We start from the raw sequence: 72,089 nt of genomic DNA, 5'->3' as shown, positions 1-72,089 counted from the left end.
TTGTTGTGTATCTGCTTGAGTTTAATCTTTAACCAGTTCTGTCAAAAAGGTCTTGTTTAAAACTGTGGTTTGTTTTCATTGAATGCTGAGATAAGAAACTTTAATATTTTGAGAGAAACTTCATATTATCTTCACTTAATTTGAACTGATGGGAATAGTAGAGTGTAAAAGATTGAAGGACTTTTGGTATGTGTTGTTAGGTAAGTTAGTCCTTTTCTTATATCTATTATTGAGTCTTTTAGTCTGAAAATTCACCTTTCTGTAACGTATGTAGTATTCAAAAGCTCTGATTGGAAAACTGTTATTTCTAGATAATTCAGATGTTCAGATATTAGTAAAAGGTAAATGACATAATATACAGTAGAGAATGTTCCTTAATGTAAAGCAAGAGGTAGAATAGGTTTCATTTCACTTTAGATCCAGACTTGACAACCCAAACTACAAGTGAAGAGAAGCAGTAGAATCATATGAAGATGACTGTCTGTGTTCTTATTCATCTTCTTCCATCTTCAGGGCAAGAAGTTGGTTTCTCCCATCTGTTTCTGTGTTCTTATACACTATTTCAGTTTGTTAAAAGATAACTTCATAATCTGGGTAGTCTTTTAAGTGCGTAAGCAAGATTTGTATCGTCATTTTATCAAGAGGTTGTTATTGAAAAAAAAGTGTCCTATTTTTCCTGAACAGCATTGGATTGTTGTAAGGTTAGCATTGCTGTCTGTTTCTATTATTGTATTTGGCTGGTTATTTCTCAAATAATTTAAGGAAATAGTTATGTGCTGAGACTTTCAGTTTTGTTTCAAACTAAATTGAAATAGGTCATTCATTGTGGCTTTTTCCCTTGAATTTCCTTTATAAATTGGGTCAATATGTTTATTAGGTTATGTCTGTCTGTGTTTTCTTGTTTGGTTTATGAAGAGAACTGGTAGAGGATAGTACTGCCCCTCATTATTTTCATGGCAAAGGAAATTGTTTAAGAATTTATCAAAGTTCAAACTTCATTAGTTTGCGTGTAGGTAAAAGTGTTGCCCAGACCCTATAAATAAAAAATGCTGCTGTTGTGGTTACCCATGAAAGAATTAAAACATGCAGGTGTTCTCAGTTACAGTTTCAGGTTTCCAAGTAGATTTTTATGGTCAAAGAAAATATGTTATGTATAATTCTTTTTATTACTGCTTCGGTCAGGGAGATAGAATCACTTAAAGCGAGTGTCAGTCACAAATAGTTTTGAATACAAAAATAGATTAATGTGTCATAAATCTTAATGATAATATTATATATTTACAATTACTTGAAGCCAGTTAATATTTAGTGTTGTTTGATAGTTCTTGTTGAGATTCTAACTTCTTAAGTATCGGAACCACTGGGTTGGTGAGTTGTAACTGAGCGAGTGATAGACTTTAGTTGTAATTAACTGTCCAATGTTTATAACGCTTACCGTCTTTATTACATCTGCAAGTGCATTTGTCTCATAATTCCAACTCATCAAATATTTCTTTGATTCATTTCTAATTTTATTGACATTGTTTACTGTGCTTCTGCATTCTGCTAGAAGTTTAGGTACTTTTTGATGTTTCTATCTGTTTATTCCTATGCAAATACAAACTTCCCAGTCATTTATATGGGGTTACTTCTGGTTTCATTTTCTATGGCCAGACAATAGGGAAGAAATCGGTAGATTATGCCATGTTGCATTACTAGGCAACTGCTGGACATGACGCGTCTCACTTGTGTCAAATGCTCACTCATAACACTACTGGCTGCGAAGGTAGTCGGACGTGCCTGCCATCACTCCCACGATCAGAAAACAGCATCGCCTACTCTTTCCTTTATAGTGTTTGTGCTTGTGTCTTTGACATTCTTTTTCACCTTCTTTATTCTTTATTTTTGTGTAGAGATTGTGAGCCTTTTGACTATGGCGAATTCGATGCGTTCCTGTCAGGGCCATGATGGCCGCCTCTGTTGTACCTTCATGAGCCAGGTAGAAGTGGTTCCTTACCCTGTATGTCCCTTGTGTCAAGGGATAAGATGTTTGGTGGGATTCCCATGTGAGTATTGGAGGAAGGGGTCATCCTCCCAGTGGGAGAGATATTTTTCTCGCTGTAAGAAGCGAGCCAAGAAAGATCGTTCTCCTCCTTCGCCTTCTGTGAGTAGTGAGAAGTAGCGTGAGGTAGGTTTGGCAACGAACGTTATTTCCCCACATAGTTCTTCGTATCAGGAGCCCTCTGAGGTTTGTTACGGTGAACTATGGCTGTAATTTCATCAAAATGTTCTAGTGGTAATGAAGTGCATTATGAGATTGGTCCTGTTCCTATCAATTATCCCCTGGCTACAGCCAATGTGCTCCCTGAGCCAGATCTGCCGGATGCTTCTATACCAGATTATGCTATTATGTGTAGATCCCCCTCACCCCCGAGTGGAGATTTGTATTTATCAGACTATGCAGATAAGATGTTCAACCCAATAGAAGTGTTGCCTATCAGAACAGCGAAAGCATCTCCTTGTTTCTGGAAGGACCTTAGAGTTGAGCCTGTCATTTCCCCCTGTACAGAGGCAGCCTTATTGGAAGATCCTGATTACCAGTCTCCAACTTGTATCAACAAGAAACGCCTGCCTCGTACACCTAGGGGTCCTTGGCAGAAAACTTCTCTAAAGAGCACTCGGAATAAATCAAGAGATTTGTCATCTCTCTACTATTAGGGTGGTCGGACCGCTTCAGCTGCATCTCCGCCCCCAGAGTTGACAATACCTTCATGCTTTAAGCAGACTTCTCCTTCCAAGCTTACTAAAGCTGGAAAGTCAAGTATAACTGTTCCTGCCATACCAAGACTTTCTTCTAAGAATACAGTCAGGCCGAACATTCAGATTCATAAATCTAAACGCTCCGATATATCTAAACAAGATGACGTCACTGTACGCACCGCCTCCTCTACACGTGAAATTACTCCCCCCGCAGTCTAGGCGAACCGACAGGTGCAAGCAAGTTGTCACCCTAAGCGTCATGATGTCACTGAACGTGCCACCATCGTGACGCGTGAGAGTATTCTTCCGCGTCTAGTAGATCATCTCCGCATTGGTCCGGAATTCCCTTGGAGTTTTATAAACTCTCGACTAGTAACCAACTAGATAAAACTTTACCTTATGCAAATAAGAACCCTGTGTCTCACACTAGAAACAAACCCACTAAAGACCCCATTCCTACACTCTCTGACGATCATAATTACTAGGATATGTGTTCTATGGAACGCTACTCTCTTTAAAATAATTCTTTACAAGTACAGAAAGTGTATAAGGGGCGCGGAGAGTTTTCCCCCATTCTCGAGGATCACTCACTCTTAAACTCCTCCGCTTCCCGTTCAGGATATAGAGATGAACCCTTTTACGATGGGAGCGAACTAGATTCCTCCCACTCCTTCTCGGCTTACTCTTCCTGTTATTACTCAAGGGAAAGGAAGGTTGTTAGAGGAAAAGTTAAGTGCTCCATAAAGACAGAACATTCTCATTGTGATATCTTGACTATTGATGACTCCCCAGAAAACCTCACGGCTCATGCTAATGTACCCCTGCCTCACACTTCATTATGGTACTGTGCTTTGGAATTTATACAGCCCTCTAGGTTTTCAACAAAGTTTTTGTCCTTGTCTCAGTCTGAACACAGGCTTCAGGATCATGAGATACCTAGACGGCTGGCTTCTCATGGCAGAATCCCGAGCTCTCCTGCTGAAACACACAGAACTACTGCTGGACCTGTGTAAGGAATAGGGATCCAACTGAACCTGCAGAAGTCTAGCCTCATCCCTAATCAGTCTATCAGATATCTGGGCATGGACATTCCTTGCTGCAGGCAGAGTAGCAAGGTTCAGGACATTGGCAACATTCTTTCTGAAAGGGAACCTCCTGCCTGCCCTGACGTGGCAGAAGTTGTTAGGTCATATCTCCTTGTTAGAGAAACTTGTCCTCCTGGCCCTGGGGAGATTGCATCTGCTCTTGGTGCAGTGGGTTCTAAAGACCCAGTTGTCACAAGCTTCAGACCACCCTGCAATCCTCCTGTGAGTATCTCAAGAGATGGTATCGGACTTCCTGTGGTGGCTAAACGAGGAAAACCTGTTAGTGGGAACCACCTTCAGGCTCCTCCCCCACACCTCATGCTGTTTACAGATATATCTCGCCAGGGATGGGACACTCATCTGGGAAAGGAACAGATTTTGGCTCATGGTCAGAAGATGACAAGAATTTCCACATAAACTTCCTGGAAATGAAAGTGGCGCAACTAGTGTTACTCCCTTTCATAAAGACTCTAAAGGGTCGCTCTGTGGCATTGATGAGCGACACTCTAAGGCAGTGACCCACATCTCCAAACAAGTAGGCGTAGCCTCTCTTCTGCTATGCAGCCTAGCAGTAGAAATCCTCAAATGGATACAGTCCCAGGCAATGTCTCTCGGCGAGGTTTATCCCCGGGAAGAGAAACATCATTGCAGACCAGCTGAGCCATCAAGGGACAACAGTTGGTTCAGAATAGTCTTTGCTTCCTCGAGTGGCAAAGAGACTTGTGGCTTTGTGGGGTTCCCTGTCTCTGGACACCTGATTCACAAACTCCTGGTGTATTGCTCTCCATTCCCAGACAAAGGTGCAGTGATGGGACGATCTAGACTTCTACGCCTTCCCACCGTTCTGTCTGATTCGTCAGACATTGAACTTAATCAGAACATCCAAGGGGTCAGAGTAACACTAGTGGCCCCAAGGTGGCCAGCAGTGGAGTGGTATTCAGACCTACTGGACCTTCTCATGGATATACCGAGACAACTTCCAGACTGGCCAAACCTGCTACGCCAACCTCACAAGAAATTTCCATGATGCCGTACTATTCTTATCCCTTCACGGCTGAGGACTATCCAGCATTTCCTTTGAAAGAAAGGTTTTTCAAGACCAACTGCGAAGCAGATTTCCGGATACAGTACCTCCGAAAGTCTTCTGCAGCAGTTTACCAGGCAAAGTGGAAAATCTTCTATGATTGGTTTCGTAGGGGGAATATTGCTCCACTCAAAGCCACTGTTCCCCTGATTGCAGACTTTCTAGTGTTCCTAAGGAATAAGAAGGCTTTCAGTCACTGGGGTAAAAGGCTACTGCTCGGCGGCATTGAGCCAATTATTCAAACTGAAAGGACTGGATCTCTCAAACTCTTAGGAACTCTCAGCATTGATTAGAAGTTTTTGAGCAGTGTTGCCCTCCTCAAGAACTAAACCCCCCCCCCCCTCCTGTGATGTGATTAAGTTCCTACGGGCCTTGAAAATAGCCCTGTACGAATCTGTGCATAAATCTTTAGACAGAGACCTTACTGTAAAGAAAAGACAGTCTTCCTCCTTGCCTTAGCTTCAGCCAAGAGAGTAAGTGAACTGCATGGTATGTCTCATCTTATGTCACATTCCAGAGGGTAGAGAGGACTATTGTTGTCTTTTATTCCTGAATATGTGGCCAAAACCCAAAATCTGGTTGATAATGATATCAGATTAGACTCTTTCATGATCTTCTCTCAAAAAAGTAACTGATGACCCTGTCCTGTAAGAGCAGTACGTAAATATCTAAAGAGAACACAGTATCTTAGTCCTAAAATCTGTAATCTGTTGGTGAGTTCTGGCCGCTCCAAAAATAAGGTTTCCAGAAACACCATTTCTGCAAAAAACGACTTGGCAGCTCAAGTTCTAAAAGCAGGAGTCTGGAAGAGACAAACCACTTTACAAACCACTACCTTGAAGATTGCACACAGGTCCTGAGACACCTTTTCCATAGGACCTATTGTTGCTGCACAACAAATAGTCTAACTTAAGCTCTCATGGGACAAGTAACTGCACCTATCCCAGGCATCAGTTATTCTCTGCATTACAAGGGTGTTTATGATCGGACTTGTAGCCCTGACTTAAAAATCTCCCTAATGCAAGTTTTTTTGTATTTGTTTCTTTGGCCGATGTACAGTATTGATGATATATTGAATATATTAATACTGTATTACAAGCCACTTGATGTTCATATCACTTCACCCTGGCAAAGCTCTCTAGAATGGAAAAGAAGCCTTGCCTTGTACGAGCCGGCTGCACTGTTCACAAATAATTCACTTTGATCTCTTGCTATTACTATAGTCATTGTATCTTAAAAGGGAAGGGCAGACCTCCCACCTGGGGAAGACTTCCCATATAGATGACTCAGAAGTTTGTATCCGCTTAGGAATAGACTACAAATCTTATATAATTTGTATTTTTCAATATTTAACTTAGCCGGTGATTATATAGCTGCAACTCTGTTGCCCGACAGACAACTCTACGGTAAAAACTCGCCAGCGATCGCTACACAGGTTGCGGGTTTGCCCAACAGTGCCATCTGTCGTACAGATACCCAGTACTCAATGTAAACAAAGACTCAATTTTCTCTCTGTCGAGCTATCGACAAGACGTACTTACTCGCTGTTGCTAAACTGGAGTTTTTTCACAACTAATTGGTGAAGTACTTTATTCTAGTTTTGAGCTTTCGCTATGCAGGTGTTTTATCTTCATCTTAAATCTTGAACTCGTTTTGGATAGATTTAATTATGGTGACAAAGAGAGTATGGACTTTCTTTCACTTTTAAATGGCCGACCCTTCCCTTAGACGGAAGTGTGTTTAGGCTTTTAGTAATTATATCACGTTATAGATTTTCCTCTATATATTTTATATCTCTCCGCCTTTATTAGGCCTCTTCGATTAACTTTCCATTTATTATAAACATATAAAAATAATTTTTCAATATTAATCTTACCCGGTGATCATGTAGCTGCAACTCTGTTGCCCGACAGAAAAAACCTACGGTCGGGATACGCCAGCGATCGCTATACAGGTGGGGGTGTACAACAACAGCGCCATCTGTCGAGTAGGTACTCAGGTACTTCTTGTCAACAAGAACCAATTTTCTCTCTGTCGTGCCACCGGCAAGACCTACTTGATACGCTGTTGTTTCTGGAGTTGATTTCACGCTATTTGGTGATGTATTCTCTCTAGATATTAGCTTTCGCTGTACAGGAGTTATTATCATTACCTTATCAAGCTTTTTTGATTAGATTTGGATTATTTGTTGACGACTTGGATAGATTTTGGATTTCCCCCTTTGACCAATTCAAGATGTCTGACCATTCTCAAGTCCCCAAGTACAGGCAGTGTAGCGCTAGGGACTATTCTAGGCGTCTTCCGAAGGCCTCTATAGATCCTCACACCGTTTGTTCCAATTGTAGGGGTAAATCCTGTCAATTGGAAGATCGATGTGAGGAATGCGCTGGGCTTTCGGAATTCGATTTTAATGAATTCCTAAAGAATGCACGTAGGCTAGAGAAGGATAGGATCAGGAGGAGTTCGTCTCGCTCTTTTGATTTTTCCTCTCCCCATGCCCCACAACCTATTCCTTCCCCTGTAGTGGTGACTCCCGACCCTTCTACTAGCTCTCAGCAACCCTCGATGGCGGACATGATGCGTGCCATTCAGGCTCTTGGTGACAGAGTGGAGTCATTAGCGAATGACCGCAATCAACTCTTGGCCGATGTCAAAGAGTTGAAGGAGAAAAGTGCAGTGGGAAGTGTAGTGAGTGCAAGTGCTGTGAAAAGTGTCAGTGTCAGTGTTACGCATGAGGGTGCATCTGTTCGTGCCAGTCGTCCTCCCAGTCCGGGACCTCTTGCAAGCTCCCAAGCCCAGGGGAGAAGCAATGTCGAAGGACCAAAGGGTTCGACAGGCCTTGATCAGCGTACAGATGTACCCTCAGTGGTTGCGGACGTATCTTGCAGAGATCGTCCCACCCACAACCAGACGAGTGAGCCCATTCATTCCTCGTCTGCGGAAGTAGTTTCTCGTCAGAAACGCTGGACCAAGGTCTCATGACCTCTCAAGCGCAAGGTCCCTTCCGAGCGAGTCCAACGGCCCAGGTGTAGCCACTGGGTCAGTTCGGACTTGCCGCAGTCTTCCGAAGACTGCACACCTCCCAAGAGAGGTAGAGTTGTTCCGCAGCAGGCATTAACTCCGTCTGTTGCTGCACCATCCGCTGTAGACCCTAAGTGGTCTTTGCTGCAGTCTATGCAGACTCAGCTAGCTTCCTTCATGCAGGAGTATCGTGCTGAGAAGGTTGAAGCTGCTCCCGTTAACCCACAACCTGCCACGGTTGTGCGCTCAGCTGACACTGCGGCTTCCTGCTCCCACACTCCGGCTGTGAGAGCTCCACCACCGATGCGCAGTCGACCCTGCCAGACGCATGTTTACGTTAGCCGACATGCGGCACCCTCCGTTGACATGCGTGAGCTACCGCATCAGCAGTGGGAAGGTGCTGTCAAGCTGCCGTGTTTTGACGCAATGCGGCAGTCTCCGCAACCCACGGCAGTCCCCACCACGCACCTCCACTCCGCTTTTGTTGTTGCCAGCTCTCAGACTGACCAGCAGCGGCATGATGTTGGATCCAGTGCAGCTACGCATGCACCCGTGCTGCCGGATTCAGCCGTTCAGCTTTCTTCTACTCCTTTGCCACTTCCTCCTCAGCTTTCGGATGAAGGAATATCTGATGACGACGAAGCTGCTCATTTGGACGATCAACACTCCGACATAGACGAACCCAAGACTACGCCTCCCTCCTTAGACTTTAGGAAAGTCCTTGCTCTGTTTAGGGAGTTGTATCCGGACCAGTTTGTGTCTGCAGCCCCACGCTCACCTCCCTCTGAGTTCGCTTTAGGCATGCAGTCAGCAGCTCCTGCCTTTACGAAGCTCGTACTCGCGCGCTCTTCCAAGAGAGCTTTAAGGGTACTGGGAGAGTGGTTGCAGGCCAAGAAGCAACTTGGGAAGACGTCCTTCATCTTTCCCCCCACCAAGCTTGCTTCCAAATCTAGCGTCTGGTATGCCACGGGAGAAGATCTCGGCTTGGGAGTTCCTGCCTCTGCCCAGGGCGACTTCTCAAGTCTAGTAGACTCTCCCCGCAGACTGGCTATGAGACGCTCCAAGATTTGCTGGACCTTTTCGGACATGGACCATCTTTTGAAGGGAGTTTTTCGTGCTTTTGAGATCTTCAACTTCCTGGACTGGTGTTTGGGAGCGTTAAGCAGAAAGACCTCCCCTTCGGATAAGGACTCTGCCATGCTCATCATGTCATGCATGGACAAAGCCATTCGGGATGGGTCTGGCGAGCTTGCGGCTTCCTTCGTGTCTGGAGTTCTTAAGAAGCGAGATCACCTTTGCTCCTCCTTGTCGGCGGGGATCACACCATGTCAGAAGTCAGAGTTGATGTTTGCTCCGCTTTCCAAGTGTCTCTTTCCTGAAGAGCTGATCAAGAGGATTGCCGCCTCGTTGATCCAGAAGGATACCCATGACCTGGTGGCGTCATCCGCACGTAAAGTCACAGCTTTACCTTCCGTGCCTAGACCTAGGATGGACACACCAGCTTCTAGGTTCTTTCCGCCCTTTCGTGGCAGAACCTCCAGCAGAAGGGTTCCAAGTCCTCAAAAGGCAGAGTCTGACTGCCAACCTCTCCAGACAGCAGTGGGAGCCAGGCTCAAGAACTACTGGCAGGCCTGGGAGAACAGGGGTGCAGACGCACAGTCTGTGAAGTTGCTCAGAGAGGGGTACAGGATTCCATTCTTGCGCAAGCCCCCTCTAGCAACTACTCCCATCGACCTCTCTCCCAGGTACAGAGAGGAGGACAAGAGGCTAGCTTTACAGCAAGAGGTATCTCTCTTGCTACAAAAGGGAGCGGTAGTCATAGTCCGGGACCATCAATCCCCGGGCTTCTACAACCGTCTCTTCTTAGTAGCGAAGAAGACAGGAGGGTGGAGACCGGTGCTGGACGTCAGTGCTCTCAATGTCTTTGTCACCAAGCAGACGTTCTCCATGGAGACGACGAAGTTGGTGCTAGCATCGGTCAGGAAGGAAGACTGGATGGTCTCGTTAGACCTAAAGGACGCGTACTTTCACGTCCCCGTCCATCCAGACTCCCAACCTTTCCTAAGGTTCGTCTTTGGGAAGGTCGTTTACCAGTTCCAAGCCCTGTGCTTTGGCCTAAGCACGGCACCTCTAGTGTTTACCAAACTGATGAGGAATATTGCCAAATTCCTACATTTGGCAGACATCAGAGCCTCCCTCTATTTGGACGACTGGCTTTTAAGAGCTCCGTCAAGTCGTCGCTGTCTGGAGAATCTCAAATGGACTATGGATCTGACCAAGGAATTGGGTCTCCTGGTCAATATAGAAAAGTCCCAACTCGTCCCATCCCAAACTATAGTCTATCTAGGTATGGAGATTCAGAGTCGAGCTTTTCGGGCTTTTCCGTCGGCCCCCAGAATCAGTCAAGCCCAATAATGCATCCAGAGCATGCTGAAAAGGAACCGATGTTCAGTCAGACAGTGGATGAGTCTAATAGGGACGCTTTCATCGCTGGACCAGTTCATCGCGTTAGGGAGACTCCACCTCCGACCCCTTCAGTATCACCTAGCTGCTCACTGGAGAAAGGACATGACGCTAGAAGCGGTCTCAGTTCCTATATCCGAAGAGATGAAGTCTGCACTGACTTGGTGGAAGAACAGCATTCTTCTCAAGGAAGGTCTACCACTGGCTGTTCAGACCCCCGACCACCTTCTCTTCTCGGACGCATCGGACTCGGGCTGGGGTGCGACACTGGACGGTCGGGAATGCTCGGGCACGTGGAATCCGGATCAAAGAGCACTTCACATCAACTGCAAGGAGCTACTGGCAGTTCATCTGGCCTTGAGAAACTTCAAGTCCCTCCTTCTAGGCAAGGTAGTGGAGGTGAACTCCGACAACACTACAGCCTTGGCGTACATCTCCAAGCAAGGAGGGACTCATTCGAGGAAGTTGTTCGAGATCGCAAGGGACCTCCTCACCTGGTCAAGAGATCGAGAGATATCGCTTGTAACGAGGTTCATTCAAGGCGACATGAACGTCATGGCGGACCGCCTCAGCCGGAAGGGTCAGATCATCCCTACAGAATGGACCCTTCACAAGAATGTTTGCAACAGACTATGGGCCCTGTGGGGTCAACCCACCATAGATCTGTTCGCTACCTCGATGACCAAGAGGCTCCCAATTTATTGCTCACCGATTCCGGACCCAGCAGCAGTTCACGTAGATGCCTTTCTTCTGGATTGGTCCCATCTAGATCTTTATGCGTTCCCCCCGTTCAAGATTGTCAACAAGGTACTGCAGAAGTTCGCCTCTCACGAAGGGACAAGGTTGACGTTGGTTGCTCCCCTCTGGCCCGCGAGAGAATGGTTCACCGAGGTACTGCAATGGCTAGTAGACGTTCCTAGGACTCTTCCTCTAAGAGTGGACCTTCTACGTCAGCCGCACGTAAAGAAGGTACACCCAAGCCTCCACGCTCTTCGTCTGACTGCCTTCAGACTATCCAAAGACTCTCAAGAGCTAGAGGCTTTTCGAAGGAGGCAGCCAGAGCGATTGCCAGAGCAAGGAGGACATCCACTCTCAAGGTCTACCAGTCAAAATGGGAAGTCTTCCGAAGCTGGTGCAAGGCGAATTCAGTATCCTCAACCAGTACCTCTGTAACGCAGATAGCTGACTTCCTTTTACACTTAAGGAATGTAAGATCCCTATCAGCTCCTACGATCAAAGGTTACAGAAGCATGTTGGCAGCAGTCTTCCGCCACAGAGGCTTAGATCTTTCCACCAACAAAGATCTACAGGACCTCCTTAAGTCTTTTGAGACCTCAAAGGAGCGTCGGTTAGCCACACCTGGTTGGAACTTAGACGTGGTTTTAAGGTTCCTGATGTCAGCAAGGTTCGAACCGCTTCAATCAGCCTCTTTTTAAGATCTCACGTTGAAGACTCTTTTCCTCGTTTGCTTAGCAACAGCTAAAAGAGTCAGTGAGATACACGCCTTCAGCAGGAACATAGGATTTACATCTGAAATGGCTACATGTTCCTTACAGCTTGGTTTTTTGGCTAAAAACGAGCTCCCTTCTCGTCCTTGGCCCAAATCGTTCGAGATTCCAAGTCTGTCCAGCTTGGTTGGAAACGAACAAGAGAGAGTACTTTGCCCAGTAAGAGCTCTTAAGTACTATTTAAGACGTACAAAGCCATTACGAGGACAATCAGAAGCTTTATGGTGTTCTATTAAGAAACCTGCTTTGCCGATGTCGAAGAACGCAGTCTCTTATTACATCAGACTTTTGATTAGAGAAGCCCATTCTCATCTGAATGAGGAAGACCATGCTTTGCTGAAGGTAAGGACACATGAAGTTAGAGCTGTCGCTACTTCAGTGGCCTTCAAACAGAACAGATCTCTGCAGAGTGTAATGGATGCAACCTATTGGAGAAGCAAGTCAGTGTTCGCATCATTTTACCTTAAAGATGTCCAGTCTCTTTACGAGAACTGCTACACCCTGGGACCATTCGTAGCAGCGAGTGCAGTAGTAGGTGAGGGCTCACCCACTACATTCCCATAATCCCATAACCTTTTTTAATCTTTCTCTTGAAATGCTTTTTATTGTTGTTTTTGGGTTGTACGGAAGGCTAAGAAGCCTTTCGCATCCTGGTTGATTTGGCGGGTGGTCAAATTCTTTCTTGAGAAGCGCCGAGATTAGAGGTTGTGATGAGGTCCTTTAGTATGGGTTGCAGCCCTTCATACTTCAGCACCTAGGAGTCGCTCAGCATCCTAAGAGGATCGCTAGGCTCAGTAAGGAAGACGTACTTAAAAGGCAGAGTAATTGTTCAAGTCGACTTCCTTACCAGGTACTTATTTATTTTATGTTTGTTATTTTGAATAACTGCTAAAATGAAATACGGGATACTTAGCTTCTATTGTTAACATGTATGCTGGTCTCCACCCACCCCCCTGGGTGTGAATCAGCTACATGATCACCGGGTAAGATTAATATTGAAAAATGTTATTTTCCTTAGTAAAATAAATTTTTGAATATACTTACCCGGTGATCATGAATTAAAGGACCCTCCCTTTCTCCCCATAGAGACCCAGTGGACCGAGGAGAAAATTGGTTCTTGTTGACAAGAAGTACCTGAGTACCTACTCGACAGAAGGCGCTGTTGTTGTACACCCCCACCTGTATAGCGATCGCTGGCGTATCCCGACCGTAGGTTTTTTCTGTCGGGCAACAGAGTTGCAGCTACATGATCACCGGGTAAGTATATTCAAAAATTTATTTTACTAAGGAAAATAACATTTTAATGTTTTGTTTATTTAGACCTTTCCTGAGAGTAGGCGGTCCTAACTTGGAAACCGAAGTTAATCAACGTTGAGCCCTTTATATCGTAATTAGCTTTTAAAGAGCTAAGGATTTAAAACTTTTTAAATGTAATATTTTATGAAAGAATTTCTTTGATAGTCTTCGTACTGTTTTCAAAGATGAACTAACGTTTAGTTTATTTATGCTACGCAGTTGTTGACGTTCAGGACGTTCAACATGCGCTCTATCGTTACGATAGAGAGAGAGTGTTTCACGGTTTCACTTTGCAGTAAGAGTAAATCGATTCTGACGTTTTGTTCATTCTTTCTTAGCTTAAATGTTTTAAATTCTATTTTAAAGGAACTTTTTATTTGAAAAACCTTTCAGTTTTTTCCTTTAGTCAAATAACATGTTTTTTTGACGAAATATAATTGGGCTCTTCTCTTAGGTGCGAAATCAAGAGAGAAAGAGAGAGAGAGATAGAGACGGAGGGAGAGAGAGGAGAGAAAACGTTCCGTTCAAGCGGGTAACGTTGTTCTCGAGTTACTCTCGTCCCTAGTCGCTGTACGGGGAGGAAGGATAAAACGTTTTAGTTTTTTATTCTCGTCCCCAGGCTATGTGCGGTGAGAGATTGAAAACGTAGTTATATAAACTAGTGTTTAGTTTCTTTCCCAGCCACTGATTTTTTTATCTTAAAATATGTTTTCTGTTTTTTGCTGGTATTAATGAGCTTGCATTATAAGACTGATTTCGCAATTACTACCTTTTAATGAAGGGTAGAATTGCGTGTTTCAGGTAGAAATCAGTAAAAGTTTCGATTTCAGTGAAATAAGTGCAAAACAGAAAATCGAAGTGATAAAGTGATATGCGCAAAGTGTTACAGTGTTGCGTCCGAGGGTTCGTCTGTTCGTGCCTGTCGTTCACCTAGTCCGGGACCTCTTACATGCTCCCAAGCCCAGGGGAGAAGTAATGTCAAACGACTTATGGGTTCGAGAGGCCTTGACCAACGAACAGACGTTTTCCCTCTATGGTATCGGGTGTATCTTACCAAGATCTCCCCTACCATAAGACGAGAGAGACGTTGTTTCTCCTCGTCATCCGAAGGCTTTTCGCATAAGAAACCTGTCACAAGGTTTCGAAGCCCTTAAGCGAAAGTCAGTCCTTTCAGGACAGGTCCAGCGTCCTGGTTACAACCATTAGGACAGCTCTGACCCTATGCAGTCATCGGATAACTGCTCGCCGCCTAACAAAAGCGTAACACAGACTCCGAGAGTTTTCTTTTTGTAGGCAAAGTGTTGCGGTCACAGACGTTACCCTCGTCTCTTACCACAACCATTTCCGTTGATCCTTAATGGGTTGTATGGCAAGACATGCAGTATATGCTTGCCTCCCTTATGGAAGACTATTCTGCCGATTAGTCCGTTGAGTCTAGCCGTTTATCTCATCGATATCCTGGCTTTCAGCCAACCTAACGTTCCTTTGTGCTTACTGTTGACGTTGGCGTAGCTTAGTCACGTCAGTCAGGTTGTTTAGAACCACACTCGATGCGGTCTCGTGTGGTTTTTCAGCCGCATTTGGACGTTAGGCCACTTGCTGATGCTCCTGTTGACGTTCAAGACGTTCACTAACAATCGGAGTTGACTTGTTTTGACGCTGTGCGTCAACCTCCGCATTCTAGAGTTGTTTTGACTGCTCAGTCTAGGCAGTCAAAGCAGTCTCGAGTGGACGCTGTGCGTCCTCACGCACCTGTTGTGGTTGACAGTTCAGTTGTTGACAGTTCACAGACTGTCAAGCAGTTACATGACGTTGCGTTCTGGTCCGCTACTAATGCACCAGTGAGTGTGGACTCTGCTTGTAAAGCATTGCCACCACGGTAGGTCTCTCCCTTGCTTGAGACTCAGCTTTTATCGGACAAGGTTCCTGTAGATGAGGAAGTTGCTGTTCCCCCTACTACTGATATTCCCTTGAGGAATCTGTCAGATGGAGAGAAGCCTAAAGCTGCTTAGCCTCCTATGGACTTTAATTAAATCATGATGATTTTTTTAAGGATCTTTGTCCGGATCTTTTTGTAACTGCTGCTCCTCGTTCGCCTAAACGTCAGAGCTTACACTAGGCCTAGCTACTTCGAAGCCGTTGTTTTTAAGCTAGTGCTCTCTCGCTCTCCTAGAGAGCTTTACGTTGGCTAGGCGACTGGTTTTTCACCAGGAGGAGTTTGGGGGATACAGCCTTTGCTTTCCCTTCTTTTAAACTGGTTTATAGAGCGAGAGTCTGATATGACACGAGAGAAGTTCTCGGCTTGGGAGTTCCTGCCTCTGCCCAGATAGACTTCTCAATTCTCGTAGACTCTCCCTGGCGCCTGGCCAGGAGACGCTCTAAGTTGTTTGCAGGTCAACTTCACAGCTGTTATCGAGCCTTTGAAGTTTTGCTGTACAATTATGTCACGCATAACAAGGCTTTCAGGGATGGTAAACGGTACCGCTTCAGTCGCTAACCCCGTCTGTTGCCACACCTGCTCCCGTAGACCCTAAATGGGCTTTGCTGCAAGACATGCAGTCCAAGCTTGCGTCCTTGATAGAGGACTTTAATGCGGAGAAGGTTGCTACCGAACCTTCTGGCCAACAACCTTCCTACCGGTCGGTTGTGCGCCCTGTTGACGCTGAGGTAACCTACTCGCGTCTGCCAGTTGAGGTGGTTCCTCCACCGATGCGACCCAGTGTGGGTTGCCAGCCGCATGTTGACGTTAAGCGACGCTCGGAGGTGGTTGTTGACGTTCAGGACGTTCAACAACCATCAGAGGTGACTTGTTTTGACGCAGTGCGTCAACCTCAGCAACCCGGTAGGGTGTTGACTGCACAACCCAGACGGTCTAGACAGTCTCGGGTTGACGCTGTGCTTCCTCGCGCACCCATGGTTGTTGACAGTTCACAGACTGTGCAGCAGTTCCATGATATTGCGTCCGGCTCCGTCACGCATCCACCAGTGCGACCGGACTCAGCGAGCCAGACGTTGCCCACTCCGTTGCCGTTTCCTCATCAGTTTTCGGATGAGGAACCCTCTGATGAGGACGTTGCTGAACAACAAGACGATCAGCCCCCAGAATAGATCAAGCCCTGCTATCCATCCAGAAGATGCTGAAGAAGGAACGCTGCTCAGTCAGGCTGTGGATGAGTCTGGTAGGGACGCTGTCATCCGTGGAACAATTTGTGTCACTAGGAAGACTACACCTCCGTCCTCTTCAATACCATCTAGCTTTTCACTGGAAAAAGGACAAGACGCTAGAAGCGGTCTCGATCCCGGTTTCCGAAAAGATAAAGTCTTGTCTGACTTGGTGGAAGGACATTATCAACCTAAGAGAGGGTCTTCCCCTGGCTGTTCAGACTCCCAACCACGTTCTCTTCTCGGACGCATCGGACGTGGGCTGGGGCGCGACACTAGACGGTCGGGAATGCTCAGGACTGTGGAACTCGAGTCAGAGGAGCATGCATATCAACTGCAAGGAGCTGTTGGCAGTACATCTGGCCTTGAAAAGCTTCAAGTCTCTCCTTCGAGGCAAAGTGGTGGAAGTTAACTCGGACATCACCACGGCCTTGGCGTACATCTCCAAACAAGGAGGTACCCACTCACTGACGTTGTACGAGATCACAAGGGACCTGCTCATCTGGTCAAAAGGTCAAGACATCTCCCTAGTAACGAGGTTCATCCAATGCGACTTGAACGTCATAGCAGATTGTCTCAGTCGGAAAGGGCAAGTAATTCCAACCGAATGGACCCTCCACAAGGATGTGTGCAAGAGACTTTGGGCCACTTGGGGTAAAACCATCCATAGATCTCTTTGCAACCTCGCTGACCAAGAGGCTTCCAATCTATTGCTCTCCAGTCCCGGACCCAGCAGCAATACATATAGATGCTTTCCTCCTAGATTGGTCACATCTGGATCTCTACGCATTCCCACCGTTCAAGATTGTCAACAAGGTACTGCAGAAGTTAGCCTCTCACGAAGGGACAAGGTTGACGTTAGTTGCTTCCCTCTGGCCCGCGAGAGAATGGTGCACCGAGATACTTCGATGGTTAGTAGACGTTCCCAGTAGTCTTCCTCTAAGGGTAGACCTTCTACGTCAGCCACACGTAAAGAAGGTATTCCAAAGCCTCCACGCTCTTCGTCTGACTGCCTTCAGACTATCGAAAGACTCTCGAGAGCTAGAGGCTTTTCGAAGGAAGCAGCCAGTGCGATTGCTAGAGCAAGGAGAGCTTCTTCCATTAGAGTCTACCAATCGAAGTGGGAAGTCTTCCGAGACTGGTGCAAGTCAGTTTCTGTATCCTCGACCAGTACCTCTGTAGCTCAAATAGCTGTTTTTCTCTTATACCTGAGAAAAGGACGATCCCTTTCAGCTCCCACTATCAAGGGCTACAGAAACATGTTGGCATCGGTCTTCCGGCATAGAGGCTTAGATCTTTCCAAACATAAAGATCTGCAAGACCTCCTTAAGTCTTTTGAGACCACCAAGGAGCGTCATTTGGCTACCCCTGGATGGAATTTAGACGTGGTACTAAGATTCTTCATATCAGACAGGTTGGAGCCGTTACTATCAGCCTCCCTGAAAGATCTCACTCTTAAGACTCTTTTCCTGGTATGCTTAGCCTCGGCTAAAAGAGTCAGTGAGATTCATGCCTTCAACAAGAACATAGGATTTTCGTCAGAAAAAGCCACTTGTTCGCTACAACTTGGTTTTCTAGCCAAAAATGAGCTGCCTTCTCGGCCTTGGCCTAAATCTTTCGATATCCCCAGCTTATCGGAGATCGTAGGCAATGAACTAGAAAGAGTCTTATGCCCTGTTAGAGCTCTTAAGTTCTATTTAAAGCGTACTAAACCTTTACAAGGCCAATCTGAAGCTTTATGGTGTTCAGTTAAGAAACCATCCTTGCCTTTGTCAAAGAATGCTTGGTCAGACTTTATCAGATTGTTAATACGAGAAGCTCATTCACATCTGAGTGAGGAAGACCGAACTTTGCTTAAGGTGAAGACGCACGAAGTTAGAGCTGTAACAACTTCCGTGGCCTTTAAGCAAAATATATCTCTGCAAAGTATAATGGACGCAACCTATTGGAGAAGCAAGTCAGTGTTCGCGTCATTTTACTTGAAAGATGTCCAGTCTCTTTACAAGAACTGCTACACACTGGGACCATTCGTAGCAGCGAGTGCAGTAGTGGGTGAGGGCTCAACCACTACAATTCCCTAATTCCATACCCTTTTAATCTTTCTCTTGAAATGTTTTTATTGTTGTTTTTTGGGTTGTCCGGAAGGCTAAGAAGCCTTTCGCATCCTGGTTGATTTGGCGGGTGGTCAAAGTCATTTCTTGAGAGCGCCTAGATTAGGGGTTTTGATGAGGTCCTGTTGTATGGGTTGCAACCCTTGATACTTCAGATCCTAGGGGTCGATCAGCATCCTAAGAGGATCGCGAGGCTCCGTAAGGAAGACGTACTTAAAAGGCAGAGAAATTGTTCAAGTCGACTTCCTTACCAGGTACCTATTTATTTTGTTTTTGTTATTTTGATAACTTCTAAAATGAAATAAAAACTCTTAGCTCATAAAAGTGTAAACATATATTGCTGGTCTCTACCCACCCCCCTGGGTGTGAATCAGCTATATAATCACCGGCTAAGTTAAATATTGAAAAATGTTATTTTGATAATAAAATAAATTTTTGAATATACTTACCCGGTGATTATAAATTAAAGGACCCTCCCTTCCTCCCCAATAGAGACGCAGTGGGACGAGGAGAAAATTGAGTCTTTGTTTACATTGAGTACTGGGTATCTGTACGACAGATGGCGCTGTTGGGCACACCCTCAACCTGTGTAGCGATCGCTGGCGAGTTTTTACCGTAGAGTTGTCTGTCGGGCAACAGAGTTGCAGCTATATAATCACCGGGTAAGTATATTCAAAAATTTATTTTATTATCAAAATAACATTTTTCCTAGCCATACAAACCCTAGTCATTTACCAAAGCTCCCGCTTCAGCCACCCGTCAAGTCTTTGACCAGAAGAGCGGTGTGAGTAAGCTCTTGATACAAGCGGAGCGCATTATGCACAACAGTTGCCCAGCAATGCAACGTGACGTAATCTACTAATTTCTTTTTGATTGTCTGGCCGTAGAAAACGAAACCAGAAGTATCCCCATATGAATGACTTGAGTTTGTATTGCTAGGAAAAATACTGTACAAATCATATAGAAATTGTAGTATTTACTGGTCTTGCACATTTTCAGTATCACTCCTGAATAGATTTGTTTTTATTAAGGAAAAGTATTTTGCATTTCATCCTATAGAAAATCTACATATCTCAAACAAATGTTAAAAAAGCATAATGATTTTTTTTCTAATATAGAACAACTTAGGGATACTGTATATTTCTTTTTTACTTTATGCTGAATTTCATAGATTTTTCAAGAATGAATTTTACTATTTTTAAGTACGAGACAGAGTCCATTTGCAAAGCTTTGACCATGAAAATCTATTATATAATTATTAATGAAAAAATCAGTGTAACATTTGTTGAAGTTACAATGTCATTTTGATATTGTTATCAAGTTTAAAGAGTCAAAGTCTGTCAAATTCTTTTGCTATTGCTAAGCTCCTTTATAAACATCTTTGAGAGCCTGCATGTTTTAATCTTGGATCATGGCCACCCATTATAAATGTTTTAGCTATTTTGTTGAGCCCAAAGTATGTCATCTCTTGTGATAGATCTTGGAGTCTTAACTGTAACCATTTTTTTCCCAACAGAATTTGGAAAGATTTAACTTTTTACTTTGCCTTCTGGCACCTCTTGGGTTGCATGGGGCAGGGAGTGCAGTGTGGCCACCCACCTGAAGAGGAGGAAAAAGGAAAGAAGATGAAGAAGAGTTGGTGGGGAGGAGGTATGGGATCCCAGACACTTCTTTTTCATTCCCACTTCTCTCTCTCTCTCAGTCTCCCTCCCCCTTTCCTTGGTGACTTTGTGAGTTTCTCTAATTCTTTTCCTCAGTCTCGCTCTCTCTCTCCTTCTCACCCAAGTCTCCGTTTCAACCATTTTCCTCCAGATGTTTAGTTCTGTAACTTTGGTCTGAAATATGACGACTTAGTATTTGCCTCAGTTAAATTGACCTGATGGAATATTTCATTTATGAGTGACCCTTAAATAGTTCTTGCTAGTAAGTTTGTTCATTTATAAAGGGACTTTAAATGTTCTTTAGGAAAAATAAGTGGTTCACTGAAGTTTATATTGCATTTGTCAAAATCATTTGTCTGTTACTCATTGTGTGCTGTTATTTTGATCTAATTATTTTGATACCTAACTTTTCTAATGAATACATATCAGTTTACCCTGTGTGATATTTCTGTTTTTTAAGCAAATGTAGAATTGATTATGTACATTATTTGATGTATATTGTATGAGAAAATATGACTTAACGTGTAGTGCTTAACACTTTCATGGTATTATTTTCAATACTTCTTGTTTTCATTTAGGAATATGGAAACCAATTACTGTCTCATATAACTGGGTAGCAAGATTGTAATTACTACTTACATTCTGACGTAAGATATCTGGTTGACAATATTTACAAGTCTTGTAAAATTCTTAACTCTTAAATTTAAAAAATGAAATAGTATTGTGAAATTCCTAATTTCTTTATCTGTTATAAATGTCACTTATTTTCAGTTGAACTGAGATGCAGAATGAAATGTAAAGTATCATTTAAGTAAGAGTCACATGAAATGTAAAAGTCACTTTTATATAATGGTCTTAAAAGACTGTGTATAGCATTCTTATGCTGCAGTAATTGAACTGAAGTTCTGTTAAATTGTCATTAGGATTACACGTCAACTGTATTCACCATTTGTGCAGACAGACGCATTGATATTGCGGGTGCGTTTAGATCTCTTGGTCCAAAGGGGATCGTACAGAGAGGGCCACAGTCAGAGTAGTGCCGTTTAGACCTTTGGCGACCCTGTAGGAAATTCTGGATAGGGGTGTCATGTTGTCGTCTTGTTCTTGTCTTTGCTACTTCACTGAAAAGGTGGGTTTCAAGATGTCTGGAAATCTTGGAAGCATTGTTGGATGATTATGGACCTTGGGAGGAGTCATAGGAATCGCTGGTTTTGTTCTGTGTATCCCAAAAAAAGGGTTTTGTCCTTCTTTTCCTGTTTTTATTCCAGGAACATTTAAAGTTCTGGATGTTTTTCTCATTCTTGTTTGTTGCGGTTGAAAAATTTGGTGCTCTACTACCAGATTTCTGGGAGATAATTGGTGATATTACTCGCGAAGAAACTAGCCGTAAGTCCTCAGCTTTCCAACCCATATGTCCTGAGACTAAGAAAATCAAAAGATTGGGTATAAGTTATAGATGGAAATGTTAAATAAACATACATACATTTTTTTTGTATGCAGAACACACGTATGGTTTCAGTTGTGAGGTAAACTATGTCTATTGTAAAAGTTCCATCAATTTACTTTTCCATGTTTTGAACAATTCTGGAGAGAGATAATGGACAAAATAAAAAGCAGTTTTCACTGCTGTGAAAATTTTACCTCTTATTAACTCTGGCTCACTTTTGCATTTGGCCTTAGAAATGTTTATTTATCGCCTGATATTGTGTAAAAGAGATTTCCATAAGAACCGTTCTTTTGCTAAGGTAGTGATGATACGTAATGACTTTACTGGTCCTAGTGCCTGGCCTATAGCCTAAATTTTGTAATATTCAAGGCCTATGACTTTACGTCCATTCCACGCTTGGTATTAATTTGAGATTGTTTAATACTGTACGTTATTCTATCGTAGTTGAATGAAATAGTTGAGTGGATCCATGGAAATCTGTAGGCTTTGTCCTTAGAAATAAGAAGTGAGCACTGGAACAATGCAGAGTTGGAGAAGGTACACAGCTATGGGGAAATGCAACCAGACAGGATGAAGAGAGCAGAAGAATATTCAAAACTGAGGGCTCAAATTGGTGCTTCAAAGAGCCTAATGTACGGAGGGCTGTTTGAAAAGAGAAACCAAGCATTATGTATTACTAACTCATTTGGGGGTCATCTCTCACTTTTCTAGAGGAGCAAATTCTCAGTCAGCTGATCACCTTCAAGTAATGACCCATTGGACTAAAAAACTTAGTTTTTAAATCACACGATAAAGGGATAAACGAAAGTCGATAAAGCAGCTGTAATATTATTAACATAAGACTTTTGGCAAGTTCATGGAAATGAAAATACTTTGGAGATTGTAGTAAGACATTTTCAGGAAACATTTTGGACAGTCCCCATTTCATGTTGATGACTTGAAGATGTCTTCAATAAACGGAAATTTGAAGACTTTGTTTCAGGATTGAAAATTAATGAGAACCTCAAGTTTTACAATCCGTATTCCAAAAAGCTCACTTATACATTGGAGCTTTCTTCTGTACCATTCACATCCAGACTGTGGAATAGGGTTGGCATTTCAGTTGTCTCGAAGGATATGCTCAGTGGGATGTCTGTTTTTTTAATATGCATACAAGTCGTTCATTTTGGACCAAAGAAGATCATGTTCTTATTTTTAATATGGGACAAGAATTCAGAATATCCACACAGTTTCACTGAATAAGGTCTTTCTTTGGAATATAATCTTCTTTAATGTAGTATGTCATTTAAAAAAAAGATAAAGGAATATTTTCATACCAGTTGAAATTGGGGAAAACTTCAAGCCAAATGGAACATCACTTTTAATTACTGTACTGCAGTGTACAACATATACTAGTTTTCTGATACTTACGGGGTTCAACTTTTGAAATTGTCACAAACTAGTTAAAGGACAATGATATCCTTAAAAATTTGTTAGATGGTAGTTGCTCGTATTCTCTCTCTCCTGTGACTGGTCGTATTTCAAGATGAATGCAAGTGTGGCATTCTCTTCCATGTTTTTCATGACATGTTACTATTACTAGCCAGGATGCTATAAGCTCAAGTGCTTCAACAGTGATAAGTAACAATGTTAAAATAGATCTGTCAAATAATCTATGGAAAGAGATTTAAGTTATCCTGTTCAACAGAAAAACATTTGCCACAAGTTTGAGCTTCTGAAGTTCCACCGATTCAACTCTGATAGGAAGATTATTCCACAGTCTGTCACAGCTGGAATAAAAGTCCTAGAATACTGTGTAGCATTAATTCTTATGATGAAGAAGGCAAGAATGTAAGAATTACTTGCATACCTAGTGCAACGTACATTATGGTACAGTCTGAGAAGATCTCGATGCAAAAGATGATCAGAATTATGAAAAATATTATGCAACACGCACAATGAACTTACAGAACGACGATGACCGAGGTTAATATCTAGATTAAAGATCAGGAATTTAATAGACCTAGTTATTATCCAACAATTAAGATGAGAATCAGCAGCAGCTGAAGACCAGACAGGAGAACATTACTCGAAACAAAGAAGAATAAAAGAATTAAAACATTTCTTTAGGATAGGCTAATCACGGAAAATTTTGAAAGACTTTGTCGTTAAGCAAATGTTTTGTGTAATTGAAGAAACAGACCACACGTAGAATTTTAAATGAATTCTATATTGTTAAAGAGACATTATCAATTCAAAGGTCTGGAAGTTGACGAGCCACTGTCCTCGACCAACTTACAATCATGCTTTGAGTTTTGTTAGTGTTCAACTTCATGCCCCATAAGTTGCAACATGCACTAAATTTAGCGAGATCTCTATTAAGTCATTCACCAACCCCAGATCTACATTCAGGAGATGGAATTGATTGAAGGAGAGTATAGCTTTTCTTCCTTCAAGAGGCAGAGAGGTCTGTCTTGTCCATAATGGTTCAAGTTCCTTTGACAATTCATTCTTTCTTTTAATTTTTCTTGCTTTCTTTTGTGTCTGAGCTCTGAAAGGTTATAATTTTTTCATTAACCTTTGAATTTGAGGGAAAAAAAGGTGGTTTGCAATAAAGCCTCTGTTTTTTTTTTTTTTCTTCTTGTTTCTGAAGACCTAATGTTAGGTAAAGGTCTTCAGTTGTCTCTTGCAGCACGATGAGTTTTATCTTGGAAAAACAATCAGCGTAAGCATCTCGTTCTAATTTTTAAACTAAAAAGAAGAATCAATCCTCAAAGAGGAATTAGACAGTGGTTTGAGGAAACTTTATTAAAAATTCTTCTCGTGATTCCAAAATCCTTTTGAAGAGGCTCATCTGTTATCACTGAGAATGAGAGTAACATAAACACTAGTCTTGATATGACTGAATATGACGAGAGCATATCTCTCTCTCTCTCTCTCTCTCTCTCTCTCTCTCTCTCTCTCTCTCTCTCTCTCTCTCTCTCTCTCTCTCTCTCTCCTCACAAGAGAAAAAAGTCACAAGAGTGTACAGTATTTCAATTTCCAGCAGAACACTGTTATGTTTCGAGTGTTGATGCAGGCTTTGGTGTTCGAACAGGTCAGCATCTGAGTGAAGTTGATAAAAAGCCAGAATCAAATAATGAAATGTATTTATTGTTACCTAAACATTGTCTTCAAGAATCTCAGAGAAAATGAAGTGACCACATAACTATTTCTTGTCACAATTTTTATTTATCTTTGTACACTTGGAGGTGAAGAAAACTGTTGACCAAACTAAAAAGTCTCTTAAGTTAATAAACAAACCTTTCTGTTTGTGATAAGATTGCAGGAGCAGCAAAAGGTTAATGAAAATACCCAGAGGAAGCAATCAGTGAACCAGAATTCACCAAAATGAACTGCCTACTTTGAAAGGTGTCTACTTTATACAGTAAACACCAAGGCAAAGGATTGTAGCTCTTTATAAAATGACCATAAATGACTCCTGTATTTTGTATATGATGGCACCTTTTCACGTCACACCTCTAATATGCAATCTGTAGTGCAAAAATATTTTTTTTAAAGTACCTTGTCAAGTGTACAGTACTCGGTACTCATGTTCACGGACTATCCATAACCTTGCTTTAGCAATTGCATCTTATGCTGGCTTTTAAAACCTAAGGTCTCTCTTAAAAGCTTCTGAGTATTGATTTATGAGACGAGGTTTCTCCGCCTATGCCTCGTGTACTCAAAAAATCTTCTAGGTGTCATGCGTTATTCCTTTCTCTTCAACAATACAGGTTTCAGGTTTCAAAAATGTTACACAGTCCCTTGAGAAAGGCTTGTGCCAGTCAGTCTCTGGAGAGCTTTCTTGATTAAAGTCGTGTCTTGGATGATAGAAAAGGATTTCTTTCTTCTGTTTGGGAGTTTCCTCTAAAAGAACTTTGCTCATCTGATGAGTTCTATTACCATGACCAATATGTTGAGCTCCTAAGAAAAACCAATGTTATTTTTATTCAATAAAGGAGGATGGTCAAAATATGCCTTCAGTGATTTTAATTTGAAATTGAATGAGACAATGGTTATGAGTCTGTTTAGTGACTATTTTAATCTGAAGATTGGTGGCGATCTTCTGCCTTCTGCCGTTTGATTGAGGTTGATTAAAAATTCTATCTTTAAATATTATATTAAAGTTTTACTTCCTGACTACCATGTCACATTCCTTCTTTCTCTCATCTGCAGTGGAGCAGCATTTGTTCTTTATTTACTGATGAAATATATTGCAAAAAAAGACTGGTCATTGGATAGCTTTGTGTACAAAGGGAAGAAGGAAATGATGAAATTCTATTCTTATCAGGATGTTAAGAACATTATCTTTGAATGCTGTTTGTTTCTGTATTCTTTGATGGAATTCTGTTGACAGACAGGCTTTTGTGTTGTGCTTCTGACAATAAGATTAATCTCCTCTACATTTTTTCTTTGTGGTGACACTGGAAACGTCCCTGCCTGGCAATCTCCTGGACTGGGGTTCGAGTTCCGCTCAAGCTTGATTGTTTCTTGTAGTGTCTACAATCTCACCACCCATGTGAGCTAGGGATGGGAGGTTTTGAGGAGCCTATACGCCTACCTGCTGAGTCATCAGTAGCCATTGCCTGGCCCTCCCTTGTCTTAGCTTGGTTGGAGAGGGGGCCTTGGGCACTGATCATATGTACAGTATATAAGGTCAGTCTCTAGTGCATTGCCCTGCTAGCTAGGGCATTGTCACTGCTATTCATGAGCTGACTTTAAACCTTTGAATTAGTTTTCTGTGTCTGGTTTCCTGCTGTTTTGAATTGGTCCCAAACATTGAGCCCTGAAAAGGAAGTAATGAAAGTGGAAGTGTCTTTGTAGATCTTTTTGATCAAGAAGATAATCTGTAATGAATTGTTTTGCATGTTGAAAAGGACGCTGAGAAACCAGGTGTTGTTCGTTGACATCTGTGTTCAAATCCCCAATAACGATGAAGGGATTCACATCCTCTGGAAATTATTTTATGGTCATCTGTTCCTTTGATTTGCATCTGGAACCTTAAGGATACACCAATTGGTCCATAGTTAAAGTTTTGGATGATAAAAATGTAGAGAAAGGAGTCAATAGATGTGATATTTGTTTTTTTATGTTGGAGTCATTATAGTTTATGGAAAGTTGAGGTACCAGACGACCTTCAGGTCATTTTAGGCCTTTGGAGGAACTTCAGTCATATTTATCCAAGTTGACTGCATTTTCCAGGTACAATGAGATGGGAGGTTGGTAGTTTTTTAGTTTGTCTCACTGTATGCATTGTACATTAGGTTGTAATTTGCAGCGAGTTTGAGAAGTTTGGAATTACGGCTCTTTGCTTTTCCTAATGAAGGTCTAGGAGGAGAATATTAATGAATAAGGACAGTGATAGATTATGACTCTGAGAAAGTGTTGTTCCTATATATCCAGGTACAAGTTTTGTCCTCAATCGTTCTCATATTCTTGTGGGATTATCTCAGAAAACCTCTTTGGTATTGTCTCTATATTTTTACTTACTTTGATTTGGGTATAACATTCTCTCTTTTTTATGATCTAACTTCAGCTTTTGCTGCAATGAGATGTCAAGAAGTTTTTCAATAAACGATGCTCTTTGTCGCAAGTGCAACTTCATTAACTTTCCTTCAGTGCAATACTGTAATGTGAAGATTATTTCTAATTTAGAAGGAAGGTAACATCTTAGACAAGTTTGATGTGAAGCCTTTTCTCTGCTGGGCAGATACTCGTATGAAAATACTTGTTCTAATAGATATTATTGGTATGTCGTTTATAAGGACTTTTTGTCAATATTTGTAAATCTATGACCATTTTATAGTCGTCTTTTTGGTACAGTTCACTCCTAGATTTTGGACTTGTCCAGTCTGGAGTAATAGATTGTTTGTCCAAATTTCAGTAGAGGCAACCGAATGCCATTGAAATATGGACTTTATAATGAAACTACTTCTAGTGAATTGTTTGAAGCAGATCCTCTGTTTTGCAATCAAATATTTGAGTTGTTACAGCAGCTGTCTGGACTCTGATGAAATTACTGTGCATTCCTGTGCCTTCAGGTTCTGTTCTGTACTGTATTTTTCTTCTTTGGAATATACTTTCTGTTGTTGACATTCCCAAAGGTATTGTATTCTAATGATGATCCAAAACAAATTTGATTGATCTATCCTGAATTCATTTGGTGCATTGATACTTAGAAGTATGTTTCTGAGGTTGGTTCAAAAACATGTCACTGGTTGAAGAGAGGCAACTCAAATACTCTGGACATCAGCATTCCAGTTTAAAAGACTGGAAGACATTTAAGATGCCGATTAACTGTACCAAACCCATGCAAGTGTTCCATATTCAGCCGATAATGTTTTTCTCACATAGCCCTGACAAGCGCTTGGGGATACCATGGTTCTTCTATTCAGGATTTGTTACAAGTCTAGTGTAAGAGGTTCGCATAGGATTCGGTCGACTACAGGCTGTGGTTTTCTTTGGAAAATTGTCTTTGGCTCAAGAGATGGAAGCGTGTGACCCATGAAGTATTCTGTGTCTTTGTCTGCACAATTTGGTGTTTATGGTTCCCGTGTAATTTTTAATGGAATTTGAATAGAAATATTTCCGCAATTATTGCCGATGCGAGAATGGCCTTAATGTCTTTTGATACTATTTTATTGAAGTGACTTTAAGTTGCATTTGACCGAAGATGATGTTTTAGATAAAGAATTGTGTATCTCATCTCGTCTGAACGTATTGTGGCGTTTTAGCGACCAAAGAAATTTTTAGACTTAAATAAATATAAAAATTGTAATTTGTCTTGTTAAAGAGGTTCTCATAAGATTGTTCAACCAGGGAGATTGAAGGTCAGAATGTAAAAAGTAAAATAAGCAGTTTAATCTTATACATTAATGTGAAACTGTATATGAAAATAAATTGCAAAAAAAAAAAAAAAAGATGAAAAGAGAAAATGAAAACATTCAAGGACTTAGTAACACCTTTCTTTAAAGAATAGAAACTGCTTTAATCATTTGTTACTAGGTGGGACTTGGGAGGGCCTTGGTTGGGTTTTCATTTTCTCTTTTTATCTAAAAGAAAATCTTGCAAAGTTTTTGAGACGGTGATTTCCTGTTCCTTTGGGAAAGGAGAAGGATTTTAAATAATTCCTTATCCATGTAAAGTCTTTTAAGAGTTATCTTCTCATACAAATATACATCAAATCATGTACTTGTGTTTCAGTCACTCACCATTTCTAGATTTGCATTTGAACAATCAACAGAAATAACATCACAGGTTAACTTACATTTATTCATTAAGAAACCTCTGTATCAAAAATAAGTGATATTTTCTCATACAAAAACACATCAAATGATGTACTAAATCATTTCTATATTGCTTAATACAGAAATATCACAAAGAAAAAGTTATATGTATTCATTAGAAAAGTTAGGCACTAAAATAATTGGATCAAAATAGCAGCATACAATGAGTAACAGACAAATGATTTTGATAAATGCAACACTAACTTCAGTGAACCACTTATTTTTCATCAAGAACATTATTAGACCTTTTTCAAATGAACAAACTTATTGGCGAGAACTATTTAAGGGTCACTCATAAATGAAATATTCCATCAGGTCAATTTGACTGATGAGGCAAATACTAAGAAGTCGTCATATTTCAGACCAAAGTTACAGAACTGAACATCTGGAGGAAAATGGTTGAAACAGAGACTTGGGTGAGAGAGAAGGGGAGAGTGAGACACTGAGGAAAAGAATCAGAGAAACTCACAAAGTCACCAAGGAAAGGGGTAGAGAGAATGAGGAAGAGAGGGGGGGGGGGAATGAAAAAGAAGTGTCTGGGATCCCATACCTCCTCCCCACCAACTCTTCATCTTCTTTCCTTTTTCCTCCTCTTCAGGTGGGTGGCCACACTGCACTCCCTGCCCCATGCAACCCAAGAGGTGCTTTTAGGCACTTTGACTTGTATAAAGGTATTTGGGGTTAATAAAATTACTATGTCTACTTATGAATTTTTATTGTATCCTCCTCTATCTATACATTTTCAATTATATGGTATCTTTTTACTCACAATTCATTACTCTACTCTTGAAATATTAATGTAAAAGCATTTTGTAGCAAAGTTTGCTCCAATCTGTATAATTTTTTTCCTACACAATCTTGCAAATCACCGTTGAGAAGCCTCAACAATTGATTTATTTTGCAGTAAACTTCTTGCACTAAATGCTTTATCATAGCTGGCTGCAATGATATCTTTGTGGGAATTCAGTAAACTATACCATTATCAACTGGTAGTGTCTTAACTGCTTTGAAAATGACCAACATAGATGACTTTTATTATCTCAACTCTACACATCCAGAGTATATTGGATGACAGAACATTACCTCATTGTGTCTGGGCAGTCAGTCTGAGAGGTGAGGAGGCACTATTTACAATTGAATAGCTTTGTTCGTTTAAGAATGCCTTGCTTTATGCAATACACAGGCTCTTGCATTGACAGCCTGTAAAAAATAGCTCCAAAATTATTGGAGAAAAGTAACTGTGTTACATGAACGGATGAATTTGTATGAAGAGAGAGAATCACTTTGACAAACATCTCTCCAACATTGTTCATTTGATCAATATGGTGGTGTTAGGACATTTGACATAGTCGCAACAAAGGAGGCAAAAAAATGTAGTTGCGACTAGAGAGTAAAGGTCAAGAGGTTGGACACTCCAACGGAAGAAAAGTGACAAAAACAGAAGTGTAGCAACAAGGCTACAAATTCCAGCGATCATTTTTAACTGAAATAGTCTACAGATAAAGTGAGCCACAGTAGAAAAATCTGGCCATTACCAGTGGTGCTTGGAAAAGCAGACTGCTACTAGCCTGAGGGCCCAAATATAGGGAAGCAGCCCAGAGCAGAAAACAAAAGTAATTAAGAGAAATAAAGAAAAAACTATAAAAGATATAGAAATTAACATAACCTGAAACTATTCCTTTTACCAATTCAATCACATTGTGGTAATCAAAATTAATATAATCCTCAACAAAGACCAATATTGTCAGGCCAAGATAGAAATATAAATTGCAATGTAAAAAATGCAAAGGAGCAAGTTGTGCAAATCGGGTCAAAAAGATGAAGTAAAGAACAACACTTCTTTCTTCTCAAATGCAGACAGCAAGATAACAAGTCTCATCCAATTGGATACAGCAAAGGTTTTCAAGTTCAGAAACTGGAACCGATTTCCAGCTGAAACAGAAAGTATTTTCACTAAGTGTTTCCCACCTTTAACTCGTGGAACATCATGTTGGTATCCTACCAGCTACTTTATACTGCTTCTTTGAAATGAGCAGGAGATTTTCTGTGGAAAAACCAGAAGAGCAACTTCCAAACTACGAGTTAAAAGAACAGAATCTTATGGATACAAATATTAATGTCATTGGCCTTCCTCAAGAGATGGATTGGCATAACAACAATTAAATCCTGTTGGAACCAACAAAAGACAACAGGAAACGTCAACAGCTAAAGTACGTGACCAGATGTTTCCAATGTTTGTGGTACGGCCATTTCACATAAAGAAAATCTCACGGAAAAGTCCAGAATATCATGTAACAACACAGCAGTTGCACTTGGAGAAGAAATGAATACACTCTCCCCCAAAGAACAGGAAGTAGATAGAAATGTTAGTGAATAGGGAAAAGTTCATTATATTAAATTTTAAAGGAAATCTACAAAAACTTTATATACAAATTATGATTTAAGACTTGAGATGATCTTGAAAAGACCACCTAGAACTACAGTACTTTAAATATTCAATAGATTACACAGGAATTCCCCTGGGGACAGTTGACTTTTAAGCCATGTAATAAATAATTGAAATTATGGGGAAATCCAAAAGAAAGAAAACTTTGGAAAGTATTCCAGGAACTGTACAGGATCCTCTTCAGAACAACAGGACCAAAACACATTAAATGAGGAGGAACAAAGAACATAGAAAATTTCTCTTGCAATCAAGTCAGCTGTTGACAATACACAGTTTCAACATTCAAACATTTGGCTCAATATAAAAGACTGTCATTACTGAGAAAAAAAGCAAGACAAACAAAGGTAGGATCAAACCAGTTCAAGTGTACACATTAGACACCCAGGTCTTATCAGTGGATTGAAAGTGGTCAAGAAAAACAAGACCATGAAAACCATTGTACAAAATCTAAAGGAAAATATTAGATAAAATTTAAAAGGCCAAAAAATACTGCAAAAACATTATTAAACTGTTCTTGAGAATCAAATGAACTGGACAATTAATTTCAACTTGAACCAGCGACCAATATCAAGGACTTGCAATACGGCCCAGAGGAACAGTCAATAATAGTTGGGTTAGATCAAGTCTCTATCACCTTACAAAATCAATATTCTGGCCGTACACAAAAGCCAACCAAACAATTATTTCTTGGTATAATTTGGTATAACCTCATGACTAACTGCTTCCAGATACAATCATCCACAAAATATTTCCTTCCCAAATGACACAAAAATATTCATCTTGAAATCTTTCTTCTGCCATTTGACTTCACTAACCATGAAACTCTCCCATAAGACAATGAAATTTAAAACTTGGAGCCAAAAGTATAATAAAAATAACTGACGCTATGAGCATAACTAAACATCAGAACAGTATAATAAACTAATTTACCCTTAAGGAAATCCTAATTGCTTTAAAACTATCAATGGATTTATCTATGCTCTTAATATTACGGATTTCTTAACTCCTGACTAAAATTTGATTCCCCTAAGTACAAGTATTTTGACCAATGTTCTGTCGAGCTATAAATAAACCAAGTCAGCGATGGAAAGAAGTTTGGTAAGAGATGAAATGATTACTTTATATTTCAGAAATGTCTTAAGAAATTTATATAAAACCTGTAGATATGGAAATAACAGGATGAGGACCTGTAAGAAGGACCAAGAAATCATTGGAAAAAAAATGAATGTAAACACAGAACTACAACTACAATGAATTCATGCACAAATCACACAAGTAAATGAAGTTCTCATATCAAGTCTAATCCCATAAGATGTTTTTATATAGAATGTGATTTGAAGACCAGGTTACAGAAATTCGTCGAGTGACAATACTTTGACCAACGACATTATATAAATTCATAAACAAAGATGATTTAAAAATGTGATAAGCTCATGAGGAATAAAAAGTCCCATATTAATTAGTAGGGAAAAGTCCCGTACAATCACAGGAAAGAAAAAGAATGTAACAAAGGCCAATAGTGAACCAAAGAGTTGTACAGTACACTAGATGGATACAAAACTCATATGTGAAAAAAAAAAATTATGAGAACTTGTGCGTCTATAAAAAAGTCGATGATAATGGTATAATTTTGTAGTAGTATTCAGGTGAAAGAATTTTAGGAAAACAAAGAAGAGAAGAGAGTTCTGTGACTCAACGGAGAGGTAGACAGTTATGAAAAAACTAAGTAATTTCCTTTTTAGTCTGACAGAACATTAGACAAAACATTTCCCTTAAAGTTATCAATAATACTTCTTGGGATTTTAACTTCCTGTTACACCTGTTTAACTTATTGTAATAAAGAAAGGTTTTAGAATCTAGTCTGTATTTAACAATGCTCACTAACACTAACATACCAAAAATCTAAAATTTGATTTTAATAGAAATACAGAGATACAAAATTTAAAATCCTAAAAGAATCAATTTACTCCTCTAAAAGAAATCCTATTAAAACATGACTCCCATTCAGAGGCAATTCTAGAAACAGCACTTTTACCTGATATTCCTGAACATACCTAAAATGGTTCTTGCATCATATCATGAAATCAATAGAGATTCTTCCCACAGACTCAAAAGATGAGTTACAGTGCATAAAATAACAATGTCTCGATGTCTATCATCAACCGGAAAATTAAAACCTCTTCAGTTCAAAGCAAACCTAAATCATAGAACAACATCTCATTTCACAAAACCGAAATTAAACAATTCTCTCTCTCGCGGTCAAACATAAGAGTTTCATGATTTTGTCATGGCAGAGTAAAAATAAATTTCTTCACTGTAAAGGTTAATAAACATTGAAGCAATCTTTTATTTACATCACAACTTCAAAATCAATAATCTTATTCTTCGTTTCATAACACCGTTTGCAAAACGGGATTCAGCTGAGCAGAAGTTTCAGAAAAATAACGTATAAAAACTTTGACATAATTCCAAGAAGCTGTTGAAAGTGTTACAAACAAATCTCTGATGTTGATATTGAAAACATTTGGTTGTTAAGCTATTTTGAGAAGCCTTAAATATATGACTGACATCTATAAAGTACTTCAAAGTTCATCTGAAGTGAATGTTGGACTATAATACAAGCAAAGTTCAAAAGTGGTTATCAGCAAACAAACACAATTAAAAGACCATAAGAAAGATTTAAAAGTTCTAAAAAGAAAGGGTCTTATGCATACAATCAAATAAAAATATCTTCAGCAATTCATTAGAAAGTGACAAAAAATTATAGAAAATTTTAAGAATTGAATTAAGAGGGAAGTGACATGACAACGTAAGTCCATGAAATGGAAAATACCAAAGAGGGAAGTTTTATTACATTATATAAGTTGTGTAGAATAATGTTTATCCTTCATTATACACAATAATGAATGAAATGTTTACCAATTCACTGATTTTGTAGATAATAAGAAACAATATGTGACACAATGTTGATATTTTGGGAGACAAAAAGTATCTTCTTATGGTAATCTGGTTTGAAGTTTGGAACTGACTAAATCTGTCAAAATGGTTTATGTATCTTATCCTTTGTGCTTTTTTAAGTACACAATATACACACAAGTGACCTATCTATACTATATACATCACAAACCTCCCCACAAGGTATTGACTGTAGTTAGCCCTGCAAAGAAAACTGTATGGAACCTAAAGCTTCTATCTAGTAACCTTTTGATGACTTGCCTTCTCTTATCTATATCCTTCAGTCAATGCTCAGTTAGCTGTCCAACTCCTTTGACATAAACTTAGTTTCACATTATAATCAATGATCAAGGTTAGCTAAGTAACCAGCCTCAACACTGTGAGCCAATTGGCCGAGCGATTCACATGTTGGGAACAACGGTCAAGACGACTCTGTTCAACTAAAGGTTTACAATAAGTAGTAACCTACAAGAGAATTTCACCAAAATATTTACAATGATGTTTACCATTTATAATATATTGTATAAAGTACTATCAATACTTTGACTCTACAAAACCCAAATCACACTAGAATGATTGCCTGTGGAGTGATATGAGTAAAAAGGCAGACCAATAACTCAAGAATCTTAACTTGTGTCTTGATCGACATTATGCTTGATAAAGTATTGTAGAGGTTTTGTAGACTGAGGTGGTACGGTCATGTCATGAGAAGAGATGAACCGTATATTGGGAGGAGAGTGATGGAAATGGAGGTACAGGGAACGAGAAGGAGAGGGAGACCAAAGCGAAGGTGGGTGGACTGTATCAAGGATGACCTTCGATCAAAGGGATTAACCGGTGATGAGGTGTGGGACAGAGGTAGATGGAGAAATCTGGCCAGAAACATCGACCCCACATAGAAGTGGAAAAAGATGTAGACAAAGAAGAAGAAGAAAAAGAAGAAGAAGAAGAAGAGGTTTTGTGGAGTAATCAAAGGAATTAAATCTGCTTATTGAACTCTTATTTAAAATATATTACTCTGCTTAACTAGACTTTTTCCATAGGGGAATCTAAGATCTTCATCAACACAGTTTGTCGATAATTAGCAGAGGGAATTTGAAGGTGCAAAGTAGGCTTACCCAAATTACACCCTTTTTGGAGTGGAGATCCTCCGCTGTCCTCTGCCTCAGGTTTAATCTTATATAGACATAGGGCTAACTATTGGTAAATCTTAGTTATTTATTCATTCATTTTCTAAGAGTGCTTGATCTCCTATGCCTGAGCTAAGGGATCTGTTCTCAAATGTGGGAAGACCACTTGAACAATACAGAGTAGGAGAAGTTAGAGAGTTGCAGCTGTTAGGGGCAAACGAACTGATGACACTACCAATGTTTAGTTAAAAGATTCACAATTTTCTTAGAAAAATATTTTAAAAACTTTTCAATGAGGAAAAGTTTGAGGTAAACTGGTGGAGGGTCTAAATCTGAAGACCAGTTGCTTACAACAGTGCTAAACCAAATACAGTAAAGTATCTAACAGTGATTAAACAAAGATGGGCTTTATAAATGAGATTTGGAGTAACCAGCTGAATATTACTAACATACAACTAAACAAAACATCTAATATTTAAAACTTTCTCAGTAATTCTAGGGTATTTGAAGAATGTATTTTCCATCCTTGACTGATATATCTTTCTTCCAAGAAGTGTAGATTTAGTCCTAAAGATGAAGGCTGGCCAGCTCCCACGCATATTTTCTTCCTGTATAGTTCTTACGAATATTCCACTTGTGACTGGAGAGTGACATCGCTCCTTCAATCAAGTAAAAGAGGAGCAAGCGTACCTGAAAGATATGAGAGAATAATTATACCAATGTTATCACAAAGTTGATGAACACATTGAGGACGACAGAACATTTATAATGTAAAAAACCTTGAGATATTGAAGAGTTTACTCAATATGAACTCTAAACAATTCATCTGATATCTCCAAAAGAGAGAACATTTATACGTCTATGCTATTAATATTTTCCTTGAATGGAAGGTGGATATCACAGAAATATCTAGTTAAAAGAAAGCAAACAGCTTTGTAGGAAGACGCCAAGTGATACAAGTTCAAAGGAACGGGAGAGGATTGTACTGAAAATTGTATTCAGTAGACTCAACAAATCACTAGAGGTAAGATCAATATTAAGAATTATCCCTTTCTAGCATACACACTTATTCACACTGAATACTATTCTGACATCAATTAAAATACAGTGAACCCTCGTTTATCGCGGTAGATGGGTTCCAAACCCGGCCGCGATAGCTGAAAATCCGCGAAGTAGGGACACCATATTTACGTATTTATTTAACATGTATATTCAGACTTTTAAAACCTTCCCTTGTACGTAGTACTGTTAACAAACTACCCTTTAATGTACAGAACACTTAATGTATGTACTACAGTACCCTAAACTAAAAATGGCACAAATATTAAAGGCGATTTTATATCATGCGTTTCCTAAACACGCCAAAAAGCACGATAAAAAATGACAACCAATGTTTTGTTTACGTTTATCTCTGATCATAATGAAGAAACAGACGCATTTAGTGTACACATCTGTGTATAGGTTAGTTTTGCATCGACAGCAATCTTACCAAGTATTGATTATATGTTGATTTTGTTTTACTTCATTTTTCTTAGGACTTCCAAATAAATGAATGCCATTTATATAATGTTTTTCTTTATGACGCCGCCAGAAACGGAAACCTTCCATTCGTTTACTGTACGCTCCATCTTCGATCGTAATAAACAAACGAAGGCATTAAACGTGCATGATGAAAGTGATAAATAATGATATTAAAAGCTTTAGTAAATATGTTATTACAAATATTATTTACCGTATCTATATAAAATCCTACATACGTAGCAAAGCAGGAAAACAATTTTTTTTCTTTTTTTTTTTTGGCGTTTAATCAACAATAACAAACTGCCGCTAATGACCGAATGATAATTTACGATAATTCTAAACTGTTACTAAAGATGATTCTCCATTCCATATCCAAAATACTTTTCCTAACTTCAGTTATAAGTCAACTTGTACGCCCCTCAATTATGAAACCATCTAAAAAAAAAAAAAAGTAAGAGAGGAAGCAAGTACTAGGCCGATTTTTAAAGTTGTCGAACAATTAAGTTACCGTTATAACGTTCGATGTGACATAGTGCGAGATTGGAGAAAGTAAGGAAAATTGAATCATGATTGATTTTCAATATAAATGAAACTTTGTGAAGCAACAAAGATTTCATTTGTTAGTGAGATAGAGGTAAGGAATGAGAGATAGTGAAAAGTAGCCCACAGAGAGAGAGAGAGAGAGAGAGAGAGAGAGATATATTCTTGAGATCGGCAGCAAGACGTCAGCTGATCTGATCACAGCCAAAAGTAAAACAATAAGAAGTCAACAATACTCGATTTTTAAAACACACACGAAATTTAAAAACAAAAGTACACGCTTTCTTAATGAGCAATTAACTATTTAGAGAGTAGCAATTTTCAAGAATAAAATGATGTTTCCCCCAAAAATAGTGGTTTGCTGATGAAATCGGATGCCGTATTTAATGAAAAAAGTCTGCGATGGTCGAACCGCGAAGTAGCGAGGGCTCACTGTACTTCATAATATAACAGATGCTGAAAATTCCTCTAATATGACAAATTCGTAGATAATTTGTATTTTTCCTAACTATACAAACCTTAGCTGTTTAATAGGGGTTATTACTTTCGGCGTAGCTGAAATGACGAGCCATTATTTTTAATGAGGGTTTACTACCCACACCGCTAGTTAGTGGGGGTAGGGGAGGGTAGCTTGCTACCCTCCCCCTCTCACACACCTGTGCTTGAGCTCACTTTGCTTGGAGGTAGGACTTCAAGGGGGATAAGGCTGGCGGGCAAGTTTGATTAAATAGCTAAGGTTTGTATAGTTAGGAAAAATACAAATTATCTACGAATTTGTCATTTGTTCCCTAACTGGAATACACACCATGCTATTTAATAGGGGTGACTCACCCATCAGGAAGGGTGAACGTCCCAGCCAGTCTGGCTTTTGGCTTTGCCCGGGGACTCCTTATTTGAGTGTGTAAGCATTCAAGAAATAAGGAGTCCCTGCACCTCGCTAAAACCTTGCTACGCAAGGTCTGCGGCCTACGCAAGCTGTGTGTGAAGGTATGAAGAAGTGTGACTCATCCTAGAAAGTTGTTCTGAAGTTCTTTAGATGGAAACTTGTAGACTAGGACTTTCCCAATACCACCTCGTCAGGGTATGGGGACGTAACAGTATTAATATTAATACTAGGAACACAAGGAAACATGGTTTTATTATTATTATTATTATTACTATCCAAGCTACAACCCTAGTTGGAAAAGCAAGATGCTATAAGCCCAGGGGCTCCAACAGGGAAAAATAGCCCAGTGAGGAAAGGAAATAAGGAAATAAATAAATGAAGAGAACAAATTAACAATAAATCATTCTAAAATAAGTAACAACGTCAAAACAGACATGTCATATATAAACTATTAACAACAACAAAAACAAATATGTCATAAATAAACTATAGAGACTCATGTCCGCCTGGTCAACAAAAAAGCATTTGCTCCAACCTTGAACTTTTGAAGTTCTACTGATTCAACCACCCGATTAGGAAGATCATTCCACAACTTGGTCACAGCTGGAATAAAACTTCTAGAGTACTGCGTAGTATTGAGCCTCGTGATGGAGAAGGCCTGGCTATTAGAATTAACTGCCTGCCTAGTATTACGAACAGGATAGAATTATCCTGGGAGATCTGAATGTAAAGGATGGTCAGAGTTATGAAAAATCTTATGCAACATGCATAATGAACTAATTGAACGACGGTGCCAGAGATTAATATCTAGATCAGGAATAAGAAATTTAATAGACCGTAAGTTTCTGTCCAACAAATTAAGATGAGAATCAGCAGCTGAACACCAGACAGGAGAACAATACTCAAAACAAGGTAGAATGAAAGAATTAAAACACTTCTTCAGAATAGATTGATCACCGAAAATCTTGAAAGACTTTCTCAATAAGCCTATTTTTTGTGCAACTGAAGAAGACACAGACCTTATATGTTTCTCAAAAGTAAATTTACTGTCGAGAATCACACCTAAAATTTTGAAAGAGTCATACATATTTAAAGAAACATTATCAATACTGAGATCCGGATGTTGAGGAGCCACCGTCCTTGACCTACTTACAATCATACTTTGAGTTTTGTTAGGATTCAACTTCATACCCCATAATTTGCACCATGCACTAATTCTAGCTAAATCTCTATTAAGGGATTCACCAACCCCAGATCTACATTCAGGGGATGGAATTGATGCAAAGAGAGTAGCATCATCTGCATATGCAACAAGCTTGTTTTCTAGGCCAAACCACATGTCATGTGTATATAGTATGAAAAGTAATGGGCCAAGAACACTAGCCTGTGGAACACCGGATATCACATTCCTATAATCACTATGGTGCCCATCAACAACAACTCTGCAATGGTTTGAGGTCAGCTATGTAGAGAACCTAGGATGCTGCTTTCCCCAAGAGAGGGGATGATGAAGAAAAGAATAAGGGCCAGTCAAACCTTTTCATTCATGCAGACTAAAATCTGGTAACAATGCCCTCATCCTTCTGCTACTTGTCCAATAAGGAGCTTGAGGTTTTAAACCAGCTGTTATGCAGCCACAATAGGACCGATAGAGAAAGTATCGAGTCTCCTGTGGGTCACGTCTTGCAGGTAGTGGGATGTGAACGTTGTTTGCCATTTCTACATCCCAGCTTGAAGAACCTGCGTCACTGAAAAATTTCTTTAAAAGGCCAGGGACGTAGCTAAGCCCCTGACATCATGTGCTCTAGGGGCGACGTGACGGAGGAGGGTCTGGATTTAGTGCCAGGTCAATAACCCTGCGAATCCATGCAGAGATTGTGTTCTTGGTGACCCTCCTCTTAGTCCTTCCTCTGCTGACGATTAGTGCTGGCACACGAGGACGGGCTGAGGCTGTTCTTTTGAGGTAGAGCAGTGATTCTTAAACTGGGGGGCGCCAGGAGCTTCCCAGGGGGGCCGCAAGCAGGGCTGCTAGATGGTGGCATTTTTCTTTTTTTTTTTTTTGTAATATTATTTGCAAAATAGTCAAAAACATTATCACTGCTTCCATATGTTTTTTTTTTTAATTATCATCACGAAGCATGCCAAAAATTCAATTAATAAATGCCAAAAGTTATCAGTGACACGTGTGGCTAACCCTTAGATGACAGTGGTCAGAGAAATGTTTCCTCGTACCACCTTATTGCCATCTCACCCGCTCTTATAATAACAAAGGGTTGCAGTCGTCTGGCTCAGTCTGTCAAACGAAGTAATGATGGCTTTCAAGTCCTGCATAATATATTTCAACTATTATCAAGTACTGGTAATTACTGCAGTTAATGGTGTTCCAGAAGATTCACAAGAGCAGTTCCTAGAACTGAAGTTTAATTCTGTGGCAAAAGATGGTTTTACCTCTCTTGGTATGAGAAAGTTTTGGATAAAATATCTTTCAGTTTACCAGAAAATCAATCAGCGAATCCTACAAGTGATTGTCCCCTTTTCGTCTACTTACCTTTGTGAAGCAGGGTTCTCAGCATTAGTTGGAATCAAAACGAAGAACAGAAATAAGCTTGATGTGCCAAGTGATCTCCGATGTGCATTGAGCCAAACACCACCAAACATTCCCCGACTAGTTGCTCAAAAGAGCCAGTATCACCCATCCCACTGATGAGTAGCACTAAGTCAAAAAGGCCACTGGCTATAATCCACTTTTTCTATAATATTACAAGTAGTTAAAATAGTAACAATGAAAATAGAAATGTAGTAATTATGATGTCTTTTGTTTTACAATACTACATAAATATGGATAAATTAATCACTAAGGAAGATGTGTAGTATTTTTTGATGTGGTCATGATCCATGAATGATTGTATTAAGAGTAAAAATTATGTTTATTTTTGCAGTAATCGGTATTTTTCTAGTATAATGCTAAAACAGTTTGAAATAAGATTAAGATAAAATTTTGTTTCATCATAATATATTTAACTTACCCATTTTCTATGGACAATGTTTATTTCATTGAAATATAGTAAAGTGCATTCCCATAGAAAATCAACAGAAATGAAATAAAAATCTATCATTCATCCATATACTCACATAATCAACGAAGTATATTAGCATACAAAACGCAACATATTGTTTATAAAAACAACACATACATGCATACGGTACTTTCTAGTTTGGCAAAAATTTCAAGGGTGGGGAGGGGGGGGGGGGCGCGTGGGATCTATGCTTAATGCAGAAGGGGGGCGCAAGGCAAAAAAGTTTAAGAACCACTGAGGTAGAGCCTCTCAAGCTCCTTACTGGGCATAGTAAGAGATGGTCTGAGTCATCTGTTACAGTACGGAGAATAGAAATCCGGAAGGAGCCGAATCGAGGATCCGCTACTCCTGGATTCTGAGTCTTAACAATAAACTCAGGAACGAAGCTGAACGTTACCTGCCCCCATCTCCATGAAGTTCGCTGACTTGCTTGGCCGAGGCCAAAGCTAGTAGGAACACCGTCTTCCAGGTTAGGTGGCGATCTGATGTCTGGCGTAATGGTTCATAGGGAGGTCTCTTAAGAGACCTGAGAACTCGAACCACGTTCCATGGGGGGGTCTGACTTCCGACTGAGGGCAGGTAAGTTCATAACTCCGTATGAGTAGAGAAAGTTCTAGCGAGGAAGAACTGTCCATTCCTTTCAGCCTGAAGGTGAGGCTTAAGGCTGAGCGATAGCCTTTCACTGCCGAGACTGATAGGCGCATTTCTTCACACAAATACACGAGGAGCTCCGCTATTGCTGGAATAGTGGCATCGAGTGAAGAGATACCCCTTCCACGACACCAACCACAGAAGACTTTCCACTTTGCCTGGTAGACTGCTGCTGATGACTTTTGCAGGTGTCCAGACATCCTGATTGCAACTTGTTGCAAAAATCCTCTCTCAGAGAGGAGATGCTGGATAGTCTCCAGGCATGAAGTCGCAGTGAACCTACGGCTTTGTGGAAGATATTGACATGTGGTTGTTCGAGTAGATTGTATCGAGGAGGGAGTTCTCTTGCTGGCTCCTTTAGGAGTTGCAGATTTTTAGCTGCAAAAATCAGCAAATAGTCTGGTTTCATCTGAAATAGATATCAGGTTATGACAAACGTCATTGTGCTTACTGTATTAAATGATATAGTATTGTTTCATTACAGTATTTCTTCATCTCATCTTTGTGTTTGTATCTCTCAATGTTTTCAAGTCGAAGGTTTGTAAGTTGAGGACCTTCTGTACATGTTCTGAACACGGACAAGTAGTTAGAACCTGCTGTCATTTTATAAAAACAAGACATCTACATTATTAAGCTTCCATCTGAAGTACACTACTTAATTATCTCATGACTTAAACATTGATGTAACGTGAGATATAACTACCAGTTAGATGTCAGAAATGACGTACAGTATGTTAAACAAACATAAGAGGGACATCTTTCCAGTCAGGTGCTTTCACACTTTTCACACTTGTATAATTGTGAATGCACAACAAGTGGAAAGAGTACTATCGAGTTACATAAGACCATAGACTGGACAACAAATTCAGTTAATTGAAGAGGAAGACGAGACTTATCTTATTACATAAGTGAATTTTCAAATACTAATTTCCATTTGGTTTTATGTAACTTTAAATAATATTAACATTTTCTCTCCGGCTGAAAATTCACAAATATTTTGAGTAATTTGTATTTTTTCTAACTATACAAACCTAAGTCCTTTTCATAAAGCTAGGGTTATCGTTTAACATTGAACGAGGTAGTTAGAACTACTGACAGGTGGCAAGGGAAGATTTCTCAGTCAATCAGCTGGAGACACACTTTGAACCTTAGGCCTGGAACTTGTGAAGTATTTGAGAGAGGAAACAGGCGTTATGCCCATACCAACAGTAAACTGGCAGGACAGAGAGCCAATAATTCTGATGACCTCTGGATGCCTCCTGAGAAAAGATGAAGGAGGACTCAAACTTGGTATCATGGGCAGCTGGGTCTTGACCACAAACTCCGGAACAAGCGAAGGCGGCCTCCTTTAGTCCTTCAGATTGATTGGGAATATGCAAGATGTCAAAAGCTCATCAATTAACTTTGACAAAGCTAAGGTGGCTGAAAGACAATGTACAGAGTCAGATCTTTGTCTGACACTCATCTTAAAAGGTTCATATGAGGCATGCACAAGAAACTTGAGAATACTAATCACATCCCACTCTGGGGACTGAGGTCCAGGGGTGGACAAGACTAGGCTACTTGAAGCTCTTCACAAGCATAGACAACTCCCACGAGGAGAATAGATCTAGCTTCTCAGTCAGAGGACTTTGCTCAAAGCTGAGCAATAGCCTTCCCCAGCATGACTGAGAAGCGCTTCCTAAGCGAAAACAGGGACAAGGATAATTGCAATCTGTGCTAGAGCAGTAATGATGGGAGGAGTGTCCCTTCTATGACACCAATCACAGATAAGGTCCTCTTCCTTAGATAATAACTGTCAAGGCCAATGGTAGACCTTCACACATCTCCAGCACAGTCCCTTGCTAGAAGTCTTTCACCCGGAGGAGATACTGTAGTCTCCAACCAAAAACGACTTCACAGATTGGAGGAAATATTCACAGTTCTCTGGGGGAACTCGCCTCAAAGTGCTAACAGATCAGGATCTCACTCATATTGTGGTAATCAGGGAGCCACCAGGGTACTCCTGACACCTAGGCATGATCAAAACTCTGTTGATCCACCACGATATCACGTTTAAAGAGGGAAAGACGTAGAGTACAAGTGATCCCATTGGTGTAGGACACCTTGCTAATAGCTCTAAAGGATAGACCATTGCCCAGATGTAAACCTAACTTGTCAATTCACAAGATTGCGCAAGACAGTTGCTCCTCATAACATATGCTATTACTGAGCGTTGTCGCTCATCAACACTACTGAGTACCCTATTAAACTGCGTTGGAAAGGTTATTGTGTTAGGAATGCTGCATTCATTTCCACAAGTTGATTTTGAGGTGCTTTTCTTCTGAGACCCATTTCCCTGAAGCACTCTTAGTGGGGTTTGTGCTGTCCAGCCACCAGATAAGATTATCCCACAAATCTTACACCACTGGAGATCGCTAGCTAACGGCCAGTGACACCTCAGACACTAATGAAGAGATTGCTTGTGGAGCCACCTATGTTGAATAAGCTTCTCAAACGGGAATGGGAGCAACAACTCTCAGGTTAAGTCAATGAGATTGTCTGGTGGAAAAACTATCATATCTATCTGCATGCCAAGGTGCTTGATCCTCGGTTGAGGAGGGTGAGACTGCTTTTCCAAATTCATCACAAACCCCAGATTGCGACAAAAGAGGGTAGTCGGTCTAACACCTCAAGCAACTGCCTTTTGGAAGAAGCCAGGATCAGACATAAAAAACTCCTCAAAAGCCATATCCCATCCAAGAGCCACAAAATGAGACCAGAGTGACAACTTACGTAAGCAGTGCACAGTCGAAGCACAAAGCTTTGAATTGGTCTACTAATCTCCTGAGGATGAAGCAGAAGTACTTCCTGTAAGACTGACGAACGGGTCTTTGAAAACAAGCGTCCTTCATGTCCTTCAGGTCCACCAAACGCACAAAGTCTTTCTCTCTTCTTTCTTTCTGCTCTGCTCCAGGTTGCCCGATGTGAAGACGAGCATCTGCACTCTCTGCATTTGGAAAAGGGGACTATCGACTTACGAGTCCTCTTCTTGAAAAAAGTTATCTATACAGGAAATTTTAGTAATAAAACTCAAACAAAATAAAACTCTTAAATTTGATTAAAGGTTTCAGAATAGTTTTTTTTTTAAATTTAGGTTAAATATTTCTAAATTTCTTGAAAGGATGTTCGGTTTGGGTAACTATAAAAATCATTTGAGAGTATCCTTAGGAGGACCGACCTTGTGTCAAAGGGTAACGACAAGGGGGTGAAAGTTTCGGTCCTTCCCAATTTCCCGCAACTTCAAGAGAGCCCTGAAGAAAAACAAACAAACATTCTATTACCCCCTAATAATAATAAACTTAAATAGTAACGACAAGGGGGTAACAACTGCAAAAACCTAAATTAGCATAAACACATCTCGAAAAATAAAATAAAGAATTAGAGTTAAAGGATCCTTCAAAAACTTATATTTATATATATGAACATTACTTCCATGAAGCTGATCCTAGAAATTAGATTTTCGAGATGTTAAAATAAACGAATAGTATCCGAAGATAAAACAAATTTCTTACAAATTATTAAGTAGTTTTTTATGCTTCAATAGGTATATATTTAGTTTAATAAGATATGTTAATATGAATCACTAAATATAACGATTAAATTCAGGACTATTAAGCAAGTTTGCAAATAAGTGTGCCATCATTTCCATTGGTGAAATGATAAGAAGGCTAGGATCACTTTAGAAATAGACACCCATCATTTCGTTGTGACGTACCTTAAAGCCTTATCGGCACCTCGGAAGTTCGGCAATAAATGAAGTATATCCTGTGTCTAAGATGGTAAGAGACATGTCTTCGTTGCTGGCAAGACTTGAGCAGGAGCGGTGATTTGGGCACAGTTCGTTGTAATTAGCCGTCCATTATTAATATAACCGTCGAGCTTGAAAGAAAAGCAACCGGCTCTACGTTGATTCCACCAACCAAACCAACTAACTGACTGGTACGATTTTTCCAAACGGACTCCACTACGACTGTCTCAGCTGCTCAGCGTTTCCTTTCCTCGGAAAACAAAAGAAACAAACAGTAGTAGCTGCCCGTTAACAGTTGTTATACCTTCGAGACTTAAAAGGTGTTTACCGTCACAACGAAAATATAATTACATATTCCCTTTATAAGCTCGAAGTAAACATAGAAAAACTCAATTAAATTTACTAAATTATACTAATGATTACATTATTCAAATTAACAATAATTAAACCAAATATTAAACCTTTAAGAACGCATTATATAAGAACAATGATAAATAGAAGAAAAACATAAGTGATGTAATAATTTTACATCATTTTCAACACTCCAGGGAAGGGATTCAGTCTTTTTACAAAACATGTAAAAAGTTGAATTTAAAATGAAAACATGCATATTTACAATTACATATTTACAAAGTTATCAAACCATCTCAGTCTTGGAGCACATGCCTAGTCCTTTTCTCTGACTCGACTGCTGCCCTTCTCCTTGACCTTCCTCTAAATTTAGGTTTGGCATCTAATTCCTCATTAACTGAAGGATTGATCTCTTCAGCAATATCGGGTTTTAAAAGAGGGATGAGACTGGTTATATGCCTTTTCACCAGCTCATTTGTTTTACCTTTCAAAACGATAGCATTAGTCACCTCACCACTTGAATTCTTAATTACCTCTGTAATTTTTCCCATAGGATAGTTAAGGGGTTTTACATGAGTCTCTTTGATTAAAACAATATCACCTACATTAAGATGCTGATGATGACAAGGACGATATCGGTCCTTCTTATCAACTGCCTGTTTTATTAGGGTAGCTAAAAACTCCGAATGATAATTGTCTATGAGATTTTTTCTGATTGCATTTAGTTTTTGATAATTATTCTTTATCCTTTCTGACGGGGTGGTACCAAGAATATATTCAAGATCAATCTCAGGATCAGGCTGTAGATCAGGAATGACATTGATGGATAAGAGATCATAGCCATGAATAAGTCTTTCCGGAGTGATAGGGTGAGGAACAGGCTCGTTGCTCGAATCCCTTAATGCCTCTTTAAAAGCAATTGGACGCTTATTCACCAAGTGACAAGTTTGACTAACAACAAATTCAAAATCTCTAAATTCTAGAACATTTGTACCAATGGACTTATTTATCAAATGTTTGACCATCTTTATACATATCTCTACCAAAGAACCCATTTGACTGCAGCCTTTAAAATACCGATCAAATTTTATCGATTGTACACCAGCCTCATCAAAATGCCTCTGGGTTTCAGGATCTTTAAGAAAATCCATTATGATGTTACCTCCTGCTACTATCTGTGTGCCTAAGTCACTTACACAAAACTCTGGCAATCCATAATCAAACGTGTGAAGCATAAAAGAACGAAGGAATTCTTTAACAGACATATCCACGCAAATCTTCAAATTGACTGCTCGAGTAAACATACAGGTAAGGCAAAGAACCCACACTTTTAGCTTTCTATGTTCCTGTTTAACAGTATAAGGACCAAAGTAATCTATGTACACATACCCAAAAGGAATCTCAGAAGGATGCAATCTAACATCACGATATGGGGACTGATTCAGTTTCACAGAACGACCATTATACCTTTTGCACGTAACACAATCCTTAAGGACATTTTTAACAACTGAGAAATAGTGAGGTATCCAAAACTCTTTCCGCAGCTCTGCTAAAAGTGAATAACATCCAGCATGTTTCAGCCTTACATGCAAATCAAGAATTATCAACTTTGTTAACTCACTATGCTTGTGCAAAAGAATAGGGAAATAGCATCTTTCACCCTCTTTCCACCGATCACATTTGCTTCTCACCCTCAGAATTCCAACCTGATCAGGATAAACATTAAGCTGACTGACAAGATTGGGTATGTTCTTGACCCTTTTCAAATCAGACCCAAAATAATCAAAGACTTCAGGGAAATAGACAAGCTGATCTTTCAAAATTATGTGCATAACAGCCTCTTTGTAATACCCAGATTCAATAACCATCAAATCCTTACAAGTTGGTCTGTTCAACTTTGTACGAGCCTTCCACTTATTCCAACATCTCAGAACCCTAGCAATTACAGCCACTAAATGGCGAAAGTCAGAATATCTGTTTGGAGAAACTAGATATTCAGATGATATGGAAAGATTATTGCACTGTATATTATAACTACCAACGTCTTTGCTTTCAACATTATCATCATTGATCTTGAATAAAGGATTCGGGATGGTGAAACTCAGTACATTTTGACTTATTGCTACATCACTTGACTGAATTTGTGGTCCTGAGAAATAGTTAGTTTTCTTGAGTTGTTTGTATGATAAACATCTAGTTATGCAATCCCCAGGATTATTCTGCCCACTTGTGAAGGTAAAGTTCACAGGGAAGATTTCACAAAGCTGATTTATACGATGTAACCTATTCAAGACAAAATTGGATTTTCCCTGCATTTTATCAAGTTTACTAGCATAGGAATTTACCCAAGTTAACGCTACCAAGCTATCAGAATACAAAGTCAGTGCTTTAATATTAATGGGAATGACACATGCAGGACCAGACAGTTCTTTATAAAGTTCCATAAGCATCTCTGTACCTAAACTAATAGCCTGCAACTCCAGGGAAGGGATTGATTTAGTCTTCAAATTTGTGTTCACAATTCTGTTTTTGGCCAATACAAAACTAACCTTACCTGTATCTATATTCTCAATATAAAGTACGGCTCCATACATGAGATTACTTGCATCAACACAAGCTAGTATCCTATAAGATGCATCTCTTTCCCCTACAAATCGTTCTACCATAATTTCTGGAGTTGCATTAGCTTGTCTTGAAATACAGTTCCACTCTTTCATTCGCTCTTGTGATAATGGATCATCCCATCCAAGTGATTTGTCACACTGTAAGCCATGCATAAAAACTCTAGATCTGTTAAAAACTGGTCCATTGAAATTATATAAATCAAAATTAGAGGCTATCGACCTGAGAATTAAACGTTTTGTATTGGCTGATCCCTCAAGAGCAATAGGTCTAGTTGACAATATATCATCTTGCCTATGCCACTGCAAGCCTAAAAGTTTAACTTTACTGTCAGTTTTGTTTTCAAGACCAGCATCAATATCCTCCTGAAGTGAACCATCATTAGTAACAATTTGTTGTAATTCCATCTTATAGGGCTCAAAAATAGATGGCAATAACTGATAAGCCCATTTCAAAGTTGATGAATCACTACAAGTGAAAGCACCATTATCCATATAAAATAATTGATAAATCAACCTTTTCAAACATACAACCTCCTCAGAATTCCCTTCAGTATCCAGGACCAAAATCTTGTATAAACTCAACATCAAAATTGTTGGTGAACATCGTAATCCAAAACTCAATCGCACATTCTTATACCCCACAAGAGAAAAATCTCCTTTCTTTACATTACGATACCAAAGAAATAGTAATTTATTCTGATCAGAGGGATTCAGCTCTATTTGGTTAAAAGCTTTCCGGATGTCAAAGCATAGAAGCTTAGACCCAAATCTCAGGTGTAAAAGAGCTGAAGCAATCTTTTGGTTTAAACAAGGTCCAGAATGTATACTCTGATTATGACTAACAGTAGCTGGCTTAGACAAATCTTTTTCACAAATATTCGAGAGAAAAACTACTCTACACTTAGTGGTCTCCCTGTTTAGTTTAAACACACCCATGTGCGGTAAGAAACTATGCTCAGGATGTTCTTCCATATACTGATCCAAATTTGGAATCCTCTGTATTATACCAAGTTGTTCTTGTTCTTTAATGGCATCATCCATCAAATGTAAATGAAGCTCATTCTTTCTTAACTTTTTTAAGTTAGATTTTAGCACAGCTTTAGCAAGATTGTAATTCCTACCAAGAAGATGAGATACTTTACTGTTCCATAAAAGAGGCATGGATATCCTGCCCTTTTCAGTACGAACAGAATGATTCAAAGCAAATCTAACAAGTTGATCATTGACCTCTGAAGAGCAGTTTTCGAATTCTAATTGGTCATAGTTTAATACCTTCTTCTCATCATATTTCATGAGAACTTCGTTTGCAGTTTTATTCAATTCAGTCTCCGAAATACTTCCATCATCTTTGAACACTGCAAAATTTGATTCAACATCAAGAGTTACCTCCTCTTCCATAAAGTTTGAATCATCACACAAGATGCTTGAACCAAAGCCTAGATAGACAACAGAAGACTCTACAGACAAATAAGTAGAAATGTCCGAATTATTACCATTGTATGAGGCATAATTTAAATCAGGTAAGTATTTCAAATTAGAAATAGTGTTCTGCAGATTACCCAATAGCATAACCCCTAGAGCACATTGACTATAGACAGAGGGAATCGGCTGACCAAAATTTACCATTGAGCTCAAAAGACAATACATAGAATTTGTACCTAATATGAAATCAATGTTATTGATCTCCTCCTGATGGTTTAACAGTTGATTGTCTGCCAAGACATAGCCTTTCTCAATAAACGCAGTTGTAATCCTAGAAAGCTGTGGAAGTTTCAAATTTATATCAATAGATGGTACACAGAGTGCTTCAATCTTGAACCTTTCCTTACCTATCTCTACCTCTACTTCCACAAGCTTAGTTACATACTGCTTACTCGAGTTAAAACCGTTAACAGTCAAATGTACCTTTTCTTTTAACACCTTGAGATTACTAGTATTGGCTACAGCTTCCGTAATAAAATTAGTCTGGCAACCACTGTCTACAAGACACCTAATCTCGACCCGGTTACTTAGGTAACAAGTAAAAGTAGGCAAAATTGACTCTGTACTGGTAGTCCGTAAAGCACCCACTGATAGAATCATGCCACTAGAAACCTCCTCTTTGGGAGCAGATTTACAGTTTTTCCCTTTTTTGGACACTTTTTGACTCTGAGAGGTAACAGGGGTTGCTTCGATTTTATTGGTGGCACCCAGTAAACTCCTTTCTTCATTTCCATTTATACACAGATAGGTAAAATGCCATTTTCCACAATGAAAACATTTCTTTCGCAAAACAAAATTACAAGATTCGGTGGAATGATTGGCTTTAGCGCACTTTAAACATCCTCCAATTTCCTTCAATTTATCAACTTTGGCCTTTGGACTATCATAATACTTACACTTATAGATAGGATGAGAAGAGTCTCTTTCCTTGTCTAAAGCACATAAAGTACACTTAACTGAAGGCCCGTTAGTCTTGCTAAAATTGACATTAGTAGCCAAATTTGTTGTTGAAGATTTGATATTAAAACCTTTAGAATGTTTCTTTGAATGGAAATTCTGGGTAGCTAATGAATATCGTTCTGCTGCCTCAAAAAATTTATCCTTCATTTCATCCAATGAAGGTCTGGTCTTATTTGTTATGATAGTCAACTGATTTTTGAAAGTATCATTCAAACCTTGCCAAAAGAAATAATTCAAAAAGTCATTAGTTTCAATTTTTTGCAACTTAACAGATTCAATACAGTTTTTCATGTGACTAATATAGGAAAATGGATCTGTGCTGTACGTTAATCTCATCTCTGCTATTTGTTTAATAGTATTGAATTTCTGCAGCGAACCAGAAGCCAAAGCTGCTAACAAAAGTTCCTTGGCATCATTATAAGTCTGTTTATCCACTTCAAGTGAACTCAACAAAACGGAAGCACGCCCCGAAACTTGTTGCTTTAACAACAACAACTTATCCCTATCCTTAAGCTGAAAGGAGCCTGTGGTATCCTCAAATTCTGTTAAGAATTTGTTTATATTTTCCCCTTCAGTGCTACTGAAAGTAGGAAGGGGAGCAGTAGGACTCTTAAGCAAACTCCTTGCAGCATCTAAGGTACTAGAAGTGAAAGAGACAGTATCTTCAAGGAAGGCTAACATTTCATTGAGTTTATCAATATAAGATTCACAATTCGCCAATTCCACTGTAAGTTTATCACTACTTTCTTCCTCTTGCCATATCAAGGCTTGAATTTTGCTATCATGGTCCCTCAAGTCATCAAGATACGATTTAAACTTAGCTTTGAGGACATGTTTCTCATAGGTGGTTTTAGTTTGGAGTGAAATCTTATTGTTATAATACTTTGTCACTTGTCCTCGGATATATTTCCGACTATTGATTAAAAGAGACAAATTAGACATGATTACAAACTTTTATTTTTTCTGTAACAAAACCTCAAACAATCTTTCATCAATTTAAACCTCTGGTTATCTAAACAGAAAATCTTTACACTTTAAACCTAGTACAAACTTATTGAAATAGCGTCTAAGTAATTTATAGTGTTCTGTAAGAGGGGCATCAAACCTATTCCTGTTTACATGAAACCTCAGCTCTACTTGCGAGGCAATAAGGCAAGTATTTGGTAGTTTTTCACGAACTAAGATATAAAATGCTCTGCAATTTTCTTTGACTAAGGATAAGTCTATGTCAGCTTTTAAGTCATTACCTCCCAGATATACAATTAAATAGTCAGGATTATAAGATACCAAAGGATCTAAAAGACTAGTATTGTTAAGAAAGATGGAAAATGTGGCACCTCTCCAACCAAAAAATGACACTTCAAATTTCACATTATCAATTTTTATTTCTGATCCCTCAAATCTCCTTTCGAGATCAGAAACATATGAATGTCCAAAGACTGCCAATTTCATAACAACCACAGATCAGTCAATGTCATCCAAAAAAATGTTGACGACAAAAATGAACAGTACAAAATAGAATAAGAAAATTTCAAATACAGAACAAGCCCAAAAACCACTCCTACTCTCATCCAAACCAAGCAACCAAACCGAACTCCTTATTTGCAATCCTGTCACGGTCGCCATCTTGAAAAAAGTTATCTATACAGGAAATTTTAGTAATAAAACTCAAACAAAATAAAACTCTTAAATTTGATTAAAGGTTTCAGAATAGTTTTTTTTTTAAATTTAGGTTAAATATTTCTAAATTTCTTGAAAGGATGTTCGGTTTGGGTAACTATAAAAATCGTTTGAGAGTATCCTTAGGAGGACCGACCTTGTGTCAAAGGGTAACGACAAGGGGGTGAAAGTTTCGGTCCTTCCCAATTTCCCGCAACTTCAAGAGAGCCCTGAAGAAAAACAAACAAACATTCTATTACCCCCTAATAATAATAAACTTAAATAGTAACGACAAGGGGGTAACAACTGCAAAAACCTAAATTAGCATAAACACATCTCGAAAAATAAAATAAAGAATTAGAGTTAAAGGATCCTTCAAAAACTTATATTTATATATATGAACATTACTTCCATGAAGCTGATCCTAGAAATTAGATTTTCGAGATGTTAAAATAAACGAATAGTATCCGAAGATAAAACAAATTTCTTACAAATTATTAAGTAGTTTTTTATGCTTCAATAGGTATATATTTAGTTTAATAAGATATGTTAATATGAATCACTAAATATAACGATTAAATTCAGGACTATTAAGCAAGTTTGCAAATAAGTGTGCCATCATTTCCATTGGTGAAATGATAAGAAGGCTAGGATCACTTTAGAAATAGACACCCATCATTTCGTTGTGACGTACCTTAAAGCCTTATCGGCACCTCGGAAGTTCGGCAATAAATGAAGTATATCCTGTGTCTAAGATGGTAAGAGACATGTCTTCGTTGCTGGCAAGACTTGAGCAGGAGCGGTGATTTGGGCACAGTTCGTTGTAATTAGCCGTCCATTATTAATATAACCGTCGAGCTTGAAAGAAAAGCAACCGGCTCTACGTTGATTCCACCAACCAAACCAACTAACTGACTGGTACGATTTTTCCAAACGGACTCCACTACGACTGTCTCAGCTGCTCAGCGTTTCCTTTCCTCGGAAAACAAAAGAAACAAACAGTAGTAGCTGCCCGTTAACAGTTGTTATACCTTCGAGACTTAAAAGGTGTTTACCGTCACAACGAAAATATAATTACATATTCCCTTTATAAGCTCGAAGTAAACATAGAAAAACTCAATTAAATTTACTAAATTATACTAATGATTACATTATTCAAATTAACAATAATTAAACCAAATATTAAACCTTTAAGAACGCATTATATAAGAACAATGATAAATAGAAGAAAAACATAAGTGATGTAATAATTTTACATCATTTTCAACACCTCTTACCTTACTTCTTACCTCTACCAGCCCTCCTGAACTGCCAGATCAGGCACGGTAGGGTGGAGCACTGTCAACACTTTCCATAAGAGGAAGAAGCAGCTGGAGGTCCTGATCCTATTTTGGTGGCAGACAGAGCTTCTTCAAAGACAATACTGAAGGTGTGGCAGATACCAAAAGTCTTGCTGCAGCCGTCTTCGAAGGGCCTGGGCCCATGACAACAACTGCAGAGTGGATGAGGGAGCCATGGGGAGCCTTCCACCATGGTTGCCTATACAGTACATCCCTCCAAAGAATAGGGACTTCTTCTTGGCCTCCCCATAAAGATTTCATTAATAATTCCATGAGTAATTCTTACACCATAACCACTCCCTGAATTCATAGCTTTGTCAGCCTCATCTGCTTTACTGTCTAAATATTCTCTCCAGTCATTCCTGGCTTTTCTTTTGACCTCACTATCAATACTGGAATACTTAGCATGCTATACCTTGTAATTTTCATTACTTCCTCAAAAATGTTCAACAATTAATTTGTCTTTGTCTCTTTTTTATAATATCACAAGTATCATTTGATATCCATGGCTTTCTCCTTGTAACTACGACTCCCGAGACTTCACTACCAACTGACTGATATATGTTTTTAACATCACACCATTCTTCATTAATTGTCAGCTCTTCGTCTTTCAAAGGCTCTAAGACTGCAAATTGATTCCTACATTCAACTGTAAATGTTTCTGTGTGCTCCTCTTCTAGAAGCTTAGTTGTATCAAATCTAGGTATTCTATCTACCTTTCTGTTGGGTGCTTTCAGTTTTAATTTATAAGTGGCAATGACGTGTTGGTGATCACTACCAATATCTGCACCTCTATAGCTTCCTACATTTCTCAGAGTCCTCCTTTTCTCTTTATTAATGGCTATGTGATCTATTTGATTTTTGTAATTGACACATGGCTGGTGAAGTCCACGTATCTTTGTGGATGTCCTTGTGCTGCAAAGGAATACCTCCAATGACAAGATCTACATGCTATTATTATTATTACTAGCTACGATACAACCTTAGTTGGAAAAGCAGGATGCTATAAGTCCAAGGGCTCCAACAGGAAAAATAGCCCAGAATCTTTTAAGAGGAGTAAAAAACGAAGTGCTAATAACAGGTGTGAACAACTTTATCATGTGCTGCTTAGAGCTGGCTATGTTCTTGGTACGTACCATCCTTGCGTACTTGGAGAGAGATCACCAAAGACTAACTGCTACTTTGCTCAGATGTCTTATTCTTTGGGGGAAGTAGCAGTATTCGGTTGAGGGTACAGTTCTTCCTTAGGTATGAGACCGGATATAACAGAGGTATGCACTGCTTCCTTCTCTCTACTGGGAACGATATGAAAGATCGTCCAGGAAGAGGAAAGAACACTTTCTGTACCACACACTCTCTCCCGTAGGGATGGAAACGTCAGGAGTCACAAATACGCGACTCCTATAGACCAGGCATCCTGGATGTTCTCAGATAAGTCTTCCTTGGTAGGATCTAGAGGAAGAGTATCCTATGTGAATGGTGATCTGTCACACACGTAGGGTTCTTTCTCTTGGGGACCAGCACGTGGGATCTAGCAGATGATACACTCTGAAACATACTGTAGGGATCCTGTGCAATGTAATCAAGTGAACTCTGGGAGTATCTGTCCATACTAGAAGGCGAAGGTACGTTCTCAGAAGGAAGCTTGTGGATGCACACACAGGAGTCCTCTGCATTGAGTTGTAGACTTCTTGGTCTCCAGTGAAGGGAGTCGAGGGAACTCCTACGGCAGCACAGCTTTTTCTCCCACAGTAGAAGTCTTGTGTACTGCACTTGCACATCAATGTCTAAGGCTTGCCAACCTTCTTAGGAATATGTAGTCACTGCCATCACTCGGCCACACAAGTGAGGGAATAAATAGCAAAGAGGAATGCTGTCTAACAGAAACAAGAATGTGGATATTGGCAGGTTTGAACAGACACCTGTCACACAGTTATCAGGAAACCACTACAAATCCCTCATTCCTTCCAAACATTCCTCTCCCACGATGATCTGCCAACACAATTATCTAAGAAGCTCACCTGTACTCTAAAGCAGCTGAAAACAAAGTGAGGGCTCAGTGGCCGGTCAGATGTGAGGGTCTTCCCCACTACCTAGCAATAACTACCTCCACCTCAGTGAAGTTCAAACAGCTGTGACATCCACCTTCCCTGAAAGTATACTTCTGTTGGAGTACGAGGTTTGTATTTGTGTAGGAACAAACAAACACTCTTCATGCATAACATGAGATGGAAACATGAGCTCTAGAAAGTGTAAGGTTTGAATACAGTCACAAGAAGACCTGGTGATACTCACACACTGACGCTGGCCAGAGTAAGGACAGGACACGGCATGACTTGAGAAGCATCTTTTAAGTACTCAGACTTTATAAGGTTCATGATGGCAAGATGTCTAGACTTGGGATGGTCCTCCACGTGACATGTCGAGGTTCAGGTAGGGCAGACTGGGCTGCTAGGTGATCCGAGGTCATTGGCAGCTGCCTCTGTGGTCTGTCATGGCTGGATTTGTCTGTGTTCTCAATAAACATTTTAGTGTCTGTGGCGAATAAAAATACCAATAATTAAAATGTAACAGTAAAAAGGATATACTGGTTCAATGGGATTTATGAATTTGGACCAGATGGCCCAACACAGGGCCCAGGGAGGCTATTCAGCACCTGCAGCATGAAGGGAACGTTATGAGGATGGACAGCAAGAAAGAAGAGAGGAGGGGGGAACACGTAGGTAGGGTAGAAGGAAGAAAAGTGCCCTTTGAGTAATGCATACAGCAGACATATTGTTATATACAGGATACTGTAGTGAGCTGAAAAACTTTGTTTATTAAAGAGAAAATACAACAGAAAATACAGCACCATAATATAGAAATAATGAAAAGCAAAACATTGTTTCTTAAATAGATAATACAACAGAAAATATTACAAATTCTAAAAGTAATTTGTATTTCTCCTGACTACACAAACCTAAGTCCTTTGATAAGAGTCTGCTTTCAGCTCAGCTGGAACTTGGGCTGTTAAAATTCATAACGAGGTACTTACTGGAGGATGGCCAGGAAGCCCCCACCCCTCCAAGTATTATTATTATTACTTGCTAAGCTACAACCCTAGTTGGAAAAGCAGGATGCTGTAAGCCCCAGGGCTCCAACAGGGAAAATAACTTGCTTTTCCAACTTAGATAGTGACAATAATGATAATGATAAGAATAATAATAATTCAATTAAGATATCAAGTAACTTTTATGGTAAATATGATTTAATTGAAGTAGTTTTGGACCAAAGGAAATAAACTAAGAAGCTTTCTATTCTAGCAATTCCATTATTCAAAATGAGCAAAAATTCACAGAAAACAAGTCTGTACAGCAAGCTTCTTGAGAGACTCTAATACCCAGATGGAAAAAACAAGAGGAAGAAATAAGAAACAAAAATAAATATACCAAACAAATTAACTTCTGCTACAATGTAAATTCAGGGACTGTATAGGATAAATAAAATATGGTCCATCTTGAAGTATTATCAAGACTTTTCTTCTTCAAGCTGTGAGCCTCAAAATCAAAAGTAATGCCACAGAGATCATTATATAACTTTAAAGGAAATCAAGTATTTTTGGTACCTATACACCAAAAAGTCTGAAGGCATCAAGGAGATATGCCGATTTAATTAGATCCTACCACGGAAGAATGGCAGGCATAGTAGAGTGTCACGACAGATGGTGTAGGCATGTGGTGAGGAGGGATGGAGAAGGGCTTGGAAGGAACCTCTCAAAGGGGAGAAGATCGAGAGGGAGGCAGGGAATTAGATGACGAGATAAGGTGAAGGAGGATGTGGAGAGAAGAGGTTTGGTGGAAGAAGATGCATTTGAAAGAAGGCACTGGAAAGGGCGCATCAGGCAACCGACCACTTATGATAAGAGGAAGACAGATAATCACATAATTTAATTAGTACCATTATTGACAAGGTTTGCTTGATTTACATAAAGTGAGTATAGGGCCTTGCCTGCAGTTGGGTGTTAAAGAAGAAGAAAGTGATCTCAACAGACGTCTGGACTCTTCCAAGCAAACACACTATTTCACAACAAGAAAATCATAACCTCAAGCAAGTTTGCCTTAAAAGATAAAGATTCAACGTAGCTTCTGACATGCATTCAAACGGTCAAAGTTCCAATAATGGTGGAATAAAGCATTTGAAGCAACATCTGCTGACTTCTTAAGCATAATGAACCTGGATAGGGTCTATTAATTGTCCTAGTTCAACTCAAGTTCAGTTTTCTGCATAACTTATAAAGAAGCTACTCATTGAACATTCAGATGTCATCCAGAAATATCTACTGCAAACATGAGATGGGATACGGATCTAATGTGTAACTCCTGTCAAATGGATCTAAATACAAAAGATATCTGAATTATCCGTCCTCTTTTATAATCCAGAGGAGAAACTCCAAACATGGCCTTAACATCTTGAAGGAGTTAAAAGACTGCGCTCAAACTCTGCTCAGCTGTTATCATTGATTACAACAAAATCAGTGTGAATCATATTCTCCTTTCCATCGCTGTTTTAGTATCAAGAATATCACCTTTTAATCGCTTTCAAAATCCTAATCAATTGTTGTCAATTATGAAAACATTTGGCTGAATTCATGTGCCATAAGGTACCTCTACACTAATGACCCAAAACAATAAAGGAGTAAAGACGTAACTCCTTTGGCAGAGGAAATAATCCCAAACGATACTCAAAAAATGGGGAAGTTTTGACATGGGACAAAAAGGGACAAGGAACGGTTGATCAGGAGAGGTTTAGCCATGGAAATTGCCTCTTCTTGACCTGTAAGAAGGTCAAAGGGGATACAAGAAAAATGTTATTTTCATTAGTAAAATAAATTTTTGAATATACTTACCCGATAATCATGTAGCTGTCAACTCTGTTGTCCGACAGAATTCTATGGAGGGATACGCCAGCTATCACAATACTAGAAGGGGGTGTTCTTACCAGCGCCACCTGTGGCCAGGTACTCAAGTACTTCTTGTTGACACCTCCTCAATTATTCCTCGGTCCCACTGGTTCTCTATGGGGAGGAAGGGAGGGTCAATTAAATCATGATTATCGGGTAAGTATATTCAAAAATTTATTTTACTAATGAAAATAACATTTTCCAATATTAAACTTACCCGATAATCATGTAGCTGATTCACACCCAGGGGGGTGGGTGAAAACCAGTGTACAAGATTAAAGGATAGCTAAGTATCCCATATTTCATATAACAGTTATCTCAAATAACAATGAAATAATAAGTACCTGGTAAGGAAGTCGAATTGAACCGTTACTCTGTCTCTTTTTTAAGTTCGTCTTCCTTACTGAGCGCAGCGTTCCTCTTGGAGGCTGAATCAACCCAAAGGTGCTAAAGTATACAGGGCTGCAACCCATACTAAAGGACCTCATCACAACCTTTAACCTCGGCGCTTCTCAAGAAAGAATTGACCACCCGCCAAATCAACAAGGATGTGGAAGGCTTCTTAGCCGACCGAACAACCCATAAAAAGTATTCAAGAGAAAGGTTAAAAAGTTATGGAATTATGGGAATGTAGTGGCTGAGCCCTCGCCTACTACTGCATTCGTTGCTACGAATGGACCCAGGGTGTAGCAGTACTCGTAAAGAGACTGGACATCTTTGAGATAGAATGATGCGAACACTGACTTGCTTCTCCAATAGGTTGCATCCATAACACTCTGCAGAGAACGGTTCTGTTTGAAGGCCACTGAAGTAGCCACAGCTCTCACTTCATGTGTCCTTACCTTCAGCAAAGCAAGGTCTTCTTCCTTCAGATGAGAATTTGCTTCTCTAATCAGAAGCCTGATGTAGTAAGAAACTGAGTTCTTAGACATTGGTAGAGAAGGCTTCTTGATAGCACACCATAAGGCTTCTGATTGTCCTCGTAATGGTTTTGACCTTCTTAAATAGTACTTAAGAGCTCTAACAGGGCAAAGTACTCTCTCTAGTTCGTTCCCCACCATGTTGGACAGGCTTGGGATCTCGAACGACTTAGGGCAAGGACGGGAAGGAAGCTCGTTTTAGCCAAAAAAACCGAGCCGCAAGGAACATGTAGCCGTTTCAGATGTGAAACCTATGTTCCTGCTGAAGGCGTGGATCTCACTTACTCTTTTACCTGTTGCTAAGCACACGAGGAAAAGAGTTTCTAATGTGAGGTCCTTAAAAGAGGCTGATTGGAACGGTTCAAATCCTGATGACATTAGGAACCTTAGGACCACGTCTAGATTCCAGCCTGGAGTGGACAACCGACGTTCCTTTGAGGTCTCAAAAGACCTAAGGAGGTCCTGTAGATCTTTGTTGGAGGAAAGATCCAAGCCTCTGTGGCGGAAAACCGCTGCCAACATACTTCTGTAACCCTTGATCGTAGGAGCTGATAGGGATTTTACGTTCCTTAGATGTAACAGGAAGTCAGCAATCTGGGTTACAGTGGTACTGGTTGAGGAAAACTGCATTGGCCTTGCACCAGCTTCGGAAGACTTCCCATTAAGACTGATAGACTCTGAGAGTGGATGTCGTCCTTGCTCTGGCAATCGTTCTGGCTGCCTCCTTCGAAAAGCCTCTAGTTCTTGAGAGACTTTCGATAGTCTGAAGGCAGTCAGACGAAGAGCGTGGAGGTTTGGGTGTACCTTCTTTACGTGAGGTTGACGCAGAAGGTCCACTCTAGGAGGAAGAGTCCTGGGAACGTCGACCAGCCATTGCAGTACCTCGGTGAACCCTTCTCTCGCGGGTCAGAGGGGAGCAACCAACGTCAACCGTGTCCCTTTGTGAGAGGCGAACTTCTGAAGTACCCTGTTGACAATCTTGAACGGCGGGAATGCATACAGGTTGAGATGGGACCAATCCAGCAGAAAGGCATCCACGCGAACTGCTGCTGGGTCTGGAATCGGAGAACAATACAAGAGGAGCTTCTTGGTCATCGAGGTAGCGAATAGAACTATGGTTGGCAGACCCCACAGGGCCCAAAGTCTGCTGCAAACATTCTTGTGAAGGGTCCACTCTGTGGGGAAGACCTGACCCTTACGGCTGAGGCGATCTGCCATGACATTCATATCGCCCTGAATGAGCCTCGTTACCAGCGTGAGCTTTCGATCTTTGACCAAATGAGGAGGTCCCTTGCGATCTTGAACAACTTCCTCGAATGAGTCCCTCTCTGCTTGGAGATGTAAGCCAAGGCTGTGGTGTAGTCGGAGTTCACCTCCACCACCTTGTTAAGCTGGAGGGACTTGAAGTTTATCAAGGCCAGATGAACTGCCAACAACTCCTTGCAATAGATGTGAAGTGTCCTTTGCTCCTGATTCCATGTTCCCGAGCATTCCTGTCCGTCCAGTGTCGCACCCCAGCCCGTGTCCGATGCGTCCGAGAAGAGACGGTGGTCGGGGGTCTGAACAGCCAAAGGTAGACCTTCCTTGAGAAGAATGCTGTTCTTCCACCACGTTAGAGTAGACCTCATCTCTTCGGAAACAGGAACTGAGCCCGTCTCTAGCGTCATGTCCTTTATCCAGTGAGCAGCTAGATGATACTGAAGGGGGCGGAGGTGGAGTCTCCCTAACTCGATGAACAGGGCCAGCGATGAAAGTGTCCCTGTTAGACTCATCCCCTGCCTGACTAAGCATCGGTTCCTTCTCAGCATGCTCTGGATGCATTCTAGGGCTTGGAAGATCCTTGGGGCCGACGGACAAGTCCGAAAAGCTCGACTCTGAAGATCCATACCCAAGGAAACAATGGTCTGGGATGGAACGAGCTGAGACTCCTCAAAATTGACCAGGAGGCCCAGTTCCTTGGTCAGATCCATAGTCCATTTGAAAATCTCCAGACAGCGACGACTTGTGGGAGCTCTTAAAAGCCAGTCGTCTGACGGAGCCGGACACAAGATCATGATACTGCTGCACAGTCTGTAAACTGACAATCATGGGCAAGCGAGGAAGTACAGTGACAACCCGAATCTGTCTAGACTATCTGGGTCGTACAGACAACTCCTTAACGGGTTGCTGAGGTTGCCGCACTGCGTCACAACAAGTCCCTTCTGTTGGTTGTTGAACGTCTTCCCCGTGACACATTGACTCCGTAAACAAAAATCCTCTAACAAGGACTAAGCTTGGACTGCATGTCATGCAACACAGCTCAAGGTCTATGGGAGCAGGTGTGGTAACAGACGGGATTAGCGGCTGAAGTGGAACCATTACCTTCCCTGTAAGCATGTTATGCTTAAATAAAAGTCCATAAGAGGTTATGCAGCTAAAGGCTCCCTCCAAATGACAGAGTCCTCAAGGGAATATCAGAAGGAGGGAGAAAAGAACTTTCTCATCTACAGGGACCTTATCCTAGAAAAGCTAAGTTCTCTGAGTGAGGGTTCACTGGTGCAAAAGCAGCAGACTAGAAGGCAACGTTATGAAACTGCTTGACAGTCTAGTGAGTTGGCAACAACCCAAGATATGTTGAGAAGCATGCGGTAAGGTATGCAGAGCATGATGAATGCAGAGTATGCTGTATGCAGAGCATGCTGTAAGTAGAGCATGTTGTATGCAGAGCATGCTGAATGCAGAGCATGCTGTATGCAGAGCATGTTGTATGCAGAGCATGCTGAATGCAGAGCATGCTGAATGCTGAGCATGTAGTAAGCAGAGCCTGCTGTAAGCAGAGCCTGCTGTAAGGAAAGCAGAGCGTGTGCATGGCGTTTAACATTTCTCAGAAATTCCATGACCAGTGCTAGAGTGCTTTATGCATGCTTGCATGGGGTTTAAAAATCAACATAATGTTTACCTTATATTCATAACTCATGATTCATATTTTTGCCATGGTTTGAAAATGGAGGTAAGGTATGCTGAACAGCAGAGTCAGAACGAGCTGGAACAACAACAGTGGAAGGTGCAGAAAGTTCCTGTTCCTGTGGTATGAGTGGAGCGTGAAGAGACCGAGGTTGCGCAGAACAAGGTAAAGTTCCCGCAAGCAGAGGTGTCTGAGGCGCAGGATCAGGGTGCACGGGTTGAGCTCGGTGCAGCAGCTGAGGAGACTGACTCACAGGTGGAAGAGGTTGTACCTCCACCGAGAGTTGCACCACCGGTGGAGCAGCCAGGGGAGGAGGAGGAAGAGTGGGGTAATCCTCCTGATCCCAAACCGAAGGTTGCCTTAAAGAAGGCTGAGGCTGAACAACACTGGGAACAGCGAACACAGAAAGAGGTTCAACATCGTACGCCTGGCAGATGGTGCTGCGACTGGGTGCAGCGAGTGCAGGCGGGTTGAGCACAGGCTGAACGGGTGCAGGGGAGGTGCAACACTCTCAGCCCGACACTCACACAACAGGTCCGAAAGCTGTGCTTGCATGGACTGTAGTAGAGTCCACAACATCGTACGCCTGGCAGATGGTGCTGCGACTGGGTGCAGCGAGTGCAGGCGGGTTGAGCACAGGCTGAAAGGGTGCAGGTGGAGGTGCAACACTCTCAGCCCGACACTCACGCAACAGGTCCGAAAGCTGTGCTTGCATGGACTGTAGTAGAGTCCACAACATCGTACGCCTGGCAGATGGTGTTGCGACTGGGTGCAGCGAGTGCAGGCGGGTGCAGCACAGGCTGAACGGGTGCAGCCGGTTGGTGCACCACCGGTGCAGGCGGGTGCAGCACAGGCTGAACGGGTGCAGGCGGTTGGTGCACCACCGGTGCAGGAGGAGGAGGAGGTGCAACACTCTCAGCACGACACTCACGCATCAGGTGCATCCGGGTTGTTGAACTTTACTTCGTACGTCTGGCATAGGTCTGGACTTTACGTTTAAGAGGTCTTGAGACCTGAGACCAGCGTAACTCTGCCTTTATTTTCTCCTCTAAATCTCTTCTGCAGACGAGCAAAATAAGGGCTCAATCGTCTGCGGGTGGGAGTGACGGTCTCGGTAAGACACGCCCACAACCACCGAGGATACTTCTGTGCGCCGATCAAGGCCTGCCGAACCCTTATGCCCTTCGACATTGCTTCTCCCCTGGGCTTGGGAGCTTGCAAGAGGTCCCGGACTGGGAGGACGACTGGCGCGCACAAAAGTACCCTCACGCATAACACTGACATACTTTGCGCTAATCACTTATCACTTTGATTTCTGTTTGCACTTATTTCACTGAACTCGAAACTTTAAGTGGTTTGTACCTGAAACACGCAATTCTATCCTTCTCAAAAGTTAGTAATTGCGAAAACAGAATTACAATGTAACAGAAAAATCTAATGAAAGAAAATTCAGTGGCTGGAAAGAGACTAAACACTAGATCACTCTAGAAACGTTTACCTTCTTCCCCTAAAGAGACTAGGGATAAGAGCAAAACGATAACGACGTTACTCGTACGCCTGGCAGGCTTGAGGGAAACGTTTATCCTCTTTCTCCCTCCGTCTCTATCTCTCTCTCTCTCTCTCTCTTGACTTAGAACCTGAGAGAAGAGCCCAATCATATATATCGTTAAAACATATTATTGTTAAAGGAAAAAACTGAAATATTTCCCAAAAAGAAAAGTTCCTTTATTAGGATCAAAACCATTAAGTTAAGAAAGAATGAACAAAACGCTAGACACGGTTACTCTTACTGCAATGTGAAACCGTGAACATTCTTTCTCTATCGTAACGATAGAGTGCAAGTTGAAACGTTCTGAACGTCAACAACTGCCGAGACAAACAAAACGTTAGTTCAACTTTGAAAAAGTACGAGACTATCAAAGAAATTCTTTCAAATACCTTAAAATAGCATAATATGTTAACACGTAAAACCGAAATGACGGGCTCACGATAATTAACTTCGGTACCAAGAAAAGACCGCCTACTATTAGGAAGGTCGAATATAAACAAATATAAAAATTAATTTTAATAAGTTTATAATAAAAGGAAGTTAATCGAAGAGGCCTATAAGAGGCGGAGAGATATAAAATAAATCTATAACTTTTGTTAAGCAAAATTAAGAAAGAGAGTCTATACTCTCTTAGACACCAACACTTCCGTCTAAGGGAAGGGTCGGCCATTGAAAGGTGAACGAGAGTTCATACTCTCTTCGTCACCAAAATTAATCAAATTAATTCCAAAAGCTAACTAAGCTAAAATAGAAGTTTCCAGTAAAGCGATAGCCGAAATCAAAGAGAAATACTTCACCAAAGTCGTGAAAATACTCCAAGAACATAAGCGTATCCCAGAACGTCTTGTCAGAAGCACGACAGAGGAATAATTGAGGAGGTGTCAACAAGAAGTACTTGAGTACCTGGCCACAGGTGGCGCTGGTAAGAACACCCCCTTCTAGTATTGTGATAGCTGGCGTATCCCTCCATAGAATTCTGTCGGACAACAGAGTTGACAGCTACATGATTATCGGGTAAGTTTAATATTGGAAACCTAACAATGATATGAGTTTGGGAGAATCAAAGAGAGAGGAGGGAACTCGTTTCACATGTAATCCACATTCAAAAAAATAATCTTGACTGGTCTAGTGTTATGGAAAATAAATAAAAGATGGATCTTAAAATATTTCCCTTCAAATTACAACCACCAGGAAAACTGATAATGTGTAAGTGACGAGTGATCGTCCTAATGATGCACTCTCTATAAGATTACAATGAGACACTTTTGATACAGAGTCTGAGCACAGCACAGGAACTTTGTCTGGTTTACTTATTTTGGAATCTTGAAGGGAATTCGAAAGTTATGTTGTGGTTTTCTATGAGGGACAAAATGATTGCTTTAAAGTTTTTGAAGTATAGAAAATAACTTTGATATAATCTTCTAGTTCACAAATTTCTGGATCACCATCACTTAAGCCTCGTTTACAAGCATTCATCAGGAAATAACCTGTTTACTAATGGTATGAAGTTTTACCAGACACAAAAAGAGAAAGAAGGATAGCAAGAGCCATGGCTAAAACAAAGGACACTGCCACTCACAAAAACATCCTTGCATATACGGTACCGGTAGTCATGAAAAAAAGGGGCGAACATACAGAAGTTGCATCCATAAGAACTACGCGTGTCCCAAGAAGTCCCCTTCTTGAAATAGATACTCCATCATACAGCACTTTACTATTAGACCATTAAGATAATTGGTCTGTAGAGTTAGACATAATGCTTTCTCTCATCCCTCCCTTCAATTCTAAGCAATTTCAACTCGGGTCTTCTGATCTACTGAAGCTTTCCGTTGGTCGCCCCCAACACTTTCCAGCTTAATCCTTCTTTACTTCTTTCGTCATATGTCCATTTCAAACTCTGAACATCCACGAAATAAAAAAGAATGGCCACGTGTGGGGAGGAAAAGTCAGATCTCGAAGAACTATGGTAAAGCACAAATAGAAATAATACATACGTCATTGAAATCTCATTGACCGAGACGATTTGAAAATCGTTTAAGTCAATGAAATGGTTCAAATGGAATAAAGTGGCTTAGAACCAATATAACGGCTCAGAACGCAGGGCAGAAAAGGGGCATTAGATTGCAGAGAATGGAGAGAACTCATTCACTTCAATCCCATAGACTTTATAAACCAGACATCTGAAAAAACTCTGATAAGAATTAAATACCTTTTCCATGTACCACAAGACTTGTGAAGGGGTAAATGTACTTTAAATGCTGCTGCAACTTTTCATTGGAGCTTCTCTTCAAATAGACCTTTCCAAGATGCACCTCGTACACTTCTTCCCCCTCACTGATGCAGCCACCTCCCATCTGACCCGTGGCGACGAAAGGCATCATGCTAGGAGCTTCGCGTTTGGCGTCGTACATCTTCAATGTCATGGCAAAAGGTCCTGAAATTGTCAAAAGGAATTTCAGCACGTAATACAGTACAGCAATTCAGTAACATACAATCTATAAAATATAGTAACGTATCAAAACACATACAAAACTAAAGAACTGTATTAGCATAATGCATATCAATATCTTCAGAGATAGCATTTTTAAGAAATTTTTTTTTTTTCAAGTACAAACTTTTCATTTGTCAATACCTCAGCCTATTCTTATGTCCAATTCAATTTCAGACATTCCCTCTTTCAGTACACCACATTCTCCTGTCCTCTTGGTGAGGGTAGAAGAGACTCTTTAGCTATGGTAAGCAGCTCTTCTAGGAGAAGAACACTCCAAAATCATACCATTGTTCTCTAGTCTTGGGTAGTACCATAGCCTCTGTACCATAGCCTTCCACAGTCTTGGATTGGAGTTTTCTTGCTTGAGGGTACACTCAGGCATACTGTTCTATCTTATTTCTCTTCCTCTTTTTTTTCAGTTTTTATGGTTTAGATATGAAAGATATAATTCAATGTTGTTACTGTTCATGAAATACTTAATTCTACTTGTTCATTAATTCTCTTGTAGTTTGTTAATTTCCTTTCCTCACTGAGCTATTTTTCCTTGTAGGAGCACTTGGGCTCATAGCATCTTGCTTTTCCAACCAGGTTTATAGCTTAGCTTGTAATAATAATAACAACAACAGTTGTTGCACGTATTTTCTTTGCACTTCAACCAGATCATTCATGAAGATCATATTAGACTGTGCTCGCTCTCTCTCTCTCTCTCTCTCTCTCTCTCTCTCTCTCTCTCTCTCTCTATCCGGAAAACACAGCATGAACTGTCACATTAAGCGCGTCTCTCTCTCTCTCTCTCTCTCTCTCTCTCTCCGGAAAACACAGCATGAACTGTCACATTAAGCGCGTCTCTCTCTCTCTCTCTCTCTCTCTCTCTCTCTCTCTCTCTCCGGAAAACACAGCATGAACTGTCACATTAAGCGCGCTAACAATGTCAAATGGGTTTTCTTTCGCAATACATGGCTACAACTGGTACAGCAAATAGGGAGGGGAGGGGAGGGGAGGGGAGGGGAAGGGGCAGGGGGAAGCCCCACCCCTCTGACAGGTAGAGCAACCTCCCCTTTGACCTTCGGCCTGGGTGCTTGTGGGGGGGGGGGGGGGGGGGGGGGGTTTGAGGCAGCTCATGAAACTTCAAGGTCTCCGATTTGTAAAGTTAAGAAAGAATACAAATTACTTTAAAATTTGTGATTTGTTCCTACATGTAACACAAACCATCAATCTTTTTTATCAATATCATTACTAGCTAAGCTACAACCCTAGTTGGAAAAGCTGGATACTATAAGCCCTAGGAAAAATAGCCCAGCGAGGAAAAGAAAGAAAGAAATGGATAGAATCATGTGTCTGAGTGTACCCTCGAATAAGAGAACTCTAACCCAAGACAGTGGAAGACCATGGTACAGAGGCTATGGCCCTACCCAAGACTAGAGAACAATGGTTTGATTTTGGAGTGTCCTTCTCCTAGCGGAGCTGCTTTATCATTGCTAGTCTCTCTTCTACCTTTACCAAGAGCAAAGTAGCCACTGAACAATTACTGTACAGTGCAGTAGTTAACACCTTGAGTAAAGGAAAAATTTTCAGTTATCTTTGTGTTGTTTGGTGTGTGAAGGAGAATGTGTAAGGAATAGGACAGACTATTTGATGAGTGTAAGGACTGTTTTAAGTGCTACAAACCATTCTTTAGTCTAGAGAATGAGATGGAAATCCATATTTTCTGTGCATTCGGAATGTATGGCAGACAAGGGCTCCAGTATTTTGAACGTTTTACATGACAATAACCAGCGAAAACTAAGAAGTTTTAAACATATCATCATCAATGACATAAAACATACGAAGAACTACGGTCTCTTTCAGGAAGTGGGAAACTGTTTCTCCCGATAAAGTCTTCTTTTCGGACTCGTCAGGGGGTTGGACAATCAGAGAAGTCTGACTCAAGGGCGAGATATTAGCCGGATACTCAAGATCACACCTTCAAGGATTTAAGTCCAAAGGTGCGCCACAGCGTCATCACTGAGAACAAACGCCTTGTCCAAGAGTTAAAGAGAGAAAATCTTAAAGAGCAAGTCTGAAGAGAAGCCAATGCCCAATAGCACGTTTGTGTTCTTCAGCGGCAGGGAATCAAAGTGACTGTGTTGTTTGCGGGCAGAAAGGGGGGCTTTCCCACCACTAGCGAGTATCTACCGGCTACTGCCAACAATTCATTGTAAAAGTTTTTAACTGTTAAGTTCCAGCTATGCTTTAATCAATCTCTAATAAAGAACGAAGGTTTGTAAATGTGTAGGAACATCTATGCATTTCAAACGGTCGTCCTTATAAAAAAAAACATTCAAAACGCCATGTACGTACCAGCCTAATTGTATAATTAAATCCCTTTTTTAAACTTTGTAGTCCCTGACAGTGATCATCATAAAAAACCAGTCACCGTTGTCACAACTGCTTAACAATGATGAAAGACGGTCTAAACACTGGAGCTTTAGTTTGCCTGGACTTCCGGATGCATAGAAAACGTGACTTTAAATCCTATTTTCTATGGAGTCGTTTGTAGCAGTGTTCATCGTATTGAAAATAAACTCCTTACTTGATTGAGATAAGGATTTATTGGTTAGTTGCACTGACATAACCATTTCCTCATTGCTCCTATGTTCTGGCAAGCAGAACATGTGGGATGGAATTTGGGCATTAATTTTCAATTATAAAAACTTAAGATTTGATTACTTCGATTATTATAACTTGGCAATTCATAGTTATGGGTTGAAATTTACTAAAAGTCGTTTTGGGAAAAAAATTTTTAATATAAATATAAAATAAAACCTAAATGTTCTATAACTTAGTGAATTAAACACTTTTCTTTATTAAATTATATATCTAAATTAACAGTGGATGCCGACAGTAGGCCATGGGATTCAAAATGCTGTATTTAGAGACATCTATTATATTATGCAAGTTCCGGAGCCTTTGTATATGAGAGGCCAGTTCCTCACACGTTCATTAAAGATGGACGTCAACTAACCTAAACTTTCCCCCCTAACCTAACTCACAAACCATGTCTCCTTACCTACTTACCTAATGGGGGGGGGAGGTGGACTGACGCCCCCTATGCCCCCCACCCCCCTTACACTGCCATACTCTAAGGTAAACATAATAATACATACAGGTGGCCGCTTTCATACATACACCCCCAAGTTCCAATGTCCTAATTGATATTGTACTAAACTATAATAAAACTAACGGGACAAACTACGCAATTTAAATTACAATTGTGAAAATTGAATTTTGGAGTATATTGTGAATTCACAACCTAAATTCAATTATTTACACCTTCACATTGCATGAAATAATCAAGCACAAGTCATAACTAAGCAAAGGTGATGTTGAGGACCAATGGACACCACAAATCCAATCTTGCTTGGGGTCACCTTAGGGGCTTCAGCCGGTCCTGTCATAAAATGAACTTGTACATTAGAAAACGTAATTATGTAACTATAAACATCAATAAAGGGATTCATTTGTAATATAAACTTACTTTTGTAGATAATAAAGGAGGAAATAACGAAGAATTGACGAAAATCGAAGAATTAATTTGCCGGCGATTTGAGCAGGCCGCCATGTTTGTTTACATACATCATCAGCTGATTGAACTTTGAAGAAAATTAAAAGTTGTCGTACAATGTCAAAACTAATATACGAAACTCGGTATAGAATTGCTTTTTAATTATAATAATCCTTTTATAAAATGTAAAATATGCATATTCTATTAATTTCTCATCAATGAAATATGATATTTTGTTATTTAGGATTTTGAAACTATTTATCTTACGTCTGACAACAAATTCTTGTTATCGTACAAATGTCAAAACTAATAAACGAAACTTGGTATAGAAATACTTTTCAATGATAATAATTCTAATATAAAATGTAAAATATACACATTCTATTAATTTTGCATCAATAAAATTTTATATTGTGTTATTTGGAATTTTGAAACTATTAGTTATCGTACGTTTGACAATGAACTTTTGACATTTCGATTCTCTTAAAGAAAACGTTTTATGGTAAACTTCGGTAGATTTTATTGGACCTTTGTCAATATTTATATTTCATTTTAATTAAACTAAACTTTTCATGATACTTTATCGAATATAATACCATGAATTAATGACTCTGTGCATTTCTAGGCCTATGTTTAGCTAAATAAACCCATAGATTTCATGATTGTAAAATTGTGTAATGTATTTAAGTGATTAATGGTGTAAAAAAACGAGGCTTAAAAGGCAAATAAAAGTAAACTTATACTGTATGGCTAATAAAAATTTTCAATCATAGTTATATCCAATTATTCCATATAAGATCAGGAATCAAACTCCTATAGATATATTTCGAAAATATCCTTTATTTTAAATGTGCTTGAATACGTAATTCTTGAACAGCTAATTAGCCACTTAGAAGAAATAGAAGCATTATCGAACAGCTAGTTAGCACATAATTAATTCTACGGAGACAGCAATTTTCTCTGTTGTAAAAGATCTGCTAGATATGATAGATGAGAACAAAAGTAGTATTTTGATATTACTCGATTTTAGTGTTACTTTTGATATAATTGTGCATGAATTGCTGCTTAATTATTCAAGACCAATCGTTTTGGGTATCTAAAAGACTACCTGGTTTACAGAAACTACTCTGTACGAATTGGAAACAGAGGGGTACCTCAGGGAAGTGTACCAGGCCCTATCTTATTTTGGGTCTATACTAAAGGTCTATAAAAGTAACTAATATTTATAAAGTGATGTTTAAACTATTTGCGGATGATACACAAATTTACTTCTCCATAAATGACATAGACGATACCGTTGAAACTTCAAACCAAATTCTTATTAGTTTATGGAATGGATAAGTTAAAAAACTAAAATTAAAGGAAAATTAAAATAAGTTTATGGTGATTGGGAGGTAAAAAAAGCT

At 40.0% G+C, this 72,089-nt stretch overlaps 1 protein-coding gene and 1 long non-coding RNA gene across 2 annotated transcripts; both read right to left on the bottom strand.

The window, feature by feature from the left end:
- Positions 1–29,429: 29,429 nt before the first annotated feature.
- Positions 29,430–70,751, bottom strand: LOC137636049 (uncharacterized). The gene is made up of 4 exons (XR_011042903.1): positions 70,657–70,751; positions 66,858–67,082; positions 56,592–56,831; positions 29,430–36,105 (listed from the first exon to the last, which is right to left on the bottom strand). It is a non-coding gene; the product is annotated as an uncharacterized lncRNA (long non-coding RNA).
- LOC137636051 (uncharacterized) lies at positions 45,249–47,862 on the bottom strand. The gene is made up of 2 exons (XM_068368479.1): positions 45,848–47,862; positions 45,249–45,383 (listed from the first exon to the last, which is right to left on the bottom strand). The coding sequence occupies exon 1, from the start codon at positions 47,533–47,535 to the stop codon at positions 46,528–46,530; it is 1,008 nt and encodes a 335-aa protein (XP_068224580.1). The 5' UTR covers positions 47,536–47,862; the 3' UTR covers positions 45,249–45,383; positions 45,848–46,527.
- Positions 70,752–72,089: the final 1,338 nt, after the last annotated feature.

The sequence above is a fragment of the Palaemon carinicauda genome, unplaced genomic scaffold (genome assembly GCF_036898095.1).
Source record: "Palaemon carinicauda isolate YSFRI2023 unplaced genomic scaffold, ASM3689809v2 scaffold218, whole genome shotgun sequence".
Lineage (NCBI taxonomy): Eukaryota > Metazoa > Arthropoda > Malacostraca > Decapoda > Palaemonidae > Palaemon > Palaemon carinicauda.
This window is presented reverse-complemented; position numbering and strand designations above follow the sequence as displayed.

Bases quoted from the DNA above. Each gene is read 5' to 3' on its own strand.
- LOC137636051 (XM_068368479.1), bottom strand. From the start codon at position 47,535: ATGTTTACTCGAGCAGTCAATTTGAAGATTTGCGTGGATATGTCTGTT.